At 41.1% G+C, this 72089-nt stretch overlaps 1 protein-coding gene and 1 pseudogene across 1 annotated transcript; one reads left to right on the forward strand and one right to left on the reverse strand.

Moving 5' to 3' along the window:
• Positions 1–8247: 8247 nt before the first annotated feature.
• Positions 8248–38438, reverse strand: LOC120874598 (solute carrier family 22 member 10-like). The gene is made up of 10 exons (XM_040256080.1): positions 37802–38438; positions 24230–24333; positions 18807–18961; positions 18537–18705; positions 16714–16837; positions 15995–16110; positions 13590–13804; positions 11265–11373; positions 10604–10807; positions 8248–9172 (listed from the first exon to the last, which is right to left on the reverse strand). Exons 1-10 carry the CDS (start codon positions 38201–38203, stop codon positions 9112–9114), a joined length of 1659 nt encoding a protein of 552 aa, XP_040112014.1. The 5' UTR covers positions 38204–38438; the 3' UTR covers positions 8248–9111.
• Positions 38439–63365: 24927 nt separating this feature from the next.
• Positions 63366–66994, forward strand: LOC120874090 (annotated as a pseudogene).
• The last annotated feature ends 5095 nt before the right edge of the window (positions 66995–72089 follow it).

A 72089-nucleotide genomic window follows, 5' to 3' on the forward strand; every position in this document is an offset into this window, starting at 1 on the left:
GTAGAATTCATCTGGAAGCCGTCTGGACCTGGGCTTTTGTTTGCTGGAAGACTTCTGATTACAGTTACATTTTACGTGCTTGTGATGGGTCTGTTTAGATTTTTTTATTTCTTCCTGGTTCAGTTTTGGAAAGTTGTACTTTTCTAAGAATTTGTCCATTTCTTCCAAGTTGTCCATTTTATTGGCATATGATTGCTGATAGTAGTCTCTTTGTATTTCTGTGTTGTCTGTTGTGATCTCTCCATTTTCATTTCTAATTTTATTGATTTGATTTTTCTCCCTTTGTTTCTTGATGAGTCTGGCTAATGGTTTGTCAATTTTATTTATCCTTGCAAAGAACCAGCTTTTGGCTTTGTTGATTTTTGCTATAGTCTCTTTTGTTTCTTTTGCATTTATTTCTACCTTAATTTTTAAGATTTCTTTCCTTCTGCTACACCTGGGATTCTCCATTTCTTCCTTTTCTAGTTGCTTTAGGGGTAGAGTTAGGTTATTTATTTGACTTTTTTCTTGTTTCTTGAGGTATGCCTGTATTGCTAAGAACCTTCCCCTTAGCACTGCTTTTACAGTGTCCCACAGGTTTTGGGTTGTTGTGTTTTCATTTTCATTTGTTTGTATGCATATTTTGATTTCTTTTTTGATTTCTTCTGTGATTTGTTGGTTATTCAGCAGTGTGTTGTTCAGCCTCTATATGTTCGATTTTTTATTCATTTTATATATATGTACAAGTTTCTTTAAGTTGCTCGTTTCTTAATTTCAAATGTAGTTCCCATTTCCTGCAGCTGTGTTCTTCTCTTCTAATAATTATTACCGGTTTTGATATCATATTTGTGTGTGGATGATATCTTACAATTACTTTATGTTTGCCTTTACCTGTGTGGTTTCCCATTTAGATTTTCTTGTATACAGTTGTGGTCTCTTTTCTGCTTCCCTTACCTACAGAAGTTCTGTTAGCATTTTTGTATGACTCATTTGATGATGCTGAATTCTCTAAGTTTTTGCTTGCCTGTGAAGCTTTTGATTTCTCTGTCTAATCTGAATGAGAGTCTTGCTGGGTAGAGTATCTTGGTTGTAGATTTTCCCTTTTAATCATTTAAAATATATTTTGCCACTCTTTTTTATAAAGTTATTAAAATGTGGACCATTTAAAAAAAGATTTTATTGAATTTGCCACAGTATTGCTTCTGTTTGTTTTGTTTTTTTGGCTGACAGGCATGTGGGATCTTAGTTCCCCATCCAGAGGTTGAATCCACACTTCCTGCATTTGGAGGAAAAGTCTTAACCACTGGACTGCCAGGAAAGTTCCTTTCCTTTATTGATGAGAGAACTGAGTGAGATATATTGGGTTAGCAAAAAAAAAAAAAAAAGGTGTTCTGTAAGATGTTACTGAAAACTCTGAACAAACCTTTTGACTAACCCAGTAAATAAGTGACTCATTTGTGTAGTCAGTTACCAATAACACTGGTAGTGGAGTAGTAAGTAGCAGGTGTACTTACAATACTTGTTGGTGTTGGAGCTTACATAATTTAAGGGCTTCTTTTTTTTTTTTAAGAATATGTGTTATGAAAATATGTGCACAAAATTGCTAGATCACACGCCAAACTTTGGGAGGAAATTATGCTTGTGAGTGACTCTAAGTTTAAACTTTAAAGTTTCTTAAAAAATCCCCTGGTAAATAAACAGAGGGGCAGTTTGACTCCAAAGTCTGTGATCCTTTGTATGTAGTATAAAGAAACTCATATTTGAGTTAATATTTATTTATGAAATATATTATTATATATTTATAATATTTAGGAGCTCATACTTTCCTAGAATTTGTTTAACAGAACATGAATTTCTATTTTTGACCCAACAAGTGAAGTGGTGGATTTTAGATGGGAGGCAAAAAGCATCTGTTATCAATAATAATGTGACAAATAATGGGGAGACAACTGGCTGAACTTGTGTGCCCATCATTCATCAGGTGGCTGGTAGAATCTGCTCGGTGGCTGATTATCATCAACAAACTTCATGAGTACTTTGTTGTTGATGTTCAGTTGCTAAGTTGTGTCTGACTCTTTGCAATCCCATGAACTGTAGCACGACAGACTTCTCTGTGCTTCACTATTCTTGGAGTTTGTTCAAACTCATGTTCATTGAGCTGGTGATGCCATACAACCATCTCATCATCTGCCGCCCCTTTCTCTTTTTGCCTTCAATCTTACTCAGCATATACCTGCTGCTTACCATTCCACTACCAGTGTTATTGGTAACTGACTACACAAATGAGTCACTTATTTACTGGGTTAGTCAAAAAGTTTGTTCAGAGTTTTCAGTAACATCTTACAGAAAAACAAATTTTTTTTGGCTAACCCAATATATCTCATCATTTTTCCAATCTTCGTCAGCATCATTTTTCCAATGAGGCAGCATTTGCATCAGGAGGCCAAAGTATGGAGCTTCAGCATCAGTCCCTTCCAGTGAATATTCAGATTTGATTTCCTTTAGGATTGACTAGTTTGTTCTCCTTGCAGCCCAAGAGACTCTCAAGAGTCTTCCACAGTGCCACACTTTGAAAGCATCAATTCTTCAGGGCTCATGGAGAAGGAAATGGCAACCCACTCCAGTATTCTTGCCTGGAGAATCCCATGGATGGAGGACCCTGGTAGGCTACAGTCCATGGGGTCGCAAAGAGTTGGACATGACTGAGAAAATTCACTTTTTTTTTTTTCCCAGCCTTCTTTATTGTCAAGCTCTTGCATCTGTACATGACTACTGGAAATACCATAGCTTTGACAATACAGATATTTTTTGGCAAAATGATGTCTTTGCCTTTTAAAACACTGTCTAGGTTTGTCAATGCTTTTCTTCCTAGGAGCAATCATCTTTTAATTTCATGGCTGCAGTGATCATTTGTAGTGCTTTTGGAGTCCAAGAAAGTTAAATCTCATTGTTTCCACTTTCTCCCCATCTCTTTGCATGAAGTGATGGGACTGGATGCCATGATCTCAGTTTTTGAATGTTGAGTTTTAAGCCAGCTTTTTCAGTCTCTTCTTTCATCCTCATCAAGAGATTCTTTAGTTCCTGACTGTTAGTTCTTTAGACTTTTAGTTCCTCATTTTCTGTTACTAGAGTGGTACCTTCTGCATATATGAGGTTGTGTATATTTCTTCTGGAAATCTTGATTTCAGCTTGTGATTCTTCCAGCCTGGCATTTTGCCTGCTGCAGTTCTCATGTAAGTTAAGTAAACAGGGTGACAGTATACAGCCTTGACGTACTCCTTTCCTAACTTCAAACCAGTCTGTTGTTTCATTGCCATTTCTAACTGTTGCTTCTTGACCTGCATACAGGTTTCTCAGGAAGCAGGTAAGGTGGTCTGGTATTTCCATCTTGTTAAGAATTTTCCACAGTTTGTTGTGATCCACACAGTCAAAGGCTTTAGCCTAGTCAATGAAGCAGAAGTAGATGTTTTTCTGGAATTCCCTGTTTTTTTCTATGATACAACCGATGTTGGTAATTTGATCTCTGGTTCCTCTGCCTTTTCTGAATCCCTCTTGTACATCTGGAAGTCCTTCATGCAGGTACTGTTGAAGCCCAGCTTGAAGAATTTTGAGCATTACCTTGCTAACAATGAACCTAAAAAGCTGCATACAGACGTGGAATAATGAATGGTGAAGCAACCCTGACCACAGAAGAGAGGAGGAAAGTGAAGGCGGTTACTGGATTGGAAGGTAGACAAAATGAAACCTCCATTCTCCTTACTGAGACAGACAAACTGCTTTTTTATTAATAACAAGAGAAGTTAGTTTAGAATATAAGCTCAGTTCCCTTCTCTGTCATGTCTAGCTCGTAGAAGAGAAGTTTTGCCCATTTTGCAACCATTGCTTCATTTAGCTCATTTCCTGATGTGAATCTCCAGTATATGTGCTCTCTGGGATGCCCTGCACCCCTCTTTGTTCTCATCTTCAAAATATCAGTGTGGCTATATAAATTTCTGGTGACTCCCTTAGCTCCCTACACTATCCTTCATATCACCTCCACACTTGTGATTGCATGTATACTATGTTATAGAGAAAGAAAGGGAACACATCTCTCTTGTGTATTGTCTGCCAGTGCTCATCACAAAACCTGGCACTATGTTGGCAAAGAATATGTGTTTTTTGTTGAAGTGTTTGAGAAGAGGAGGAACTGGAAGCAGCACAGATGAAAACTACCCTATTTGACTTGTTCTGCACACCCAACCTACGCAAGAGGATTTGCCCCTGTCCTTTGTGAGGTGAGCGTCATACAGTACATGAAAACATTCAAAGAGTGGGGACATGTATCTAATCTATTTATTTCAAAGTTCATAACAGTGTTGTGAGAAGAAGACATTGATTTAGAGATAGAAGGTGAGGGAAACACACCATATAAGACTCACACGGAACTGATTACATTGTGTAGAATTCCTTATTCATATCACACTGTCAGTCTCTTCACTGGAGACTGCTGTAGAGAACTTCCCTCGCAGTACAGATTTTGTCATTTAATATTCTTCATTTTTCTTTGAATTTTAGTTGAAGCACATCTCATGCATGAAGTCATGACTAGATAGAGATTATGTATATGTCAATGACTATTTCAATAATTAAAATGTAACCAAGGTCCTGATCAAGATAGAAAAATCTGAAACCCTCAGAAGAGCCTCTCATTTATATCCTGTATCACAGTAAAAACCACCACCACCACAGCCTCACTTTCATTTTTTCCTCAGTGTCATGTCCTGTGTACTGTCCTGATCTCCATCACTGTATCACAGTTTAGTCTGATCTTAACATCCACATAATGTAAATGGTAAGAAGATTTTGTGACAATCTCCTTTCCTCATGCTCACTCATGAAGATCCATCTATTCTGTTGATGTAGCAGTAAGATGTTCTCCTTGCTAGTGATTTAGTTTTCATAAGATGAATATGTATGGGAATGTAAGATGAATATGATGAATAGTAATGGAAACTTAAGGAGTTCAGACCATGAACTTCTTATTGCAAAATTCAGACTTAAATTGAAGAAAGTAGGGAAAACCACTAGACCATTCAGGTATGACCTAAATCAAATCCCTTATGATTATACAGTGGAAATGAGAAATAGATTATAAGAATTAGATCTGATAGACAGAGCACCTGAAGAACTATGGACAGAGGTTCATGGCACTGTACAGGAGGCAGTGATCAAAACCATCCCTCCCCCCGCTCCCCCCCCGAAAGAAATGCAAAAAGGCAAAATGGCTGTCTGAGGAGGCCTTACAAATAGCTGAGAAAAGAAGAGAAGTGAAAGGCAAAGGAGAAAAGGAAAGATAAACCCATTTGAATGTAGAGTTCCAAAGAATAGCAAGGAGAGATAAGAAAGCCTTTCTCAGTGATCAATGCAAAGAAATAGAGGCAAACAATAGGATGGGAAAGACTAGAGATCTCTTCAAGAAAACTAGAGATACCAAGGGAACATTTCATGAAAAGATGGACACAATAAAGGACAGAAATGGTATGGACCCAACAGAAGCAGAAGATATTAAGAAGAGGTGGCAAGAATACACAGAAGAACTGTACAAAAAAGATCTTCACAACCAAGATAATCACGATGGTGTGATCACTCACCTAGAGCCAGACATCCTGGAATGTGAAGTCAAGTGGGCCTTAGAAAGCATCACTACGAACAAAGCTAGTGGAGGTGATGGAATTCCAGTTGAGCTATTTCAAATCCTGAAAGATGATGCTGTGAAAGTGCTGCACTCAATATGCCAGCAAATTTGGAAAACTCAGCAGTGGCCACAGGACTGGAAAAGGTCAGTGTTCATTCCAATCCCAAAGAAAGGCAATGCCAAAGAATGTTCAGACTACCACACAATGGCACTCATCTCACATGCTAGCAAAATAATGTTCGAAATTCTCCAAGCCAGGCTTCAGCAATACGTGAACCGTGAACTTCCAGATGTTCAAGCTGGATTTAGCAGAGGAAGAGGAACCAGAGATTAAATTACCAACATCCATTGGATCATTGAAAAAGCAAGAGAGTTCCAGAAAAACATGTACTTCTGCTTTATTGACTATTCCAAAGCCTTTGACTGTGTGGATCACACAAACTGTGGAAAATTCTTCAAGAGATGGGAATACCAGACCACCTGACCTGCTTCCTGAGAAATCTGTATGCAGGTCAGGAAGCAACAGTTAGAAATGGACATGGAACAACAAACTGGTTCCAAATTGGGAAAGGAGTACATCAAGGCTGTATATTGTCACCCTGCTTATTTAACTTTCATGCAGAGTACATCATGCAAAATGCCAGACTGGATGAAGCAAAAGCTGGAATCAAGATTGCTGGGAGAAATATCAATAACCTTACATATGCAGATGACACCACCCTTCTGGCAGAAAGTGAAGAACTAAAGAACCTCTTGATGAAAGTGAAAGAGAAGAGTGAAAAACTTGGCTTAAAACTCAACATTCAAAACACTAAGATCATGCATGGCATCTGGTCCCATCACTTCATGACAAACAGATGGGGAAACATGGAAACAATGACAGACTTTATTTTTTGGGGCTCCGAAATCACTGCAGATGGTGACTGCAGCCATCTGCAGCCATGAAATTAAAAGACACTTGCTTCTTGGAAGAAAAGCTATAATGAACCTAGACAGCATATTAAAAAGCAGAGACATTACTTTGCTGACAAAGGTCCGTCTAGTCAAAGCTATGGTTCTTCCAGTACTCATGTATGGTTGTGAGAGTTGGACTATAAAGAAAGCTGAGTGCCAAAGAATCGATGCTTTTGAACTGTGGTGTTAGAGAAGACTCTTGAGAGTCCCTTGGACTGCAAGAAGATCCAACCAGTCCATCCTAAAGGAAATCAGTCCTGAATATTCATTGGAAGGACTGGTGCTGAAGCTGAAACTCCAATAATTTGGTTACCTGATGCGAAGAACTGACTCATTTAAAAAGACCCTGGTACTGGGGAAGACTGAAGCCAGGAGGAGAAGGGGACAACAGAGGGTAAGATGGTTGGATGACATCACTGACTCGATGGACATGAGTTTGAGTAAACTCCGGAGTTGGTGATGGATAGAGAGGCCTGGCCCGCTGCAGTCCACAGGGTCCCAAATAGTCAGACTTGACTGATTGACTGAAATGAGAGCATATCCTAGCAGACCCCATTTGCATTTAATTACATTATGCTTTTTCACCTTTTCAATATTCACTCAGAGACTTATGTTTCTGAATCATAGACAAAGTGCAAGGAAAAAGCAGAGATAATGTTAAAGAGTGGCCTTGCTTGCAATTGCTCTATCTGTGGTGTTTCTTCTGTTGCAATATCTAAGTGTAGCTCTCTCTGGGTGTAGTAGATCATTAAAGTGGGCCTCCGTCCCTTAGATGCTTTCTGGGTAAAATGTGGAGCACCCAGTGGAAAGCTTTGTTTCCATTTCTGATGGTGAAAGTTTGCTTTCCCATATCCTTACACTTTCTCTTGGTCCTAAGAAATCAGAATTGAAGTTTAAGTTTCCCAGAATTGTGTTAGATTCTAGGAAACTGTGCTCCTAGGTCAAGGTGACACAGATGTCTCTTTCCAGCTACTTCAATCACTATTTGAGAAAAGAGAGATTCTTCCCTGTGTTGGGATTGAGATGCAAGAGGTCAACCCACCCTTTCATCTGAAACTCATAATTTTGGCTTTGTATAAAGATACCACAGTGGAGAGATTTTGAGAATATACATGCAACATAATTCTGGAATCCTTCCAAAGTGAAGAGACTTGAGCCTCCAAGTTATAATCACAGACTTATAGAAAATTAAAATGTGACACCCAAGTTGCACTGTGGCCTACATGAGAGTTCTGATTTTATGCTTTTTGTCTTATCAAATCTCTGTATCCACAGGAACAAGTCAAGTCCTTTATATGTTACATATACATGACAAGGGGCTCCCCTGATAGCTCAGTTGGTAAAGAGTCCACCTGCAATGCAGGAGACCCCAGTTTGATTCCTGGGTCAGGAAGCTCCACTGGAGAAGGGATAGGCCACCCACTCCAGCATTCTTACATGCAGAATCTCCATGGACAGAGGAGCCTGGGTGGCTACAGTCCATGGGGTCATCTAGTTGGACACAACTGAGCAACTAAGTACAGCACAGCACAGTGTGTATATGAACTTATTTACAAAACAGAAATTGAGTCACAGATGTAGAAACCAGTTTTATGGTTACTGGGGGAAAGAAGGGGAGGGATAAATTGAGAGGTTGGGAGTATAATTTTTAATTTGTAGTGATTTTATTAAATGCATACACATTTTGAAGTTGCTTATACTTCAATTTTGATGTCTTAAAATACTAAAATTATATATGCTAATTGTTGAAAATATGAAAACAGAAACTCCAAAGAGAAAGTAATAGTCATTTAAATCCCACCATTAAAAAAGTCACTATTATCATTTCAATGATTGTATTTTCAAAGATTGCTTCCCAGGTGGCACTAGTGGTAAAGAACCAGCCTGCAAATACAGGAGATGTAAGAGATGTGGGTTCAATCCCTGGGTCAGGAAGGTCCCTGGAGAAAGAAATGGCAACCTGCTCCAGTATTCTCGCCTGGAAAAGTCCATGGACAGAGGAGCCTGGTGGGCTACAGTCCATGGGATCGCAAAGAGTCAGGCACAACTGAGCTCACACACACAAGATATTCAAAGATTACATAAGCTTTCTTTTGAAGGAGATTTATGATATCAAGTGTATTATGTTAAGCATATACATATTGGGTATCTGTTTCTGGATTTTTTTCAATGTCCATTTGCATATGATACGGTGTTCTGATTTTTGTAAATTTTTTTAGGGTTCACCATATGTTGTTCCATATATCAGTTAGATCTTAATTCCATGGTGTTTCTTTGTTTCTGAATCTGAATCATCTTGTCTATTAATAATTTATTGATAAATTCAAAACTTTTAAAACTACTTCCCCCCAAATTGAACTGTTCATGAAAGTATATGATAAAGTGCAAATTAATATAATGATTGTAATGATATACATTTCCCAGTATATTTTCTTGCAGTTGGTGAATAAATAGGAAAATTCATATTTGTTCTTCGTATTTTTCTTTTCTTCACCAATAACTCCTTAAAACTTGGTCACTTTTATGCAGAAATCTTTTTCATTTACTGTTTTTGAGAATTTTTTGCTGGAAAAACAAGAAACAACCAGTCAACCAACCAATAAGTAAATGAAAAACAACCTTTGAAAAAGAAAATGTGAAAATAGGTTTGTGTACCCTCCATACATAAGTACAAATTGATCCTCTCCATCATCTTTTTTAATTCAATAAAATCTATGGGATTGACACTCATGCTGGAATAGGATCTGCTGACTGTGGAGATCCTAGCAAGTTGCTACTATCATTTGGTCTCTTTAGAGGTCTGGCCAATGATGGAAGAAAGGCAAGAGGCGAACTGAAAATCCTAAAGGAGTTCCTCATTTGTTATGGGTTGAATCATGTCTCTCTTAAAATTCATGTGTTCAAGTTATAACTCTTAGTACCTCAAATGTAAGATTGCCATATTTGGAAACAGGGAAGTTGTAGATAAAATGAATTAAGATGAAGTCATATTGGGCTAGGATGGGCCCCTAATCCAATAAGACTGGTGGCTTTACACAAAGGGAACATCAGGACACAGAGGTGTGCAGGGAGATGCCAAGTGAAAATTGGAGTTATGCTGCCACAAGCAAAGAAACTATTGAAATGTAAGAGAGACCTGGAACAGACCCTTCCCTGGAGCCTATAGTGGGGACATGGTCCTGCCAACAACTACAGCTCAGACTTCCAGCCTATATAATTGTAAGACAATAAATTTCTGTTGTTTAAGGAGCTCAGTTTGAGTCACTCCATTATGGAAGCTGTAGGTCAGTAATGATCTTCCTAGGTGGGGCAGTGGTAAAGAATCCACCTGCCAATGCAGAAGACACAAGAATTTGGAGTTCATTCCCTGGGTCAGGAAGATCTCCTGGAGTAGGAAATGGCAACCCATCGCAGTATTCCTGTGTGAAAAATTCCATGGACAGAGGAGTCTGGTGGGCTACAGTCCATGGGGTTGCAAAGAGTTGGAAATGACTGAGTGACTGAGCATTTTTCTTATTTACAAATTTTTTTTTTACCAGTTTCTTATTTTCCTTATCCTCAATATTTCCATTATTTATCGCAGCAAAATTGTCTAGTGTTATAGGCACCAATATAAGATTTCTCTCTCTAGTATCTTTTCAAAGAGAGACTTTAATTTTTATGGATCTGAAGACCATGAAACATGATCAGAAATGTATGTCTCTCATGAGGGCAGGTAAGATGTGCCCTAAGATATTAGTGGAGCTAATATCTTCTCTTCAGCACTAAAACTACTAAAGAGAACAGGGAAGAAGGGATCTCTGCAGTCTAGATTGAAACTCACAGTGAATAGAAATGACCTTGCCACTTATGAAGGCAATGGCCTGAGATGGGAGTATCCCTGGCAAGGCTCAGCCTTCCCAGTGATCTGAGGGACCCACGCGGTGTGTTGCCTTTCTCACCCAGAGATCCAAAGCACACAGTCACTCCCAGGGGATGGTTAGAAGGTTTACTCACTTATTTTCCACATCCTGGATGGTGTCAGGCAGAGGCAGATTTCTAGTTTCAGGTAGGAGAAGGAGAATAGGAGCAGCAATGATGGGACACATTCCATAGATGATCCAGGGCAGGGTGGGTAGATACACCACTAGGGTCATCAGCAGGGGAGCCAGTGCTGCCGCACACCTATTAGACAGCAAATCTAATCCTGCAGCTTTTGCTCTGAAGGGTAAATGACAATATATAATAATCCACTTAAATTCTGGACTTTAATTTATGATCTATTATTTTGACTTTATTTTGAACCAGAAAACTCCACAGGTATTAAATCATGAGCTTGATGAAAACGTCTTGCTTTTGTCATTTGCTCTGTGATTTGCTAGATGTCTTTGTCAAGGTCAATATGAATTACTCTTTAAACAGAGTGTTACATATTGTGACTAGTCTGACAAATCTTCTAAAAAGTTAAGAGAGGATGCATTGAAGTACTGCTTAGCATGGTACATGGCACAAAGTCAGCATTTGCAGTAATTTTGGTTATAATTACTTTTAAAGCACTATTACAAATACTAATTGCTTTATAATTAACAGATCTTATTACGTCTATTCCCTTGAGTAAGCACCCATTAGCTGGGAAAGTTCTCTTATGGGCCCTGGCAGAGTATTCATAAACTCATACCTGACAATAGTGGGCAGGAGTTCACTTTGGTGGACAGAATAACAGGTGTGAGAGGCAGCAACACAGCCGATTCCCACACTTGCCAAAATCACACGCAGGGTCTGCATATCTGGAGATGAGAAAATCAGTGAGATTAGAAAATCTGGGCTGAAAGAATCAACACCCCCAAAATTAAGTCAGTAAAAAAACCCTATAGGCTCTTTGTATTTTTGAAATATATTGTAGATTTACCTCTGGGCTTTCTATCCTGTTCCAGTGATTTATATTTCTGTTTTGTGCCTGTACCATACTGTGTTGTTTACCATAGCTTTGTAGTGTAGTCTTAATTCAGGGATCATGATTCCTTGAGCTCCGTTTTTCTTACTCCAGGTTGCTTTGGCTATTGGGAGTTCTTTGGGGTTCCATACAAATTTTTTTGTTCTAGTTCTTTGAAAATGCCATTGGCAATTTAATGGGAATTGTATTGAATCTGTAGATTGCTTTAGGTAGGATAGAAAGTCCAGACATAAACTCATGAACCTATGGTTACCTAAACTTTGACAAAGGAGAAAAGAAAATATAATGGAGAAAAGACAACCTCTTCAATATGTGGTGCTGGGAAACCTTGACAGCTACACGAAAAAGAATGGAATGTAAACATTTCCTAACTCCATTAAAAAAAACAAAACTCAAAATGGATAAAAGTCCTAACTGTAAGGCCAGACACTATAAAACTCTTAGAGGAAAACATAGGCAGAACACTCTTTGACATAAATGGCAGCAAGATCCCCTAGCTGCACCTCCTAGAGTAATGAAACTAAAAATGAAAACAAACAAATGGGACCTAATTAAACTTAAAAGCTTTTGCACAGCAAAGGAAACCACAGACAAGACGAAAAGACAACTTTCAGAATCTGAGAAAATAATTGCGAATGAAGCAACTAACAAGGGATTAATCTCCAAAATTTACAAGCAGCTCATGCAGCTCAATATAAAAGAAACCCAAACAACCCAATAAAAAACGAGTGGAAGACCTAAATAGATATTTCTCCAAAGAAGACATAAACATAGAGATGGCCAACAAACACATGAAAAGATGCTCAACATTGCTTATTATTAGAGAAATGCAAATCAAAACTATGGTGGAGTATCACCTCACACCAGTCATAATGGCCATCAACAAAAAAATCTATAAGCAATAAATGCTGGAAGGCGTGTGGAGAAAAGGAAATCCTCTTGCACTGTTGATGGGAATATAAATTGATACAACCACTATAGAGAACTGTATGGAGGTTCCATAAAGAATTAAAAATAGAACTACCAACTGCATGCACGCTCAGTTGCTTCAGTTGTGTCCGACTCCTTGCAACCCTATGGACTGTAGATCAATGGGCTCCTCTGTCCCTGGGATTTTCCTGGCAAGAAGACTGGAGTGGGTTGCCATGCCCTCCTCTGGGGGATCTTCCTGACCCATGGATCAAACCAGAGTCTCCTGCATTGCAGGTGGATTCTTTACCAGCTGAACTACCAGGGTAGCCCCATCATATCTGGTACTGAGCCAAAACAGAGGGAGTGACCATACTATGTTTTCACCTGGGATATAATTGCAAGATCTCACCCCTCCATCCTTGCTATTACAAGTGTGAATGGCAACTGAACAAGTCCTGTCCTAGAGGAACTGTCAGGACTAATGGTACCAGTTTACAGACAACATTCACTATGTAATGGTGATAAACAGATGTCTGAACTGCCACTTACTGATCTCTGGTTCTTTTTCTAAAATCTTATTAGAATTTCTCATAAACTCTTTGATTGGTTTGGGTAGGACTTAGCCTTTAATTGGCCTTCCCTGGTGCCTCAGTTGGTAAAGAATCCACCTACAATACAGGAGAGCCTTGTTCTATCCCTGGGTCAGGAAAATCCCCTGGAGAAGGAAATGGCAACCCACTCCAGTATTCTTGCCTGGAAAATTCCATGGACAGAGGCAGGGGAGCCTTATGGGCCACAACATGGTGTTGCAAGAGTCAGACATGATTTAACAACTAAACCACCACCTGCTCCATAGACAGAGCGTGGGCTGTCTCTGAAGGCAAGAGTTTCAGCCCCAGGGTTTGGGGTCACGGTTTCTGATAGGGCACTGTGCTGGGAGAAATATGTTCCATAGACAGAATGCTGTCTGATCTACCTTAAAAGGCCCCGAGGTGTGGAGGTGGTTAGTTTTTTTTTTTTTCCTTTCCCTTTAATTGAGACCATTCTTTACTGCTGGCTCCAGACAGTATGACCCAACACAATCCATGGTGGTTTGAAAAAGACACTTCCTTTCCCCAAATTCCAATCTTCTCTCACCTTGAGGCACAAACATGTTGATCAAAATGGAAAGTCCCACCAGGAACAGGAAAAACATCTCGGTTGGTCGACGACCCACATTGTTCAGTGGGTAAAGTGCAAGACATCGGACTGAGATAGTGAGAGCTCCAAAGATTACCTGGAACAGGAAAATATTGCTTCCAAAGTGCTGTAGATTGATGATAATGCCAAAAAAGGGTAGTGTGCTTGCAAATCTGTAGGGAACAAAAGAAGACACAAGCCATAGATTAGAGCCCATTGCTGTCATTGATGATTATGTTGATCCAGGCGGCCAATGGTCAAGGTTAAAGAATAAAGGCCCAGTCTGATCTCTGTAATACTTCATTTTAATGTGATAAAGATACAATAAAAGATTATGTGTCTGTATATGAAAGTGACACTCCCTCTTGTCATTTTTTTTTCTGAGTCCCTAAGCATAGAGTTGACAATGACAGGAATACATAATCTGGCCCAGTCCACCAAAGTGAAAGATTTAGAGAAATTGAATACAGAATGATTAAAATTTATAAATTGGAGAAGGATTTCTTTTTGTGGGTTGTCTGTATAAATGTACCTATGTATGTATGAATTCTGTGAGTCCTCCTTCTCATCCCCCAACACCAGTACTGGGAAGAATTCCCTTTTTCTCAACTATGATTGAAGTTGCAAAGAGACTACCAGTGTCTCCTTGACCTGGGAGCAGTGTCCTGGGGTCTAACAGAATTCTGGGAAATTTAAACGTTTTATCTGATTTCTTAGCACCAAGGGAAAATGGAAGAATTCAGAAAGCAAACGTGCACCAGCTGTACCATCAGAAATGTAATAAAATATTGCCACTGGGGATCTACATTTTACACAGAAAGCATCTAGACATGAGTCCACTTTAAAGATCTACTACAACCAGAGAGAGCTACACTTAGAACTTACAACAAGAAATACCACAGATCACAGCAATTTTAAGCAAGGTCTTTCTTGATCATTAGCTATACTTTTTTCTTCCATTCTGATTGTGTAGGATTCCGGAACATAAATCTGTGTTTCCTAGTGAGTAAAGAAATGTTGAAACAGCACAATGCATTTAAATGCAGACATCTACTGGAATATATCTGGAAAGAAGTAAATTGTTCAGCTTAGTAGTTACTTCTTAAGATTGGCTGCTAAGTCACTTCAGTCGTATTCAACTCTGTGTGACCCCATAGATGGCAGCCTACCAGGCTCCCCCGTCCCTGGGATTCTCCAGGCAAGAGTACTGGAGTGGGTTGCCATTTCCTTCTCCAAGGTTAAGATTGGCAGTGGGTATGTATTTTCCAGTGGCTGATGTGTGTGTAAGTCTTCAAAAATTCAGAACTGTATTTAAAGTTTCTCTTCCTGACTCTATCAAATTAGGTAGTTACATCTCCTCAAGAAATAATGAACAAGATTTGCTACAAAAGCAAATCTTGTGCTAGCACACAAACTGTATCCAAAACGGAAACAAATAAAGTCCATCAAGTTTGAAGTACATACAGACATTGCAGTGTATTCATGTAATGGAAAATAAAACACCAGGGAGAACAGTTTACTGGTACAAGCAACAGAATGGGTGAATCTTTATGAATGAGCCTGAAGAAAGGAGACCTGTCACAGAACCCTTTTGTCATTTATTATGTGAAGGTTAAGATCAGTCACCACTCATCTTTAGTGATGGAGATTGGAACAGTGCACAGTGGAGGGCAGTGAGGAGGAGATGAGAGTAGGGTAGTGATGGAGGTGGTGGTGGTTATAGGGGTTACATGAGCAGAACTCCTGGGGAACTAGGATTGTTCTATCTCGATTTGTATGTTGGTTACATTATTAGACACTGAAATAGTCATTGATCTGTATTTATTTGTGATCTCTTCACATTACAGTGTGCAGATTTGCTTCAATTAAAATTCAAAGAATAAATGAAGAAAATTAAGTGCCAAAATCTGTACTGTGAGGGAAGTTCTCAACCTCAATCTCCAGTGAAGAGACTGGCAGTGTGATATGACTGAACTGTCATTGTAAAATCAGTTCCACATGAGTCTTACTTGGCCTGTTTTCCCCATCCTTTAAATGCAAATATGTATATTACCATATGTGAAATAGATCACAGTCCAGGTTCAATGCATGAGACAGGGTGCTCAGGGCCGGTGCACTGGGATGACCCTGAGGGATGGGATGGGGAGGAATGTGGGAGGGGGGTTCAGGATGGGGGACACATGTACACCCATGGGTGATTCATGTCAATGTATGGCAAAAACCACTACAATAGTGTAAAGTAATTAGCCTTCAATTAAAATAAATTAATTTCAAAAATGCAAGTATTCCCTTTCTCCCATGATACTGTTATAAGATTTGAAATAGATTCGTGTTTCTTCTCACATGCACTGTGAGTAGCCTACCTCACAAAGGACAGGAGATAGATCCTTTTTCGCAGGTTGGGTGTGCGGAACAAGTCAAATATAGTTGTTCTAGTCTGTGCTGTCTCCAGCTCCTCCTGCATGGTTGCTCTCAAACCCTTCAACAACAACAAACATGTATCATTTGCTAACCTAGTGCCAGGAATTGTGATGTGCGCTGGCACACAAGAGGACAAGAGGCATGTGTTCTCTTTCTTTCTAGTATATCATATTGTACATACAATCACTCTTTTTTATCATATTGTATATACAATCACATGTGAACATGCAATGAAGGAAGATGTAGGGAGTTAAGGGAGACTCCAGGAAATTAAATGTTAAAATGTGATTTTGAAGAAGAGGCCATAGATGGAGGTAGGGTGACTCAAGAGTAGAAAAGTTTTAGATTCAGAGGAAGTGAGCTAAAGGATACTCCTATATGTATCCCGGAATCCCCATCGCTGTTCACCTGAATCTATCACAACATTGTTAATCAGCAATAGTCCAGCACAAAAGAAAAAAAGTTCAAAAAAGAAAGAAGTAGCTGCACAGTGCTCAAAGCTTCTTTTTTATTAGATGCCCATGAAAGTCTAGGGAATTTCCATTCTCAACTAGCTGTCCTTGTTAGAAAAGCAGCTTGTCTATCTCAAGAAGGAGAAGGCAGGTCAGTTTATGATTGCCCTTCAACCAAGTAACCATCTTCCCTTCCCTTTCCCACTCACCTCCAAGTTCAGAGTTTCTTCAACATTCTTCATTCCATTTCTGTGTGCAACCATTTTAAGTCCCTTTAAGCCCTCATCTGGTTTGTTGGTGATAATCAGCCATCGAGAAGATTCCACCAGCCACCTGATGAAAGATGAGCACGCAAGTGCAGTCAGCTGTGCTCAGTCGCTCAGTCCTGTCCGACTCCTTGAGACCCCAAGGACTGTAGCCTGCCAGGCTCCTCTGTTCATGGGATTTTCCTGATAAGAAAACTGGAGTGGATTGCCATTTCCTTCTCTAGGGGATCTTCCTATCCCAGGTATCGAACCCACATCTCTTGCATCATCTTCTGCATTGGCAGGCAGAATCTTTACCACTAGCACCACCTGGGAGGCCATTGATTATTTTCACATGTCAACTGATAATAGTTGCATTTTGCTTTTCATCTAAAATCTACCACTTCACTTGTTGGATCAGTTAGTTAGTGTTAGCTGCTCAGTCGTGGACCACTCTTTGTGACCCCACTGACTGTAGCTCGCCAGGATCCTCTGTTCATGGAATTCTCCAGGCAAGAATACTGGAGTGGGTTGCTATTCCCTTCTCCAGGTGATCTTCCTGACCCAGGGATTGAACCCAGGTCTCCTGCATTGTAGGCAGTTTCTTTACCATCTGAGCCACCAGGGAATGTGAGAAATTCCAGATCTATTATACAAATACTAGGAGAATATGAGACTAACCATTCCATGACAGTGCACTTGAAAGTTGTACTACCAGTAAGGAACACAGACTTTGGAGTCAAATTGCCTCTCAACTTACTCACTGGGAGAATTTACAAGAAGCTTGACAAGCTTAATCTTGAGAGTCCCTCACATGATAATTTTCTTCCACCTCGGCATGGGACAAACAACTTTTTGCACATGATATATATTTACAGTATCTATTCCTGTAAAAAAGAAGCCCCCATAATGTCAGCTTAAAGCCTAACAATGACTATAATTACTCCTGCTACTACTAGTTATGTTGATAACTAATTATCCAATTACTAATACCAATTAATAACTAATTGCTTATTTACATCTGCCTCAGTTTTCTCATTAATAACATGGGTACAGTAGTGCTAGCTTCCTTGTAGTGTTGTTACAAATATAGAATGACTTAACAGATGAGTCTGACATGGATTATACTGTCCTCTCTCTCTGAACTCATCTCGTTGTATAAAACCTGTAGTCATCTCCTTGTGTTCTCCTAAATCTGATTTTCCCTAGATTGGTTTTAGTGTGGGAATGAAGTTATCCATTAATAATTATTTATTAAAGTTATTTAAAGGAAGAAGGAGTGCTGAATTCATAATGTAAATCATCTAATCTGTGTGCAAATTTAGCTAGTGGAAAATCTTGTTGCTATTTTGGGAAACAGCTCTGTGAATAAGTTTGCTGCATCTTTTTCATCCAATTCCATTTGCAACAGAACAAATCACTAAAAGCTTTTCTGTGACCTGATTCATTCCATAGCCAAAATAGAATTAAAAGTATATCTTTTTTATATATAAAAAATTGAGTCTGTATTTTATATTAAGGAAAATAATATTGGAATGGCTCTATGACCTTTATATTGGGAAAGACTTAGGAACCAGATGGCAGAAAATACCTATAAGTCGCAGGCAGAAAGATTGTTACTCCATGTTATGTTTCTCAAAACTCAAATTGCCCAGAATGAACAGGTAACAGACATGGATTTCAGGTCCAAACAATAAGAATGTGTTGGGGAATAAGAAAATCAATATATCCCAATTCAATGTGCATTTTATCCCAGATTTCCTTAAGAGAGAGAGAGCACTTCATACCTTGAGGAGAGAAAGAAAGCAAAGAAAGGTATAGACACCACCAGCTGTAGGGTGCGCCACTCTCGAAAGACAAAAGCCAGTCCTCCCAGCATCATCTGTCCAATACTAAGGGCACAGTATATCAATGTTAATACCATGCCTTTTGACTGGGATCTTGTCCACTCTATAACTGAAAGATATTAAAACAGTGTTATCATGTCAAATAAGTGTGAAATTTCAAGCTCAAATTCAAGGCTAAGAAGATAGATTAGATCAGAATTGTTGACTTACTTAGAAAACAGTTGTTTGTTATTATGACTGCAATGGAACAGCCCGTCAAGAAGCGTAGTAAACAGTAAATGAAGATGTTGGGAGCGAAGGTTGTACAGGTCCCAGAGATGGCAAGTTGGAGTAAACAGCACCTGAGAATCAGCTTTCGCCCAAACCTACAAATCAGACAGTCAGCTTAGGTGATGTGAGTAATGATAATTTATGGTAATAAATTAAGAAAACAAAAACATACTCTATAACTTTAACAAGAGAATCATGTACCTGAAAGCTTGAGTAAACAAAAGCTAAATCAACAATGCAAATCTCCATAAAGCAATAATCTTTGACTATATGCTAATAATACAAAAACTTCATCATACAACCACCAGATGCCTCTGACACCATATAAAAGAAACTGCATCTGTGTCTTTATTTCTGCTTTGCAAATAGGTTCATCTCTACCATTTTTCTAAATTCCATATATGTGTTAATTTATGATATTTGATTTTCTCTTTTTGACTTTCTTCCCTGGTGTTCCAGTGGTTAGGACTCCATGCTTTCACTGCTGAAGGCGTGGGTTCTGTTCCTGATCCAGGAGTAACATCCTGCAAGCCATGTGGCATGGCCAAAAATAAAAATAACCTCACAGAAGAAGCCATGGTGTTGGAAATTGTAACACTTTTGTAAGCAGTCATGTATTAGCGTGTGTTTAATCTGGTGTATATTCTCTTAAGTGTCTGAAACATAAGAAAGCTAAAAGTGTACTTGGGTCTCCAGGACCACACAGGCAAGGCTAAACTGATGCAAAAGATCAGTGGAATAATGCATGAAAGTTGTTGAAGGGTTAGGTAAGAGTCACTCTTTGTTGAATCTGATTTTATTGGCCTAAAGCAATATACTTTTCTAGAACAGAATATAAGAGCATCATAATTCAGCCAGAGGCTGTTATATAAATATCTCAGAGGAAAGAATTACCTAAGAGGGAGAATGAAGGAAAAAGAAGGTGCAAAACAAATAAGGAAAAGTGAATTGTCTGTTTTATCAGGCATCAAGAAAAGAGGGCCTTAAGATACATGCATCCCAATGTTCACTGCAACTCTATTTGCAATAGCCAGGGCATGAAAGCAATCTAATTGTTCATTGATAATGAATGGATAAGGAAGATGCAGTACATATCTACAATGGAATATAATTCAGCCACAAAATAGAATGAAATGATGGCATTTGCAGCAACATGGATGGATCTACAGATTGAAATGTTGAATAAAATGTCAGACAGAGGAGGAGAAATCAACATATGAAGTTAAATGCATTTCTATACACCAAGAATGCAATGTCTGAGAAATTTAAAAGGTAGCAATTCCACTTACTATAGCATCAAAATTATAAAATAAGTATCAGTTTCATGAAGGAGATGAAATACATAGACACTACAGCAAGACTTTGATGAAAGAACTTGAAGAAGACACAAATAAATGGAAAGATAACCCATGTACATGGTGGACGTGAGTCTGAGTGAACTCCGGGAGATGGTGATGGACAGGGAGGCCTGGTGTGCTGCGATTCATGGGGTTGCAAAGAGTCGGACACGACTGAGCGACTGAACTGAACTGAACTGAAATGTCTATACTACCCAAAGCCATCTATAAATTCAATGCAATCTCTATCAAAATTCCAATGGTAATCTTCCCCACTATCAGCATCAAGGGTATATGAGAAATTTCTGTACTTTCTGTTCAATTTTGCTATGAACCTAAAACTACTCTAAGAAATAAAGTTTACTAAATAAAAAGTCTTGGGGTTTGAGTTCGGACTCTGCAGCTTACTAATTAAAATGCCCTGGGCTAATTAACTTATCAGACATTGTAAACTGCTGGTACAAGTGGTATTTACTTCCCAGGCTTGCCAAAAGATTGCAATGAAAAAAATTCCAATGGTATTTTTCACAGAAATAGTAAAAGCTATTCTAAAATTTATGTGAAATAGAACATGTTCCCAAATAGCCAAAGCAATTATGACAAAGAAGATACAAACTTAGAAGCATCACACTTTTGATTTTAAAGTATAGGGTAAAGCTACAGTAATAAAAAGATTATGGTACTGGCATAAAGATGGACACATATAATAATGCTCTTATCGTGATTCCAGAAATTAATTCTTCAGATATCACATTTGATAAAGGAGCCAGTAATATTCTTTTCAGTAATGATACTGAGAAACTGGGTAATCCCATGCAGAAAGATGAACTTTGATCCCTATTCATACCATTCAAAAATTCATTTAAGATGGATTAATGACTTAAACATTACCCTGAAACAGTAAACTCCTAGGAGAAAGCATGAGGAAAAAGTTCTTTGACTCTGGGATTGACAGCAGTATTTTGGATACAATGTCCATCCAAATGGTGTGAGGCTCTATCTCATTGTTGTTTTGATTTTTCTAGCAAAGTAATGATCAAAATTCTCCAAGCTAGGTTTCAACAGTACATGAACCATGAACTTCCAGATGTTCAAGCTGGATTTAGCAGAGGAAGAGGAACCAGAGATCAAATTGCCAACATCCATTGGATCATAGAAAAAGCAAGAGTTCCAGAAAAACATTTACTTCTGCTTTATTGATTATGTCAAACCCTTTGACTGTGTGGATCACTGGAAACTGTGGAAAATTCTTAAAGAGATGGGAATACCAGACCACCTAACCTGCCTCTTGAGAAACCTATACGCAGGTCAGGAAGCAACAGTTAGAACCAGACATGGAACAACGGACTGGTTCCAAATTGGGAAGAGTACATCAAGACTGTATACTGTCACCCTGCTTATTTAACTTATATGCAGAGTACATCCTGCAAAATGCCAGGCTGGAAGAAGCACAAGCTGGAATCAAGATTGCCGGGAGAAATATCAATAACCTCAGATACGCAGGTGACACCACTCTTACGGTAGAAAGCAAAGATGAACTAAAGAGCTACCAATACAGAATTGTAAAGTAAAAATTAAAAATAAATAAATAAATTAAAAAAAAAAAGCAATAAGCAAAAAAAAAAAGTGAAAATAGAAGCCATAAAAAAAAAAAATAAAATAAAGTGAAAGAGGAGAGTGAAAAAGCCGGCTTAAAACTCAACATTCAAAAAACTAAGACCATGGCATCCAGTCCCATCACTTCATGGCAAGTAGATGGGCAAACCACAAAAACAGTGACAGACTTTATTTTTGGGGGCTCCAAAATCACTGCAGATGGTGACTGCAGCCATGAAATTAAAAGACACTTGCTCCTTGGAAGAAAAGCTATGACCAACCTAGACAGCATATTAAAAAGCAGAGACATTACTTTGCCAACAAATGCCCATTTAGTGAAAGCTATGGTTCTTCCAGTAGTCGTGTATGGACGTGAGAGTTGGACTATGAAGAAAGCTGAGTGCTGAAGAATTGATGCTTTTAAATGGTGGTGTTGGAGAAGACTCTTAAGAGTCCCTTGGACTGCAAGGAGATCAAACCAGTCGATACTAAAGGCAATCAGTCCTGAATATTCATTGGAAAGCCACCTGCTGTGAAGAACTGACTCATTGTAAAAGACTCTGATGCTGGGAAAGATTGAAGGCAGGTGAAGGGGACGACAGAGGATGAGATGGTTGGATGGCATCACTGACTCGATGGACATCAGTTCGAGCAAGCTTCGGGAGTTGGTGATGGACAGGGAAGCCTGGTGTGCTGCAGTCCACCGGGTCGCAAAATGTTGGACACGACTGAGCTACTGAACTGAACTGATGATCAGTGATGTTAAGTATTTCTTCATATACCTGTTGACTACTTCTTTGTCTTTTTTTGAAGAACTATCTACTGAGCTCCTTTGCCCAATTTTAGCAACAGGTTATTTATGTTTTTTTTTTTTTTCTATTGGTTGTAGTAATTCCCAGTACGTTTTGGATATTAACTCTTTATCTGATACATGGCTTTCAAATATTTTTCTCTCATTCTACATATTTCCTTTTTATTTTGTCAATCATTTCTTTTGCTATGCAGCAGACTTGTTTTGACATAGTCTCCCTTACCTATTTCTGCTTTTGATGCCAGTGCTCATAAACTTTTTACCTATGTCAGTTTAAAATCCTTAGGTTAGCTACAATGTTCTCTTCACCTAATTTTCCACTCTTAGCTCCTATCATAACTCACACAGACACACAAACCTAGACATCTATGACTCTATGTCCATCTAAACTCTCAACCAGCATTTTATTCTGAATAGTCATAAAAGGCTCAGTCAGTAGGCTGGTCCAAATGAGCACTCTGATCCAGAAATCTTTGACTAATTACACTGAGGTGATACAGTCAGAGTCAACAATTTTCAGCTATAAGATTAAATTATATCAGGTTTACAAATGACAAGGGATACTTACTCTAAGCCTCCCATTTCCCCTATAGGAGACTTAAATGTGTAGCTGCCATGTTTGTCCTATTGCTTTAAGAATGTACTTTAAGAATAACTACTGTCAGATACAGGATAACCCAAACTTTTCACACCACATATTGTGACACATGAGGTCTATGGATTAGTTAATTGCCTTGTATGGTGGCAAATATTACCTGTAAGTAGGCTTTTTTTTTCTTTTCACATAATCACACAACCAGATTATAGACACAATAATTTCTACTCCAACATCAGTACCATCCCAGAAACACAGAAGTTTCATAGAGCACTGATTACAGTAAGGTAACCGTGATATGGGCTTCCTAGGTGGCTCCGTGGTAAAGAATCTGCCTGTCAATGCAGGAATGCAGGAGACATGGTTGATTCCTGGATTGGGAAGATCTCCTGGAGGAGCAAATGGCAACCAAGTCCAGTATTCTTGCCTGGAAAATCCTGTGGACAGAGGAGCCTGGAGGGATACAGTCCATAGGGTCATAAAGAGTTGGACACCCTGAGTGACTGACCACACATGCATGCGCGCACGCACACACACACACACACACACACACACACAAGACCATGACATGAGGACCAAGGTAGGAACCTGCAAGCGTTTAGCTCACTGATCTGTGAGGGACACACAGACTTCATGGCAAAGGGCTACAACTCTGTTTCTTCAAACAGGCTGAACCACCTATCTTGAAAACACCTTCTCTTTTCTCATTGGTAACTCCTTCTCATCTTTATGAGGTCTCTAATTTTATGGTAACTTGCCTCTAAATTGTTCTGAAATGCCCCCTGCCCTTAATCTTATGGAAAGGTTATTTCTGTGTTAAAACAGAGAGACCTGTGGCAACAAATCACATCCATCACAATGAGTCTAATTCTGAATTTCCATCCATAGCTCCCTGGAAACCAAGGCAACCCACAATAGCGTAAATTGTATCCTGGAACTAAAGAAACATTTCCTTATGGAACAAGTAATCATAAACTGTGAACACACCACAGAGGAGGGGTAGCAGTGATGTGGAGATACTCACCTGTCTGAGAGATGGCCATAGATGAGGCCCCCCACCAGTGTTCCAGCCATGACTAGGGATTGAATCAATGGTTTCTGTGACTGTTGATCACATACGAGGTCCCACTGGAAGAGAAAGAAATCAGCACAGAGGAGCTTCACAGTATGTTACATCCTTAAATATTCCTCACTCTAATAGCCCTTTAATGAACTACTCTCGGTTTCCTTTACAACCTTTACCATCACCAATTCCCGGAGTTCACTCAAACTCATGTCCATTGAGTCAGTGATGCCATCGAGCCATATCATCCTCTGTCGTCCCCTTCTCCTCCTGCCCCCAATCCCTCCCAGCATCAGAGTCTTTTCCAATGAGTCAACTCTTCCCATGAGGTAGACAAAGTATTGGAGTTTCAGCTTTAGCATCAGTCCTTCCAATGAACACCCAGGACTGATCTTCTTTAGAATGGACTGGTTGGATCTCCTTGCAGTCCAAGGGACTCTCAAGAGTCTTCTCCAACATCACAGTCCAAAAGCATCAATTCTTTGGCGCTCAGCCTTCTTCACAGTCCAACTCCCACATCCATACATGACCACAGGAAAAACCATAGCCTTGACTAGATGGACCTTTGTTGGCAAAGTAATATCTCTGCTTCTCAATATGCTATCTAGGTTGGTCATAACTTTCCTTCCAAGGAGTAAGCGTCTTTTAATTTCAAGGCTGCAATCACCATCTGCAGTGATTTTGGAGCCCCCCAAAATAAAGTCTGACACTGTTTCCACTGTTTCCCCATCTATTTCCCATGAAGTGATGGGATCAGATGCCATGATCTTAGGTTTCTGAATGTTGAGCCTTAAGCCAACTTTTTCACTCTCCTCTTTCACTTTCATCATGAGGCTTTTTAGTTCCTCTTCAATTTCTGCCATAAGGGTGGTGTCATCTGCATATCTGAGGTTATTGATATTTCTGCTGGCAATCTTGATTCCAGCTTGTGCTTCTTCCAGCCCAGCATTTCTCAAGATGTACTCTGCATAGAAGTTAAATAAACAGGGTGACAATATACAGCCTTGATGTACTCCTTTTCCTATTTGGAACCAGTCTGTTGTTCCATGTCCAGTTCTAACTGTTGCTTCCTGACCTGCATATAGGTTTCTCAAGAGGCAGGTCAGGTGGTCTGGTATTCCCATCTCTTTCAGAATTTTCCACAGTTTCCAGTGATCCACACAGTCAAAGGCTTTGGCATAGTCAGTAAAGCAGAAATAGATGTTTTTCTGGAACTCTCTCGCTTTTTCCAGTGGATGTTGGCAATTTGATATCTGGTTCCTCTGCCTTTTCTAAAACCAGCTTGAACATCTGCAAGTTCATGGTTCATGTATTGCTGAAGCCTGGCTTGGAGAATTTTGAGCATTACTTTACTACCGTGTGAGATGAGTGCAATTGTGCGGTAGTTTGAATATTCTTTGGCATTGCCTTTCTTTGGGATTAGGCATGACTTTTTCAGATCCTCAGCTAAATCCTGTAGCTTATATCAGGGCCAATCTTCATATTCACTTAGCTCTGCATACATCAATGTTTCTGTCTTTTGTTTTGCTGTTCAGTTGCTCAGCCAAGTGTGACTTTTTGTGATCCCATGGACTGCAGCACACCAGGCTCCTCTGTCTTACACTATCTCCTGGAGTTTGTTCAAATTCATGTCCATTGAGTCAGTGATGCTATCTAACTATTTCATCCTCTGCCACTGCCTTCTGCTTTTGAGTTCAATCTTTCTCAGCATCAAGGTCTTTCCCAATGAATCAGATCTTCCCTCAGGTGGCCAAAGTACTGGAGCTTCAGGTTCAGCATCAGTCCTTCCAATGCATATTCTGGGTTGATTTCCATTAGGATCGACTGGTTTGATTTCCTTGCAGTCCAAAGAACTCTCCAGAGTCTTATTTAGCACCAAAATTTGAAAGCATCAATTCTTGGGCATGGACCTCTTGACGATCCAATGCCCACATCCATACACGACTACTGAAAAAATCATAGCTTTGACTATATGGACCTTTGTCGGCAAGTGATGTATCTGCTCTTTAACATATTGTCTTGATTTGTCATAGCTTTCCTTCCAAGTAGCAAGCATCTTTTAATTTCATGGCTGCAGTCACTGTCTGCAGTGATTTTGGACACATAAAATAAATTTAAAAAAATTTATGATGCCTGGATTTTACATTTAGGGTGAAATGCACTCTGATATAATTTTTTGACAAGTAGCGGGACATGGAAATTAAAAGATTAATACATGTATTTCCAATTTGCAAGTAAGGCAAGAACTTTCTACCAAGGGTAGTTTTCACATATTATATCTTTTCTTTTTGTCTTTTATTTAAAAAAATTTTTTATTTTTACTTTATTTTGCTTTAATACTGTATTGGTTTTGCCATATATTGACATGAATCAGCCATGGGTGTACATGAGTTCCCAATCCTAAACCCCCCTCCCACCTCCCACCCCATATCATCTCTCTGGATCATCCCCGTGCACCAGCCCCAAGCATCCTGTATCCTGTATTGAATATAGACTGGCGATTCATTTCTTACTTGATAGTATACATGTTTCAATGCCATTCTCCCAAATCATCCCACCCTCTCCCTCTCCCCCAGAGTCTAAAAGTCCGTGCTATACATCTGTGTCTCTTTTGCTGTCTCGCAAGGAAGGTTATCATTACCATCTTTCTAAATTCCATATATATGTGTTAGTATACTGTATTGGTGTTTTTCTTTCTGGCTTACTTCACTCTGTATAATTGGCTCCAGTTTCATCCACCTCATTAGAACTGATTCAAATGTATTCTTTTTAATGGCTGAGTAATTCTCCATTGTGTATATGTACCACAGCTTTCTTATCCATTCATCTGCTGATGGATATCTAGGTTGTTTCCATGTCCTGGCTATTATAAACAGTGCTGCGATGAACATTGGGGTACACGTGTCTCTTTCAATTCTGGTTTCCTTGGTGTGTATGCCCAGCAGTGGGATTGCTGGGTCATAAGGCAGTTCTATTTGCAATTTTTTTAAGGAATCTCCACACTGTTCTCCATAGTGGCTGTACTAGTTTGCATTCCCACCAACAGTGTAAGAGGGTTCCCTTTTCTCCACACCCTCTCCAGCATTTATTGCTTGTAGACTTTTGGATCGCTGCCATTCTGACTGGTGTGAAATGGTACCTCATTGTGGTTTTGATTTGCATTTCTCTGATAATGAGTGATGTTGAGCATCTTTTTATGTGTTTGTTAGCCATCTGTGTGTCTTCTTTGGAGAAATGTCTATTTATTTAGTTCTTTGGCCCATTTTTTGATTGGGTCGTTTATTTTTCTGGACGTGAGCTGCAGGAGTTGCTTGTATATTTTTGAGATTAGTTGTTTGTCAGTTGCTTCATTTGCTATTATTTTCTCCCATTCAGAAGGCTGTCTTTTCACCTTGCTTATAGTTTCCTTTGTTGTGCAGAAGCTTTTAAGTTTAATTAGATCCCATTTGTTCATTTTTGCTTTTATTTCCAATATTCTGGGAGGCGGATCATAGAGGATCCTGCTGTGACATATATCGGAGAGTGTTTTGCCTATGTTCTCCTCTAGGAGTTTTATAGTTTCTGGTCTTATGTTTAGATCTTTAATCCATGTTGAGTTTATTTTTGGGTATGGTGTTAGAAACTGTTCTAGTTTCATTCTTTTACAAGTGGTTGACCAGTTTTCCCAGTACCACTTGTTAAAGAGATTGTCTTTAATCCATCGTATATTCTTGCCTCCTTTGTCAAAGATAAGGTGTCCATAGGTGTGTAGATTTATCTCTGGGCTTTCTATTTTGTTCCATTGATCTATATTTTTGTCTTTGTGCCAGTACCATACTGTCTTGATGACTGTGGCTTTGTAGTAGAGCCTGAAGTCAGGCAGGTTGATTCCTCCAGTTCCATTCTTCTTTCTCAAGATTGCTTTGGCTATTCAAGGTTTTTTGTATTTCCATACAAATTGTGAAATTATTTGTTCTAGCTCTGAAAAATATCGCTGGTAGCTTGATAGGGATTGCATTGAATCTGTAGATTGCTTTGGGTAGTATACTCATTTTCACTATATTGATTCTTCCAATCCATGAACATGGTATATTTCTCCATCTATTAGTGTCCTCTTTGATTTCTTTCATCAGTGTTTTATAATTTTCTAAATATAGGTCTTTTGTTTCTTTAGGGAGGTATATTCCTAAGTATTTTATTCTTTTCATTGCAATGGTGAATGGAATTGTTTCCTTAATTTCTTTTTCTACTTTCTCATTATTAGTGTATAGGAATGCAAGGGATTGCTGTGTGTTGATTTTATATCCTGCAACTTTACTATATTCATTGATTAGCTCTAGTAATTTTCTGGTGGAGTCTTTAGGGTTTTCTATGTAGAGGATCATGTCATCTGCAAACAGTGAGAGTTTTACTACTTCTTTTCCAATTTGGATTCCTTTTATTTCTTTTTCTTCTCTGATTGCTTTGGCCAAAACTATGTTGAATGGTAGTGGTGAAAGTGGGTACCCTTGTCTTGTTCCTGACTTTAGGGGAAATGCTTTCAATTTTTCACCATTGAGGATAATGTTTGCTGTGGGTTTGTCATATATAGCTTTTATTATGTTGAGGTATGTTCCTTCTATTCCTGCTTTCTGGAGAGTTTTTATCATAAATGGATGTTGAATTTTTTCAAAGGCCTTTTCTGCATCTATTGAGGTAATCATATGGCTTTTATTTTTCAATTTGTTAATGTGGTGAATTACATTGATTGATTTGCAGATATTGAAGAATCCTTGCATCCCTGGGATAAAGCCCACTTGGTCATGGTGTATGATATTTTTAATGTGTTGTTGGATTCTGATTGCTAGAATTTTGTTAAGGAATTTTTGCATCTATGTTCATCAGTGATATTGGCCTGTAGATTTCTTTTTTTGTGGCATCTTTGTCTGGTTTTGGTGATGGTGGCCTCATAGAATGAGTTTGGACGTCTACCTTCCTCTACAATTTTCTGGAAGAGTTTGAGGAGGATAGGAGTTAGCCCTTCTCTAAATTTTTGGTAGAATTCATCTGGAAGCCGTCTGGACCTGGGCTTTTGTTTGCTGGAAGATTTCTGATTACAGTTTCAATTTCCGTGCTTGTGATGTGTTTGTTAAGATTTTCTATTTCTTCCTGGTTCAGTTTTGGAAAGTTGTACTTTTCTAAGAATTTGTCCATTTCTTCCAAGTTGTCCATTTTATTGGCATATAATTGCTGATAGTAGTCTCTTATGATCCTTTGTATTTCTGTGTTGTCTGTTGTGATCTCTCCATTTTCATTTCTAATTTTATTGATTTGATTTTTCTCCCTTTGTTTCTTGATGAGTCTGGCTAATGGTTTGTCAATTTTATTTATCCTTGCAAAGAACCAGCTTTTGGCTTTGTTGATTTTTGCTATAGTCTCTTTTGTTTCTTTTGCATTTATTTCTGCCCTAATTTTTAAGATTTCTTTCCTTCTGCTACACCTGGGGTTCTCCATTTCTTCCTTTTCTGGTTGCTTTAGGTGTAGAGTTAGGTTATTTATTTGACTTTTTTCTTGTTTCTTGAGGTATGCCTGTATTGCTATGAACTTTCCTCTTAGCACTGCTTTTATAGTGTCCCACAGGTTTTGGGTTGTTGTGTTTTCATTTTCAATCGTTTGTATGCATATTTTGATTTCTTTTTTGATTTCTTCTGTGATTTGTTGGTTATTCTTCAGCGTGTTGTTCAGCCTCCATATGTTGGAATTTTTAATAGTTTTTCTCCTCTAATTGAGATCTAATCTTAATGCATTATGGTCAGAAAAGATGCTTGGAATGATTTCAATTTTTTTGAATTTATCAAGGTTAGATTTATGGCCCAGGATGTGATCTATCCTGGAGAAGATTCCGTGAGCACTTGAGAAAAAGGTGAAATTCATTGTTTAGGGGTGAAATGTCCTAAAGATCTCAATTAGGTCTAACTGGTCTATTGTATCATTTAAAGTTTGCATTTCTTTGTTAATTTTCTGTTTAGTTGATCTGTCCATAGATGTGAGTGGGGTATTAAAGTCTCCCACTATTATTGTGTTATTGTTAATTTCCCCTTTCATACTTGTTAGCATTTGTCTTACATATTGCAGTGCTCCTATATTGGGTGCATATATATTTATAATTGTTATATCTTCTTCTTGGATTGATCCTTTAATCATTATGTAGTGCCCTTCTTTGTCTCTTTTCGCAGCCTTTTTTTTAAAGCCTATTTTATCTGATATAAGTATTGCTACTCCTGTTTTCTTTTGGTCTCTATGTGCATGGAATATCTTTTCCAGCCCTTCACTTTCAGGCTGTATGTGTCCCTTGTTTTGAGGTGTTTTGTCTTATAGGCAGCATATATAGGGGTCTTGTTTTTGTATCCATTCAGCCAGTCTTTGTCTTTTGGTTGGGGCATTCAACCCATTTACATTTAAGGTAATTATTGATAAGTATGATACCGTTGCCATTTACTTTGTTGTTTTGGGTTTGGGTTTATATGCCCTTTTTGTGTTTCCTGTCTAGAGAATATCCTTTAGCATTTATTGGAGAGTTGGTTTGGTGGTGCTGAATTCTCTCAGCTTTTGATTTCTCCTTCATATTTGAATGAGATCCTTGTTGGGTACAGTAATCTGGGCTGTAGGTCATTTTCTTTCATCACTTTAAGTATGTCTTGCCATTCCCTCCTGGCCTGAAGAGTTTCTATTGAAAGATCAGCTGTTATCCTTATGGGAATCCCCTTGTGTGTTATTTGTTGTTTTTCCCATGCTGCTTTTAATATTTGTTCTTTGTGTTTGATCTTTGTTAATTTGATTAATATGTGTCTTGGGGTGTTTCGCCTTGGGTTTATCCTGTTTGGAACTCTCTGGGTTTCTTGGGTGATTATTTCCTTCCCCATTTTAGGGAAGTTTTCAACTATTATCTCCTCAAGTATTTTCTCATGGTCTTTCTTTTTGTCTTCTTCTTCTGGGACTCCTATAATTCGAATGTTGGAGTGTTTCATATTGTCCTGGAGGTCTCTGAGATCGTTCTCATTCTTTTAATTCGTTTTTCTTTTTTCCTCTCTGATTCATTTATTTCTACCATTCTATCTTCTATTTCACTAATCCTATCTTCTGCCTCCAATATTCTACTATTTGTTGCCTCCAGAGTGTTTCTGATCTCATTTATTGCATTATTCATTATATATTGACTCTTTTTTATTTCTTCTAGGTCCTTGTTAAACCTTTCTTGCATCTTCTCAGACTTGTCTCCAGGCTATTTATCTGTGATTCCATTTTGGTTTCAAGATTTTGGGTCATTTTCACTATCATTATTCGCAATTCTTTCTCAGGTAGATTCCCTACCTCTTCCTTTTTTGTTTGGTTTGGTGGGCATTTCTCCCATTCCTTTACCTGCTAGGTATTCCTCTGTCTCTTCATCTTGTTTATATTGCTGCATTTGGTGTGGCCTTTCTGTATTCTGGGAATTTGTGGAGTTCTTTTTATTATGGAGTTTCCTTGCTGTGGGTGGGGTTGTATCAGTAGATTGTCAAGGTTTCTTGGTTAGGGAATCTTGTGTCAGAGTTCTGGTGGGTAGAGTTGGATTTCTTCTCTCTGGAGTTCAATGAAGTGTCCAGTATGAGTTTTGAGATGTCTATGGTTTTCCAGTAACTTGAGCTGCCTGTATATTGAAGCTCAGGGGTGTGTTTCTGTGTTGCTGGAGAATTTGCATGGTATGTCTTGCCCTGGAACTTGTTGGCCCTTTGGTGGTGCTTGGTTTCAGTGTAGGTATGGAGGCGTTTGATGAGCTCTTATCGATTAATGTTCCCTGGATTCAGGAGTTCTCTGATGTTCTCAGGATTTGGACTTAAGCCTCCTGCTTCTGGTTTTCAGTTTTATTTTTACAGTAGCCTCAAGACTTCTCCATCTATACAGCACTGATGATAAAACATCTAGGTTAAAGATGAAAAGTTTCTCCACATTGAGGAACACCCAGAGAGGTTCACTGTTTTTGAAGACACTGATCTGCTTTTCTGGGTGCCTGATGTCCTCTGCCAGCATTCAGAAGTTGTTTTGTAGAATTTACTCATCATTGAACTGTTCTTTTAATGAATTTGTGGGGGAGAAAGTGGTCTCCCCGTCCTATTCCTCCGCCATCTTAGGACCGCCCCCCCCCCATATCTTTTCTAACTGTACACCTTCACACAATTTAAAGCTTTGTGATACTAAAATTCTTTTCTAGGTTGTTTTTTCACTACACTTAATATTGAAAAATAAAGTGCCTTTTTCAATTCTGGTTTCCTCAGAGTATACAACAAGTAGTGGGATTGCTGAGTCTTATGGTAGTTTTATTCTTAGTTTTTTAAAAAAGAATCTCTATACTGTTTTCCATAGTGGTTGTATCAGTTTGCATTCCCACCAACAGTATAAGAGGGTTCCCTTTTCTTCACACCCTGGCCAGCATTTATTGTTTGTAGACTTTTTGATGATGGCTATTCTGACTGGGTTGGGAAGATCCCCTGGAGAAGGGAAAGTCTACCCAATCCAGTATTCAGGCCTAGAGAATTCCATAGACTGTTTAGTCCATGGGGTTGCAAAGAGTCAGACACAACTAAGTGCCTTTCACTTTCATATTCTGACTGGTATGAGAATACCTCATTGGGATTTTGGTTTGCATTTCTCTAATAATGAGCAATGTTGACTATCCTTTTGTGTATTACATCTCTATGTCTTTGGAAAATATCTGTTTAGGTCTTCTGCCCATTTTAAAAAAATTTATTATTTTTTATTGAAGGATAATGGATTTATAGAATTTTGCTGTTTTCTGTCAAACCTCAACATGAATCAGCCATAGGTATACATATATACCCTTCCCTTTGAAACTCCCTCCCATCTCCCTCCCCATCCCACCCCTCTAGGTTGATACAGAGCCCCTATTTGAATTTCCTGAGTCATACAGCAAATTCCTGTTGGCCATCTATTTTACATTTGGTAATGCTAAGAGTTGGATGCGACTGAGCGACTTCACTTTCACTTTTCACTTTCATGCATTGGAGAGGGAAATGGCAACCCACTCCAGTGTTCTTGCCTGGAGAATCCCAGGAATGACGGGCCCTGGTGGGCTGCTGTCTATGGGATCACACAGAGTCGGACATGACTGAAGCGACTTAGCAGCAGCAGCAGCAGCAGCAGCAGCAGCAGCAGCAGCAGCAATGTAAGAAGATATTAAGAAGAGGTGGCAAGAATACACAGAGCTGTGCAAAAAAGAGCTTCACAATCAAGATAATCATGATGGTGTGGTCACTCACCTAGAGTCAGACATCCTGGAATGTGAAGTCAAGTGGGCGTTATGAAGCATCACAACGAACAAAGCTAGTGGAGGTGATGGAATTCCACTTGAGCTATTTCAAATCCTGAAAGATGATGCTGTGAAAGTGCTGTGTTAGCTTCTTATAGGGTGAGATTTGTGCTGAGTTTTTGTTTGTTTGTCTTTCCTCTGATGGCAAGGCTGAGTGAGGTGATAATCCTGTCTGACGATGATTAAGTTTGTATTTTTGTCTTGTTTGTTGTTTAGATGAGGCATTCTGCACGTGGTGCTACTGGTGATTGGGTGATGCTGGTTCTTGTATTCAAGTGGTTTACTTTGAGTGAGTTCTCACTATCTGATACTCCCTAGGATTAGTTCTCTAGAAGTCTAGGGTCTTGGAGTCAGTGCTCCCATTCCAAAAGCTTAGGGCTTGATCTCTGGTCAGGAACAAAGATTCCACAAGTGGTTTGTTATGGCATTAAGTGAGATTAAAACAAATATCTAAAAACAAGAAACCAAGGATGAACCCCAGATGAGTGGAAATTACAAAATCAAGAAAATAATAATTAAAATAATGGAATATACACATATACATATACACCCATGAGCAAAGTGAAAACAGTCCAACAAAAATAAAGTATAGTAGATTGACCCAGTGAACAAAAAAAAAAAAAATTTTTATTTACCAGTTAAGAACAAAACTAACTTAAGCACAAACTGGAAAACAAAACTAAAGCAAGGTGCCAAGTGGGGAATAAAGCAATGATAACAAAACTAATAAATATAGTGAGAGGAAAGGAAAGAAAGAAAGAATAGATATGCAAAGTTAAATAGAGATAGATGAGGAAGTTTTATATACATAAAGATTAACTGCAAGGGGAAAAGAGCAGTAGGAAAGGCAAACAAAGGAATAAATGTAGAAAAAATATAATAGGCTTAAAAAATTAAAATTATAAAAAAGAGAAAAGGAAAAAATGGAAGAAGAAAGAAAAAAGGAAAAGAAAGGACAACTTTACAGAGCTGCAAAAGCCCAACATAGAGGCAGAGGTTTATAACAACGATAGAAAGTGTGACTGAATATACATATACCTATACTCCCATAAGCAAAATCAAAACAGTCCAACAAAAATAAAGTACAATAGATTGACCTGGTAAACTAAGGAAACTGAAAATTGTATCTACTAGAACAAACTGGAAAACAAAACTAAAGCAAGTTGCCAACTGGGAAATAAAGCAATGAAAATAAATCTAACAAATATGTTGAGAGGAAAGGAGAGAAAGAAAAGAAAAAATATCTGTGCAAAGTTAAATAGAGGTAGACAAAGAAGATTTATATACGTTAAAGATTAATGCAAGGGTAAAAGAACAGTAGGAATAGCAAACAAAGGAATCGATGTGGAAAAAATAATAATAGGTTTAAAAAATTAAAAAAGAGAAAAGAAAAAAGAAAAGAGGAAAACTCCACAGAATGGCAAAAGCCCAATGTAGAGGCAGAGGTTTACGACAACAATAAACAATGTTACTGAGGAAAAAAAAAAGCTCAAAAGCTTAATTGGATTTCTTAGTGCTGAAAAAATCGACAACTGCAACAGAGGGGAAGAAAAGAAAAAAAATCCAAAAGAATCTACAGAACAAGTAAAAAAAATAAGAATAGTAAATGTTTTTCTTGAGTCACTGCTGTCAGTTTCCCTCACTGGGAATCACAGTTCATCTTACCTCCCTAGGATGCCCTCCAACATGTGTTAATCTCTGGATCTGCTGCGGGGGCAGCTCAAATTCTAATCTGGTCCTACTCCTGTATGTTCTTGCCTCCAATGTCCACAGCTATCAGAACTAGTGTGTTTTCTTTTGTGGGAACTCTCAATGGCCTTTTACGTATTCCATAGACACAGAGTCTGCTTAGTTGATCATGTGGATTTAATCTGCAGCTTGTACAGCTGGTGGGAAAGTTTTGGGTCTTTTTCCCTTGCCACACTGTCCCTGGGTTTCAATTGTGGTGTTATTTCCACCTCTACATGTGGATTGTCCACTGGGGTTTAGCTCCTGAGGCTGTCCTGGAGGGTTTGGGTTTGCTCCTGTGAGGGCCAGGTGTGGAGGTGGTGCAGCTGCTTGGGTCGCAGGGATTCTGGCAGCACCAGGTACTCAGGGGGGTTGGCGATTAGGGCAGCAGGAAATATAGTGCTCTAGAAGGGTATGGCAACCAGTTTTGGCCAATACACTCCAATATTCTTGCCTGAAGAACCCCGTCTCTGACAGAGAAGCCTGGCAGGCCACAGTCTACAAGGTCGCCGAGTCGGACATGACGGCAGTGACCTTGCAGGCATAGATGCAAGGCTTTTTTTTTGCCTGTGGCAGCTCTGCCCCAGTGAGAGCTGAGCATGAAGGTGGCACAGCTACTTGGCTTGTGGGGACCCTGCTGGTGCCACGTGTGCACGGACACGGACTGCCTCTGTCACAGGAGTTGTGGCCCTATCAGAGTCTTTATTCCAGCCTCTTGTAGCTGGTGATCAGAAGGCCTCTCTGGGCAGTATTTCTCTATAGCTCCGCCTATTCAGGCACTTAGAGGGCTCCCTTGCCTGGGGTCCTTCTCTGTTGTTCAGTGAGTCAGGCACATAGAGGGGCCCCCCTGGCTGGGGTCCTACTCTGTAGTTTGGCATATCAGTCACTGAAAGGAGCACCCTGGCTGGGGTCCTACTCTAGTTCAGTGTGTCAGGCATTTGATGGGCCAGGCGCTCTATTGTTCAGCTGCCGATGCTGGCGTGTGGGGAGAGAGAGGCTATGGTGATGGCTTCATCCCCGACATGTGACTCAGCAGCATCACCTTGCTTCCATGGCTGCCGGGCTTTCCTCCACCGGCATTTCCCACCACCATCTCCTCCCTCACATCCCCTCAGTCTGTCTCTCCACAGTCAATAGCAGCCCTCACCATGGGATTGCGCCACAATCCCTAAACTCCAGCTCCCAGCTGCTGCACCTTCCAGAAGACCAGAGTTCTTGTCTGAGGTATGTATGGCTGTGGCAAGGACTGTCTGATTCTCATTCCATTGAGGCTGCCACAGACCAGCTGTTTCACTCTTTGTCTTAAATGTTTCTCCTCTGACTCAGACAACTGTCCTATTGTGGGGACTAGACTCCTGCTTCAGTTCCCCCTCCCACCAAGGGCAGGTCCAGGCCTACTAACACTCCTATTTCCCCCCCAATTTCTTCATCCTACCAAGTTTTGCATGGTTTTATATTTTCTTTTCCACTGGTCAGGTACTCCTGCCTGCTCTCAGCTGGTATTCTGCATGCACTTCTGTGTCTGAAGGTGTATTCCTGATGTATCTGTGGAGGGAGACGTACTCCACTTTCACCTACTCCTCTGCCATCTTGTTCTCAGCCTCTGCCCACTTTTTGATTGGGTTGTTTGTTTTTCTGGTATTGAGGGGCATGAACTGCTTGTGTATTTTGGAGATTAATTCTTTGTCAGTTGTTTCATTTGCTATTATTTTCTCCCATTCTGAGGGCTGTCTTTTCACCTTGCTTATAGTTTCCTTCTTTGTGCAAAAGCTTTTAAGTTTATTTAAGCTCCATTTGATTATTTCTGGGTTTTTAAAATTACCATATGTAAAATAGATAACCAGTGTGAGTTTGATGTATGACACAGGGCATGAAAAGCCAGTGCTCTGTGACAACCTGGTGGGATAGGGTGGGGAGGGAGATGGGAGGGGGCTTCAGAATGGAGGGGACACATATTTACCTATGGCCAATTCATACTGATATATGGCAAAAACCATCACAATATTGTAAAGTAATTATCTTCCAATTAATGTAAATAAATTAAAAAGAATAAAGTGCTTGGCAATTAAAAAGATAATCAATCACTACTTACTAAAAGTATGAAAGGAAGCTGGCTACATTATCTACTCAGTGACTGAAGACTTGAACCCTGTTTAATTTATGTTATTCTAAACAGCATAGGAGCCCTCCTTGGTGGCTCAGTTGGTAAAGAGTCTGCCTGCAATGAGGGAAAACTGGGTTTGATCCCTGGGTCGGGAAGATCCCTTGGAGAAGGTAATGGCAACCCACTCCAGTATTCTTGCCTGGAGAATTCCATGGACAAAGGAGCCTGGTGGGCTACAGTCCATGGAGTCACAACGAGTTGGATACGACTGAGTGACTAACTTTTACTTTCAAACAGGGTATGACTCAGGACACGACTGTATGTTCAGGACGTGACCGAGCATACACCTACACTTACAAGAAGTAAATGGGGCCTTTACCTCAGTCACGATGGTGGAGGAGAACAAGCTGTGGTCATACACCCAGCCATCCACACAGGGCTCCGTGTCCAGGTCAGTCATGTTGGGGAAGGTCCCATTCAGGTGAAGGAGCTGCCACTGGGGGTGGAGGAAACGACGACACTTCTCTGGTTTCAAGTTTGAATCCACTGGGATGGAGATTCTCAGGAGGACATCAGGGCTGAGGATCTCAGTGTCATTATCAGAGACAGTGGCATTATCGAGGATGTGGACCCAGCAGCGATGACCAGGAATGGCTGCAGTGAAGTTCTCCAACAGTGAGTGACAGACTACTATCATGAGAGAAGGGAGAGTTAAAGCCATCTGAAGGATCTGGAATTTCCCCAGGCCACCAACTTTATCCAGGAGCTCCTCAAAGGCCATTGCAAACAGGTGATATTCAAAAGGAGTCAAAATGACTTTACAGAGAGAAGTTCAAAGGGAGAAAATGTTTTCTTTAATTCACCCTAAGTCTATGTGACCTCTTGCCAGTTTCTCATGCCTGGGTCTAACCCACCTCACTACTGTAACAGAGCAATGGAATCAGTTTCCCTGGTCTTTTTGAAAGCATGGGGTGGTTGCTTTTTAGCAAAGTTATAGAGAAAATTATTTACCAAAGATATCTGTATCTGATGAACATTAAATCTGTTTAAAGATTTACTTTCTGAATGTGTTTGTCCTTTGTGATTCTGTGGAACTGGCATAGGACTTTGTCATGTACGTGACCTCTGAATAACCTTAAAGTAAGCTACACAGTCTTCAGTCATTTCTAAAAAGTGGAACTGGAGAGACACAAGGACTATTCTAGGAAAGAGCAGAAAACAAATGTTTTTTTCTTGTTTGTTCTGTAACAACACACTACTCAAAAATTACAATCCTTTGCTTTTAATTAAAGTGGCATGTGGTGCAATTTCTAACTGGTTCAAAGTTGGGAAAGGGGAATAACTAGGGTGTATGTTGTCACTCTGCTTATTTAACTGATATGCAGAGTACATCATGTGAAATGCCAGTCTGGATTAATCATTAACTGGAATCATTACTGCTGGGAGAAATATCAATAACGTCAGATTTGCAGATGCCACTCTAATGGCAGATAGTGGAGAAGAACCAAAGAGCTTCTGGATGAGGGTAAAAGTTCAGTTCAGTCGCTCAGTTGTGTCCGACTCTTTGTGACCCCATGGACTGCAGCATGCCAGGCCTCCCTGGCCATCACCAACTCCCAGAGTTTACGCAAACTCATGCACATTGAGTTGGTGATGCCATCCAACCGTCTTATCCTCTGTTGTCCCCTTCTCCTCCCACCTTCAATCTTTCTCAGCGTCAGGGTCCTTTCAAATGAGTCAGTTCTTCGCATCAGGTGGCCAAAGTATTGGAGTTTCAGCTTCAGCACCAGTCCTTCCAATGAATATTCAGGACTGATTTCCTTCAGGATGGACTGGTTGGATCTCCTTGCAGTCCAAGGGACTCTCAAGAGTCTTCTCCAACACCATAGTTCAAAAGCATCAATTCTTCAGTGCTCAGCTTTCTTCACAGTTCAACTCTCACATCCATACATGACCACTGGAAAAACCATAGCCTTAACTAGATGGACTTTTGATGGCAAAGTAATGTCTCTGCTTTTTAATATGCTATCTGGGTTGATCATAACTTTTCTTCCAAGGAGTAAGCATCTTTTAATTCCATGGCTGCAGTCATCATCTGCAGTGATTTTGGAGCCCCCCCAAATAAAGTCAGCCACTATTGCCACTGTTTCTCTATCTATTTGCCATGAAGTGATGGGACTGGATGCCATGATCTCAGTTTTCTGAATGCTGAGCTTTAAGCCAACTTGTTCACTCTCCTCTTTCACTTTCATCAAGAGGCTCTTTAGTTCTTCTTCACTTTCTGCCATAAGGGTGGTGTCACTTGCATATCTGAGGTTATGGATATTTCTCCTGGCAATCTTGATTCCAGGTTGAGCTTCCTCCAGCCCAGCATTTCTCATGATGTTCTCTGCATGTAAGTTAAATAATCAGGGTGACAATATGCAGTCTTGACTTACTCCTTTTCCTATTTGTCTAACTCAATGAAACTATGAGCCATGTCGTGTAGGGCCACCCAAGATGGACGGGTCATCTTGTAGAGTTCTGACAAAATATGGTCCACTGGAGAAGGGAATGGCAAACCACTTCTGTATTCTTGCCTTGAGAACCCCATGAACAGTATGAGGGTAAAAGAGAAGAGTGTAAAAGCTGGATTGAAACTCAACTTTAAAAAAAACTAAGATCATGGCATCTGGTTCAATTACTTCATGCAAACTGCAGGGGGAAAAAATGGAAGCAATGACAGATTTTCTTGTTTTGGTCTCCAAAGTCATTGTGGACAGTGACTGCAGCCATGACACTAAAAGATGCTTGCTCCTTAGACAGAAAGCTATGAAAAACCTCTTGTTGTTTTTCAGTCACTAAGTTATGTCCACTCTTTATGACCCCATGGACTGCAGCCTTCCAGGCTCCTCTGTCCATGGAATTCTCCAGGAAAGAATATTGGAGTGGGTAGCCATTTATTTTTCCAGGGGATCTTCCTGACCAATGGATCAAACCCATGTCTCCTGCATTGTAGGAAGATTATCCACCAACTGAGCCTCCAAAGAAGCCCATTATGTTCAGGTAGTTTCCCGCTATGCCCATCTTCTGAAGTGTTTTTAATCATAAACCTGTGTTGAATTTTATGAAAAGCTGTTTCTGCATTGTTTGAGGTTTAAAAGAAAAATTTAATTTGTTGTAGTATATCACAGTGATTGAGATGTGGATATTGAAAAATTCTTCATACCTTGTATAAATCCCATTTGATCATAGTAAATGATCCTTTTATATGTTGTTGGATTCAGTTTGCTACTATTTTGTTGCAGATTTTTGTATCTATGTTCATCAGTGATATTGGCCTGAGGAGATCCAACCAGTCCATTCTAAAGGACATCAGCCCTGGGTGTTCTTTGGAAGGAATGGTGCTAAAGCTGAAACTCCAATACTTTGGCCACCTCATGCAAAGAGTTGACTCATTGGAAAAGACTCTGATGCTGGGAGGGATTGGGGGCAGGAGGAGAAGTGGATGACAAAGGATGAGATGGCTGGATGGCATCACTGACTCGATGGATGTGAGTCTGAGTGAACTCTGGGAGTTGGTGATGGACAGGGAGGCCTGGCATGCTGTTATTCATGGGGTCACAAAGAGTCAGACACGACTGAGTGACTGAACTGAACTGAACTGAGGTTTGTCTGGTTTTGGTATCAGAGGGATGGTGGCATTGTAGTATGAGCTTGGGAGTGTTCCTTCCTCTATAATTTTTTATTACTTTTTTTTTTTTTGGTGTGTGTGTGTGTGTGTGCACACTGTGTGGCATGTGGGATCTTAGTTCCCTGACCAGAGATGGAACCTGAGCCCTCTGCAGTGGAAGCACAGAGTCTGAACCACTAGACCACCAGGTAAGTCCCTTCCTCTACAATTTTTTGGAAGAGTTTCTAAAGGGTAGGTGTTAACTCTTCTCTAAATATTTTATAGAATTCACCTGTGAAGTTATCTCTCCTGGACTTTTGTTTGTTGGGGGATTATTAATCACAGTTTCAGTTTCAGTACTTGTAGTTGTTCTGTTCATATATTCTGTTTCTCCCTGGTTTGTCTTGAAAAGCTGTACCTTTGTAAGAATTTGTCAGTTTCTTCTAGGTTGTCCATTTCATTGCCATACTGTTGTATTTCTGTGGTGTCCCTTGTAACTTCTATTTTATTTGTTTGAGTCCTCCCCTACCCCTTTTTTGTTCTTGAGGAGTCTTGCTAAAGATTTACCAACTTTGTTTATTTTCTCAAAGAACCAACTTTTAGTTTCATGGATCTTTGCTTTTATTTTCTTTGTCTCTATTCATTTAATTCTGTTGTGATCTTTATGATTTCTTTCCTTCCACTAACTTTGGGGTTTGTTTGTTCTTCTTTCTCTAGTTGGTTTAGGTGTGAGTTTAGGTTGTTTATTTGATATTTTTCCTATTTCTTGAGGTTAGAGTGCATTGCTATAAATTTCCCTCTTAGAACTGCTTTTGCTATGTTTCATATCTTTCACGTTTTCATCGTCAATTGTCTAGGTATTTTTTGATTTTCTTTTTGATTTTTTTCACTGATCCACTGGTTGCTTAATAACATTTTGTTTTACCTTTTAGTGTTTGTGTATTTTTTAGTTTTTTTTTTCCTGTAATTGATTTCTAATCTCATAGCATTGTAGTTGGAAAAGATTCTTGATATGCTTTCAATTTTGTTAAAATTATCAAGGCTTGATTTGTGGCCAAATGTGATCTTTCCTGGAGAATATCCCATGTGCTCATTGGAAGAAAGTGTGTTCTGTTTCCTTTGGATGTTCAGTTCAGTTCAGTGCAGTTGCTCAGTCATGTCTGACTCTTTTCGACCCCATGAACTGCAGTACGCCAGGCCTCTCTGTCCATCACCAACTCCCGGAGTCCACCCAAACCCATGTCCATTGGGTTGGTGATGCCATCCAACCATCTCATCCTCTGTTGTCCCCTTCTCCTCCTGCCCTCAATCTTTCCCAGCATCAGGGTCTTTTCAAATGAGTCAGCTCTTTGTGTCAGGTGGCCAAAGTATTGGAGTTTCAACTTCAACATCAGTCCCTCCAATGAACACCCAGGACTGATCTCCTTTAGGATGGACTGGTTGGATCTCCTTGCAGTCCAAGGGACTCTCAAGAATCTTCTCCAACATCACAGTTCAAAAGCATCAATTCTTCAGTGCTCAGCTTTCCTTATAGTCCAACTCTCACATCCACACATGACACCTGGAAAAACCATAGTCTTGACTAGATGGACTTTTGTTGGCAAAGTAGTGTCTCTGCTTTTTAATATGCTGTCTAAGTTGGTCTTAACTTTCCTTCCAAGGAGTAAGCGTCTTTTAATTTCATGGCTGCAATCACCATCTGCAGTGATTTTGGAGCCCAGAAAAGTAAAGTCAGCCACTGTTTCCACTGTTTCCCCATCTATTTCCCATGAAGTGATGGGACCAGATGCCATGATCTTCATTTTCTGAATGTTGAGCTTTAAGCCAACTTTTTCACTCTCCTCTTTCACTTTCATCAAGAGGCTCTTTAGTTCTTCTTCACTTTCTGCCATAAGGACGGTGTCATCTGCATATCTGAGGTTATTGATATTTCTGCTGGCAATCTTGATTCCAGCTTGTGCTTCTTCCAGTCCAGCATTTCTCATGATGTACTCTGCATAGAAGTTAAATAAGCAGAGTGACAATATACAGCCTTGATGTACTCCTTTTCCTATTTGGAACCAGTCTGTTGTTCCAGGTTCAGTTCTAACTGTTGCTTCCTGACCTGCATATAGGTTTCTCAAGAGGCAGGTCAGGTGGTCTGGTATTCCCATCTCTTTCAGAATTTTCCACAGTTTCTTGTGATCCACACAGTCAAAGGCTTTGGCATAGTCAATAAAGCAGAAATAGATGTTTTTCTGGAACTCTCTTGCTTTTTCCATGATCCAGTGGATGTTGGCAATTTGATCTCTGGTTCCTCTGCCTTTTCTAAAGCCATCTTGAACACCTGGAAGTTAACAGTTCACGTATTGCTGAAGCCTGGCTTGGAGAATTTTGAGCATTACTTTACTAGTGTGTGAGATGAGTGCAATTATGTGGTAGTTGGAGCATTCTTTGGCATTGCCTTTCTTTGGGATTGGAATGAAAACTGACCTTTTCCAGTCCTGTGGCTGCTGCTGAGTTTTCCAAATTTGCTAACATATTGAGTGCAGCACTTTCACAGCATCATCTTTTATCCTTTGGATGAGTACTCTATAAATATCACTGAAGTCTATTTGATCTAATGTATCATTTAAGGCCTGATTCTTTATTAATTTTCTGTATGGATGATTATCTCCATTGGTGTAAGTCGGTGTTAAAATCTTCCATTTTTATTGTGTTACTGTCGATTTCTCTTTTTATGACTGTTAGCATCTGCCTATATGCTGAGGGGCTCCTATGTTGGGTGCATATATATTTACAATTATTCTGTATTCTTCTTGGATGATCCCTTAATCATTTGTACTATCCTTCCTTGTCTCTTAATATTATTTATTTATTTATTTATTTGGCAGTGCCAGGTCTTATTTGCAGCATGCAGGATCCTCAGTTGTGGCATGCAAACAGCTGCGGCATGCAGGATCTAGTTTCCTGATCAGGAATCAAACCCAGGCCCCCTGCATTGGGAGCACAGAATCTTAGCTACTGGACCACCAAGTAATTATTTTTCCTTGTCTCTAGTAATAGTTTTTATTTTAATGTCTATAATGTCTGATATGAGTATTACTATTCCACATTTCACTTGATTTCCATTTCATGGAATATCGTTTTCCATCTCCTCACTTTCAATCTGTATGTGTCCCTATGTCTGAAGTGGGTCTCTTGTAGACTATATATATATATATATATATATATATATATATATATATATATGTCTTACTTTTATATCCATTTATCCAGTCTATGTCTTTTGGTTGGAGAGTTTTATCCCTTTACATTTAAGATAATTATCGATATGTATGTTCCTATTGCAATTTTCTTAATTGCTTTGGAATCATTTTTGTCAGTCTTCCATTCTTCTTTTGACCTCTTGTCTTGTGGTTTGATTAATGTTGTGTTTGGTTACTTTTTATTTTTTTCCGTGTGTCTATTTTTTGCTTTTGATTTGCAATTCCCATGAGGTTTTTAAAAATTGTATTTATTTTATTTCTTTGGCTGTGGTGGATCTTCATTGCTGCGTGTGGGCTTTCATTAGTTGTGATGAGTGAGGTCTGCTCTTTGTTGCTATATGTAGGCTTCTACTTGTGGTGGCTTTTTTTGTCAGAGCACAGGCTTTATGGGCCCGAGCTTCGGTAGTTTCGGCATGTAGGCTCAGTAGTTGCGGCTCATGGGCTCTGGAACACAGGTTCAGTAGTTGTGTGTGTGAACATCACTCAATCGTGTGTGACTCTTTGCGACCGTCCATGGGATTCTCCAGGCCAGAATACTGGAGTGGGTTGCCATTTCCTTCTCCAGAGGATCTTCCCAACCCTGGGATCAAACCCGGATTTCTTGCATTGTAGGCAGATTCTTTACCAGTTGAGCCACCAGGGAAGCCCTCAGTAATTGTGGTCATGGGTTTTGTTGCTCCATGGCATCTGGGATCTTCCTTGACCAGGGATGGAACTGGTGTCCCCTGCATTGCAAGGTGGATTCTTCTGGACCACTGGACCACCAGGGAAGTCCCACTGCCATGAGGTTTTTATATAGCAATCTATATATGTACTGGAGCTTCCCTGGTGGCTCAGAGGTTAAAGTGTCTGCCTCCAATGCAGGAGACCTGGGTTCGATCCCTGCGTTGGGAAGATCCCCTGGAGTAGGAAATGGTAACCCACTCCAGTATTCTTGCCTGGAGAATCCTATGGACAGAGAAGCCTAGTAGGCTACAGTCCATGGTGTCGCAAAGAGTCGGACATGACTGTGTGACTTCACTATTCACTTTCACTATTCACTATATATGTACAAGGTTATTTTAAATGGCTGGTTTCTTAATTTCAAATGCATTTCCATTTCCTGCATTTGTGTTCTCCTCTCATAATTATTGCTGGTTTTGGTATCGTATTTGTATGATGATTTTGTATAGTTACTTTATGTTTGCCTTTACTTGTGAACTTTTCCATTTGTGATTTTCTTATATCTAGTTGCCTCTTCAAAACATCTCTTACCTAGAGAAATTCCTTTAGAATTTTTGTGTGGTAGTTTGGCAGTGCTGAATTCACTTAGTTTTTGCTTGTCTGCCAATTTTTATTTCTCTGCCTAATCTGAATGAAAGTCTTGCTGGGTAGAGTATTCTTGGTTGTAGGTTTTCCCCTTTAATCATCTAAAAATTATTGTCCCCTCTTATTTATTTATTTATTTATTTTTACTATGGACCATTTTTTAAAAGTCTTTATTGAGTTTGTTACAATACTGCTCCTGTGTTATGTTTTAGTTTTCTGGCTGCCAGGCGTCTGGGATCTTAGCTCCCTGACCAGTGTTGGAATCTGCCTCCCCTTACTTTGGGAGTTGACATCTTAACCACTGGATTGCCAGAGAAGTCACTTTCTGTACTTTATCGATGAGAAAATGAGGCAATGTATTGTGTTGGACAAAACGTTTGTTTTGTCTGTCAAATGTTACTGAAAATCCTGAACAAACTTTTTGACCAACACAATCAGTGACTCATTCCTATATTCAGCTACCAAGATCCCTGGAAGTGGCAGAAGTACTTCCAATCCTTATTGGTGTTTGAGCTTATAATATTTAAGGACTTCTTTTTATTTTTTTTAGAATATGTGCTATAAATATACACTATGTGCAGAAAATTGCTAGAGCACATGCCAAGCTTTGGGAGGAAATCATGCTTGTGAGTGACTCGCAGGTTTAAACTTTGAAGTTTCTTGGAAAATTTCCTGGTGAATAAACAGAGAGCAGTTTGACTCCAAAGTCTGTGATCCCTTGTTTATAGTACATGTTTTAAGTATTCACATTTTCCTAGAATTTGTATAACAGAACATGAGTTGGTATTTTTGACCCAGCAAGTGAAGTGGTGGAATATAGATAAAAGGCAAAAAAATGTGTTGTCAAGAATCATGCGACAAAACTTACATGTAATTCTTTCATCAGGTGGTTTAGTAGAATCTGCTTGGTCACTTTATTGATTATCAGCAATAAACCCCTCAGGGCTTAAAGGGACATAACAGTTTGCACAGAGACATGGAGTAAAGAATGCTGAAATAACCCAGAATATGGAGGTGAACAGGAAAAGGAAGTGGTTATTGGGTTGGAGGGAAGACAAACGGCAACCTGCTTTCTTCTTATTGAGATAGACAAACTGCTTTGCTATTAAAAACAGGGACATTCAGTTGAGAATATAAACTCAGTTCCTTCTCTGTCATGTCTGTCTCATAGAAAAGAAGTTTTGCATATTGTGAAAATACTGCTTCATTTAGCTCAGTTCCTGATGTGAATCTCCAGTAAATGTGCTCTCCTGGATTCTCTGTACCCCTCTTTGGCCTCATTTTCAAAGTATTAGTGTTGCTATTTAATTTCCTTGTGTCTCCCTAGCTCCCTACACCATCTTTCATATCATACTCACACCTGTTCTTGCATGTATAATATGTTATACTAGAAAGAAAAGTAATGTATCTCTCTTGTCCTGTTGGGTGCCAGTGCTCATCACAATACCTGGCACTATGTTGGCAAATGATACATACTTCTTGTTGTTAAAGGGTTTGACAGTGACCATGCAGGAGGAACTAGAGATAGCACAGACCAAAGCTACTGTTTGACTTGTTCTGCACACCCAACCTTTGTAAAAGGATCTGTCTCCTGTCCTTTGTGAGGTGAGCTTCACAGAGTACATGACAGCTTTCAAAGAGTGGGGACATGAATCTATTTATTTCAAAGGTTATAACAGTGTTGTGAGAGACAGGCACTGATTTCGAGATAAAAGATGAATAAATAAGACTCATATGGGACTGATTACATTGTGTAGAGTTGGTTTTGTCATATCACACTGTCAGTCTCTTCACTGGAGATTGATGTTGAGAACTTCCCTCAAAGTACAGATTTTGGGGTGGTCCTAAGATGGCGGAGGAATAGGATGGGGAGATCACTTTCTCCCCCCAAAAATCATCAAAAGATCATTTGAATGCTGAGCAAATTCCACAAAACAACTTCTGAATGCTTGTGGAGGACACCAGGCACCCAGAAAGGCAGCGCATTCTCATTGAAAGGAGGTAGGACAAAATATAAAAGACAAAAGGAGAGACAAAAGAGATAGGGACAGAGACCCGTCCCAGGGAGGGAGTTGTGAAGGGGGAGAAGTTTCCAAACACCAGGAAACCCTCACACCAGTGGGTCTGTGGGGAGTTTTGGAATTTCAGAGGGCAACATAACCAGGAGGGGAAAAGAAAAACCCACAGATTATGCGCCTAACTGCAACTCTCAGAGAAGTAGCCCAGATACTCACTCCCGCTAGCGTGGGGGGGGGGGGGGGGGGAGCGGTGAACAGGGAGGCACGGGTTGCATTGTTAGGGTAAGGACCAGGCCTGAATGCCCTGAAGACAATCTGAGGGAGCTAATGTGAGAAAGCAACCCATACTATAAGATAGCCAGAGAGAGAAAGAGAGAGAGAGAACTTTCCTGTGAAAAGCTCTAACCTAAGACATAGCCTGGCCCACTCACAGAACAAGGGATTGAGCGAATACCAGAGGAGAGCTAGCCAACTGCAGTCTGACCCTCCCGATGCTGGAGGCAGAGAGGCAGGCGGGAGACAGCCAGAGCCAGAAGGCGAGGGGTAATCTTGGCCCCAGAGATGGCATCCTCCACTGAACACTGAACTGTGAGCAGGCTCCCAGTTGCTAACCAAGTCTTCCTGGGATCCTGGACAGCTGACATCTGTCAGGAGGGTCGCAGCCAGAGATCAGCTACCCAGAGGAGATACACAGCACACCTGAGATGGCGCTCTTGCTGTGCACCCAGGAAACTGAGCGGCTGGGACGGGGGAGGTGATAAGATGCACAGACCACCTGGGACAGTGCACCTGCCCAACACCTGGTCACCTGAGCTGTGCCTTTGTGGAGTACCTGAGAACCTGAACCTGAGCAGTTTAGACCTGGGAAGTGCACGCAACCCAGGGCCTGCTTTGAACAGTTCCCCTGCAGAGCAACCTGGAGCCTGAGCAGTGTAGACCAGGAAAGAACACACACCGTGAGTGGGGGCAAACCCAATGTGCCCCAGACACTATGAGCACTCCCCACACATGCCAGTGATATTTGTTCTCAGTGTTCCTCCCTCCCACAACACTACTGAACAAGTGAGCCTAAATAAGTAACTACCTTCGCCCCCTTGTGTCAGGGTGGAAATTAGACACTGAAGAGACTTGCAAACAGAAGAAGCCAAAATAAGCAAAGAATAGGGAACTGCTTTGGAAGTGACAGGTGCAACATATTAAAACCCTGTAGTTAGCATTGACTACATTGGAAGGGGCCTATAGACCTTGAAAAGAAGTATAAACTGGAACAAGGAACTATCTGAAACTGAACTGACCCCACACTGCCCTCAAGAGCTCCAGAGAAATTCCTAGATATATTTTACTATTATCATCTTTTAATTTAAAAAATTTTTATTTTTAAGTTCTTTATTACTTCTTTAATTTACATTTTTATAACCTACTATTATCTTGCAACCCCCCTATTTTAAAGCAAATTTCACACACACACACATATATATTTTTATAATTTTTGTGATTTTTTTTAATATTGTATTTTTGAGAGTCTAACCTCTACTCTAGATTTTTAATCTTTGTTTTTTGGTATTTGTTATCAATTTTGTACCTTTAAGAATCTAATCTTCAGTAATTTTTACTTAGGAGTGTGATCACTGGCTTGATTGCTCTCTCCCCCTTTTGACTCTCCTTTTTCTTCCCCAGGTCACCTCTATCTCCTCCCTCCTTCTTCTCTTCTCTACCTAACCCTGTGAATCTCTTTGGGTGTTCCAGGGTGTGGACAACACTTTGGGAACTGATAACTGGCTAGATTTATCTCTCTCCTTTTGATCCCTCCTCTTCTCCTCCTGGTCACCTCTATCTCCTTCTTCCCTTTTCTCTTCTCTATGTAACTCCATGAACCTCTCTGAGTGTTCCAGACTGTGGAGAGCACATAGGGAATTGATTAGTGGCTAGATTGCTCTTGCTCCATTTGATTCTCCTTCTTCTCCTCCTGGTCACCTCTATCTCCCTCCTCCTTCCTTTCTTCTCCATGTAACTCTGTGAACCTCTTTGGGTGTCCCTCACTGTGGAGAATCTTTTCACCATTAACCTAGATGTTTTATCATTGGTGTTGTATAGATGGAGAAGTCTTGAGGCTACTGTAAGAATAAGACTGAAAGCCAGAGGCAGGAGGCTTAAATCTGAAACTTGAGAACACCAGAAAATGCCTGACTCCAGGGGACATTAATTTACAAGAGCTCATCCAAAAGCCTCCATACCTACACTGAAACCAAGCTCCACCCAAAAGCCAACAAGATTCAGAGCAAGACTGCTGCTGCAGTCTGATTTTGACCTTCAAATAAATGATCAAAGGATTCTGTGACAGCCTCCTTTCCTCATGCCCATTCATGAAGAATCATCCATTCTGTTGCCTGTAGCAGTGGGATGTTCTCCTCTCTATTATTTTCTTTTCCATTAGATGAATACACTGCAGTTTCTTTAAGTACTTTGATATTGGTGGATTTTATTTGCTTCCAATTTGTATACAGATTATTTGTGTGCTAGCATAAGAGCTTCTGTAGTAAATCTCGTTCATTATCTCATAAGGGGGTACTTTGGTACAGCCAGGTAGAGAAATTTTAAGTACAATTCTACAGATGAATGGATAAGAAAGCTGTGGTATACAAACACAATGGAGTATTACACAGCCATTAAAAAGAATACATTTGAATCAGTTCTAATGAGGTGTATGAAACTGGAGCCAATTATACAGAGTGAAGTAAGCCAGAAAGAAAAACACCAATACAGTATACTAACACATATATATGGAATTTAGAAAGATGGTAATGATAACCCTGTATGCGAGACAGCAAAAGAGACACAGATGTATAGAACAGTCTTTTGGACTCTGTGGGAGAGGGAGAGGGTGGGATGATTTGGGAGAATGGCATTGGAACATGTATAATATCATATATGAAATGAATCACCAGTCCAGGTTCGATGCATGATACAGGATGCTTGGGGCTGGTGCACTGAGATGACCCAGAGGGTTGGTACGGGGAGGGAGGAGGGAGGGGTGTTCAGGATGGGGAACACGTGTACACCCGTGGCAGATTCATGTTGATGCATGGCAAAACCAATACAATGTTGTAAAGTCATTAGCCTCCAATTAAATAAATTTATATCAAAAAATAAATACAATCCTACAATTTTTGAAGACTCAAATGCACAGAAAGCACAAGGACAGTATAGATCTACTGCCAAGTTTAAAAAAGTAATTACTGAATTGTACATTTTATCTCATCCTAGGAATATCTTAGTAGACTGCTTTTGCTTTTCACTGCATTGTGCTTTTCCACCTTTTCGGTATTAAGACAGAGACTTATGTTTCTGAATCCTACACAGTCAAAGTGGAAGGAAAAGCAGAGATAATGTTCAAGAGAGGATGTGGTTATAATTGCTGTGATCTATGATGTTTCGGAGAAGGCAATGGCACCCCACTCCAGTACTCTTGCCTGGAAAATCTCATGGACGGAGGAGCCTGGAAGCCTGCAGTCCATGGGGTCGCTGAGGGTCGGACACGACTGAGCGACTTCACTTTCACTTTTCACTTTCATGCATTGGAGAAGGAGATGGCAACCCACTCCAGTGTTCTTGCCTGGAGAATCCAAGGGATGGCAGAGCCTGGTGGGCTGCCATCTATGGGGTTGCACAGAGTCGGACATGACTGAAGCGACTTAGCAACAGCAGCAGCATGATGTTTCTTCTGCTGTAATGTCTAAGTCTAGTTCTCTCTGGGTGTTGTTCAGTCACCAAGTTGTGTCTGACTCTTTGGGACACCATGGACTGCAACACCTCGGGCCTCCCTGTCCCTCACCATGTCCTCGAGTTTGCCCAAGATCATGTCCATTGAATTGATGATGGTATCCAACTGTCTTATTCTCTGTTGCTCACTTCTCCTCCTGCCTTCAATCTTTCCCAGCATCAGGGTCTTTTCCAATGAGCAGCTCTTTGCATTGGGTGGCCAAAGTATTAGAGCTTCAGCTTGAGCATCAGTCCTTCCAATGAGTATCCAAAGTTGTTTTCTTTTAGGGTTGACTGGTTGGATCTCCTTGCTGTCTAAGTATCTCTCAAGAGTCTTCACCAGCACCACAGTTGGAAAACATCAGTTCTTTGGTATCTTGCCTTCCTTATGGTACAACTCTCACATCCATTACTATCTCACGTCTCACACACACTCTCTGGGTGTGGTAGATCATTAAAGTCCACTCCTGTTCCTTAGATGACTTCTGGGTGAAATGTAGCCCCCCCCCCCCACCTGCTGTGGGAAGCTTTGTTCCATTTCTGGTGGTGCATGTTTGCTTTCCTGAATCCTTATACTTTCTCTTGGTCCTAAGAAATCAGATATGAAGTTTAAATTTCCCAGAATTGTGTTAAACTCTAAGAAACTGTGCTCCAAGGTGATGGGAGCTTCTTTTCTAGCTTCAATCATGATTTGAGAAAAGAGAAATTCTTCCCAAGATTGGGTTGTGGGACAAGAGAGAGGACTCCCAACAGAAAAATGAAAGCCCCTTTGATCCCTAACCCATAATGTTGACTTTGTATAAAGATACCACAAAGGAGAGATTTTGAGATATATACACTCAAATAATTTTGGAGTCCTTCCAACTTGGAGAGCTTTGAGCCTTCAAGTTAAAACCAGAGACTTGTAGTAAAGCAAAATGTGACACCCAGGCTGCATTTGTGGACTACCTAATAGTTCTGATTTTATGCTTTTTGTCTCATCAAATCTCTGTATCCACAGGGAAAAGTCAAGTCTTTTGTATGCTATATTTGCTTGACAAGTGTGTGCTGAACTAAAAGTTGATTAAAACTCAACATAATGCCAACTGTTTCTGGCAGCCTTAGAGCATGTTTGCTTTTTTAAATTACACTGTGTTGTTACATATATGAATGTTCATTGCAGTGTCACCCTCAACCACAAAGAGAATTATTAGTACTCTTGAGTTTATTGTTTTTAAAGTGAAAAGTTATATTTCAAACTGGATATGTCTTAAGTTGCTGTTAACTTCTCCTATATGAACTAGCCATGAAGCTTGATATATAGTTTTTTTCTCTTGAATCATACACTTAATTATTTTAAACTTTTTTTATTTGAGTATAGTTGATTTACAGTGTTTTGTTACTTTGTGCTGTACATCAGAGTGAATCAATCATACATATATGTATATATACCCACTCATTTTTAGATTATTTTCATCTAGGTCATTACAGAGTATGAGTAGAGTACCCTGTATTATATAGTAGGTCATTATTAGTTATCTGTTTTATATACATGTGCTGTGCTTAGCCACTGAATCGTGTCTGACTCTTTGCGACCCTATGTACTGTAGCCTTCCAGGCTCCTCTGTTCATGGGGATTCTCCAGGCAAGAACACTGGAGTGGGTTGCCATGCCCTTCTCCAGGAGATCTTCCAACCCAAGGATCAAACCCTTGTTTCTATGGTAGTGTGTATGTTAACTCACTTACAAAACAGAAATTGAGTCATAGATGTAGAAAACAATGTTATGGTAACCAGAGGAGAAAAGAAGGAAGGGATAATTTGGGAGATTGGAAATATAGTTTTTAAATTTGTAGCGATTTTGTTAAATATATATACATTTTGAAGTTGCTTATCTGTCAATTTCGATGTCTTAAAGTACTAAAATCATATATGCTGATGTTGAAAATATGAAAAGAGAAAGTTTCAAAGAGAAAGTAATAATCACTTAAAATCCCACCATTAAAATGTTAAATGTCATCATTGTTATCATTTCAATGAATGCATTTTCAAAGATTATATAATCTTTTTTTTTGCAGGTGATTTATGATTTCAAATGTATCATGTTAAGCATATACACATTGGGTATCTGTTTCTGTATTACTTTCCATGTTCAGTTGCATATGCTATAGTGTTCTGATTTTTGCACATTTTTTTAGAGTTCACCATATGCTGCTCCATACATCAAGTCACATCCTAATTCCATTATGTATCTTTCTTTCTGAGTCATCTTGTCTATTAATAATTGATTGATAAATTAAAAACTTTTCCAACTACTTTCCCCAAAAAGAATTGTTCATGGAATTACGTATTCCAACGAAGTATATGTTTAAGTGAAAATTGATGCCATAATTGTAAGTGAGATTCATTTTCCACTATATTTTCTTGCTAGTGTGTAAATAAAAAGGAAAATTCCTATTTTTTCTTCACATTTTTCATTTTCTCACCAGTCAGCTCATGTAATCCCGTTAAAACTTTGTCACTTTTATGGAGAAAACTTTTAATTTACTTTTCTTGTGACTTTTTGGCTGGAAAAACAAAACAGAAACAATTAATCACCAACCAATTAGCAAATGGAAACAAACACTAAAAAAAGAAAAATGTCTGTGTGCCTTCCATTGCACAGGTACAAACTGATTCTCCCCATAATCTTTTTTAATTCAATAAAATCTATGGACTTGACATTTACTTTGGAATAGGCTCTGCTGATTGTGCAGACCCTTGAAAGTTTAAAAATTGCTACTCTCATTTGGTCTCTTTAGAGGTCTGGCTAGTGACAGAGGAAAGGCAGAGGTGAAGTGAAAATCCTAAGAGAACTCCCCATTTGTTATGGGGTGAATTGTGTCTCTCCTAAAATTCATGTGTTGAAGTCATAAATCTCAGTATCTCAGAATGTGAGATTATCATATTAAGACAAAAGGAAGTTACAGATAAAATGAATGAAGGTGAGGTCATATTGGAGTAGGATGGGCTCCTAGAACAATAAGACTGGTGTCCTTATTCAAAGGAAACATTTGGACACAGTGATGTGCCTGGGAGATGCTATGTGATTATTGAAGTTATGCTGCCACAAGCCAAAGAACTACTGGGAGGTAGGAGAGACCTGAAACAGATCCTTCCTTAGAGCCTACAAACGGGGATGGCCCTGCCAATAACTTGAGCTCACATTCCAGCCTATTTAACTGTGAGACAAATTTTTGTTGTTTCAGTACTTAATTTGTGGAACTTCATTATGGGTGGCACAGTGGTAAAGAATCTGCCTGCAAATGCAGGAAACATGGATTCATTTCCTGGGCCTGGAAGACCCCTTGAAATAAGAAATGGCAACCCACGTCAGTATTCTTGTGTAGAAAAATACATGGGCAGAGAAGTCTGGCAGGCTACAATCCATGGTGTCACAGAGAGTCAGACATGACTGAGTGACTGAGCATTTTTCTTATAAACAGATATCTTTACCAGTTTCTTATTTTCTTTATCCTCAATAGTTCCATTATTTGTGACAGCAAAATTGCCCAATCTTATATGCACCAATGCAAGATTTATCTCTTTAATGTGTTTTCAAAGAAAGACTATAACTCTTATGGATTGGAAGACCATGAAACACTATCAGGAATGTGTGTCTCTCATAAGGGCAGGTAGGATGTTCCCTCACAATCTTCTCTTCAGTACTAAAGTAACCAATGAAAACAGGGCAGAGGGGATCTCTGCAGTATAGACTACACCTCATAATGGATAGAAATGTCCTTGCCCCTCATGAAGGCAATAGGCAGAGATGGGCGTATCCCAGGCAAGGCTCAGCTTGCCAGTGATCTGAGGGACCCACAGAGTGTGTTGCCTTTCTCATCCATAGATCCAAAACACATAGTCCCTCCAAAGGGGTGGCTAGAAGATTTACTCACTTATTTTCCACATCCTGGATGGCATCATGCAGAGGCATATTTCTAGTTTCAGGCAGGAGAAGAATGAGAAGACCAGCAATTATGGGAAAGACTTCATAGATGATCTAGGGTAGGATGGGTAGATTACCATTAGGGTCATCAGCAGGGGAGTCAGTACTGCCCCACACCTACTAGCCATCATATCTAATCCTGAAGCTTTTGCTCTGATGGGTAAATGATAATACATAATAATCCAGTAAAATTCTAGACTTTAATTTATGATCTATTATTTTGAACCCAGGGTCAGGAAGATCCCCTGGAGGAGGGCATGGCAACCTACTCCAGCATTCTTGCCTGGGAAATCCCATGGACAGAGGAGGCTGGCAGGCTACAGTCCAAAGGGTCGCAAAGAGTCGGACATGGCTGAAGCGACTTAACATGCATTTTGCTTTTATTTTGGAACCAAAAACCCCTACAGTATTAAATCATGAGCATGATGATACACACTTGCTTTTGTGATATGCTCTGTGTTTTGCTAGCTGTTTTTGTCAAAGCCAAGGTGTGTTAGCCTTTAAACAGTGTTACACATTGCACCTAGTTGACAAAAGTTCTAAAAACTTAATGAGAAGATGCATTGAAGTTTAGCATAGTACTTGGCACAAAGTCAACAATTTCAATAAACTTTGGTTATAATTGCTTTTAAGATAGTATTACTATTACAAATATTAACACTTGCTTTGTAATTAACAGACCTTGTTATACTTATTCCCCTGCTTCTGCTGCTGTTACTAAATCCCTTCAGTCGTGTCTGACTCTGTGCGACCCCATAGATGGCAGCCCACCAGGCTCTGCCATCCCTGGGATTCTCCAGGCAAGAACACTGGAGTGGGTTGCTATTTTCTTCTCCAGTGCATGAAATTGAAGAGTGAAAGTGAATTCTCTCAGTCGTGTCCGACTCTTCGTGACCCCATGGACTGCAGCCTACCAGGCTCCTCCGTCCACGGGATTTTCCAGGCAAGAGTACTGGAGTGGGGTGCCACTGCCTTCTCCACTTATTCCCCTGAATAAGCATCAATTAGCTGAGAAACTTCTATGTGGACCCTGGCAGAATAGTCATAAACTCATATACCTGACGATAGTAGGGAAGAGTTCACTGTGGTGGACAGAATTACTGGTCTGAGAGGCAGCAACACAGCCAGTTCCCACACTTGCCAAAGTCACATGCAGGGTCTGTATTTCTGGAGACAAAGAAGATCACAGATCAAAAAATCTGGGCTGAAGGAATCAGCACCCACAAAATTTAGTCAGTAAAAAAGTCTACAAGCTATTTGTATTTTTAAAATATATTGTAAGTTTATCTCTTGCCTTTCTATTTTGTTTCATTGATCTATATTTCCATTTTTGTGTCTGTACCATTCTGTCTTGATTACTGTAGCTTTGTAGTATAGTCTTAAGTCAGGGAGCCTGACCTTAAGCTCCATTTTTCTTACTCAAGGTTGCCAAGCGATCTATCTGGGGTCTTTTGTTGTTCCATACTAGTTGTAAATTTTTTGTTCTAGATCAGTGAAAAATGCCATTGGTAATTTATAGGGATTGTATTGAATGTGTAGATTGCTTTGGGTTATATGGAAAGTCCAGAGAAAAACTCATGCATCTATAGTCACCTAACCTTTGACTAAGGGCAAGAAAATACCATAGTAAAAAAACAGCTTCTTCAATAAGTGGTGCTGGAAAAACTGAACAGCTACATGTAAAAAAAAATGAAATGTAAACAGTTGCTAATCCCATTAACAAAAATAAACCATAATGGATGAAAGTCCTAAATGTAAGGCCAGACTCTATAAAACTCTTAGAGGAAAACACAGGCAGAACACTCTTTGACATAAATGGCAACAAGATCCTCTTTGACCCATCGTCTAGAGTGGTGAAAATAGAAACAAACAAACAAATAAAACATAATTAAACTTAAAAGTTTTTGCACAATAAGGAAACCACAAAAATTTGAAAAGACAAACCTCAGAACTGGAGAAAAAGTAAAAGTGAAAGTCACTCAGTCATGTTTGACTCTTTGCAACTGCATGGACTGCACAGTCCATGGGAGTCTCCAGACCAGAATACTGAAGGGGGTAGCCTTCTCCAGGGATCTTCCCAACCCAGGGATCGAACCCAAGTCTTCCATATTGCAAGTAGATTCTTTACCAGCCGAGCCACCAGGGAAGTGAAACTAATTGCAAATAAAGCAACTAACTAAGAATTAATCTCCAAAATATACAAGCAGTTCAACCAAAAAGACAACCAAACAACCAAATTAAATTTAGACTAAATCAGTTCAGTTCAGTTCAGTCGCTCAGTTGTGTCTGACTCTTTGTGACTCCATGAATTACAGCATGCCAGGCCTCCCTGTCCATCACCAACTCCGGGAGTTCACTCAAACTCACGTCCATCAAGTTGGTGATGCCATCCAGCCATCTCATCCTCAGTCGTCTCCTTCTCCTCCTGCCCCCAATCCCTCCCAGCATCAAGGTCTTTTCCAATGAGTCAACTCTTCACATCAGGAGGCCAAAATACTGGAGTTTCAGCTTTAGCATCATTCCTTCCAAAGAAATCCCAGGACTGATCTCCTTTAGAATGGACTGGTTGGATCTCCTTGCAGTCTAATGGACTCTCAAGAGTCTTCTCCAACACCACAATTCATAAGCATCAATTATTCAGCGCTCAGCTTTCTTCACAGTCCAACTCTCACATCCATACATGACCACAGGAAAAACCATAGCCTTGACTAGATGGACCTTTGTTGGCAAAGTAATGTCTCTGGTTTTTAATATGATATCTAGGTTGGTCATAACTTTTCTTCCAAGGAGTAAGTGTCTTTTAATTTCATGGCTGCAATCACCATCTGCAGTGATTTGGGAGCCCCTCAAAATAAAGTCTGACACTGTTTCTACTGTTTCCCCATCTATTTCCCATGAAGTGATGGGACCAGATGCCATGATCTAAGTTTTCTGAATGTTGAGCACTGAACTGATGCACTGAACCAGAGAGAAGGACCCCAATCAGGGGGCTTCTTTAAGTGCCTGACATATGGAGCAAGAGAGAAGGACTCCAGCCAGGGTGGCCATTTAAGTGTCTGAACAGGCTGAGCAACAGAGAAGGACCAGCCAAAGAGGCTGTCTGATTGCCAGCTGCCAGAGACTAGAAAAAGACTCTGATAGGGCCATGGAGGTGGTGTTGATGCTGTGAAAGTGCTGCACTCAATATGCCAGCAAATTTGGAAAACTCAGCAGTGGCCACAGGACTGGAAAAGGTCAGTTTCCATTCTAATCCCAAAGAAAGGCAATGCCAAAAAATGTTCAAACTACCACACAATTGCACTCATCTCACATGCTAGGAAAGTAACGCTGAAAATTCTCCAAGCTAGGCTTCAACAGTACATGAAGCAAGAACTTCCAGATGGTCAAGCTGGATTTAGAAAAGGCAGAGGAACCAGAAATCAAATTGCCAATATCTGTCAGATCACAGAAAAAGCAAAAGAATTCCAGAATAGCATCTACATCTGCTTCATTGACTTCAAAGGCTAAAGTCTTTGACTGTGTGGATCACAAGAAACTGTGGAAAATTCTTCAAGAGATAGGAATACCAGACCACCTTACCTGCCTCCTGAGAAATCTGTATGCAGGTCAAAAAGCAACAGTTAGAACTGAACATGGAAAAACAGACTTGTTCCAAATTGAGAAAGGAGTACATCAGGGCCGTATATTGTCACCCTGCTTATTTAACTTACATGCAGAGTACATCATGCAAAATGCCGGGCTGGATGAAGCACAAACTGGAATCAAGATTGCCAGGGGAAATATGAATAACCTCAGATATGCAGATGACATCACCCTTATGGCAGAAAGCAAAGATGAACTAAAGAGCCTCTTGATGAAAGGGAAAGAGCAGAGTGAAAAAGCTGGCTTAAAGCTCAACAACCAAAAAACTAAGATCATGGCATCTGGTCTCATCACTTCATGACAAATAGATGGGGAAACAGTGGAAACAGTGACAGACTTTATTTTCTTGGGCTCCAAAATCACTGCAGATGGTGACTGCCGCCATGAAGAAAAGCTCCTTGGAAGAAAAGCTATGACCAACCTAGATAGCATATTAAAAAGCAGGGACATTACTTTGCTGACTAAGGTGCATCTAGTCAAAGCCATGGTTTTTCCAGTAGTCATGTATGGATTTGAGGGTTGGACCATAAAGAAAGTTGAGCCCTGAAGAACTGATGCTTTTGAACTGTGGTGTTGGAGAAGACTCTTGAGAGTCCCTTGGACTACAAGGAGATAAAACCTGTCAATCCTAAAGGAAATCAGTCCTGAATATTCATTGAAAGGACTGATGCTGAACTTGAAGCTCTAATACTTTGGTCACCTGATGTGAAGAACTGACTCATTGGAAAAGACCCTGATGTCAGGAAAGGTTGAAGGCAGAAGACGAGGATGACAGAGCATGAGATGGTTGGATGCCATCATCGACTAGATGGATAGTTTCATACAGAGTTCAACAAACTGAAATTTTGACATTGTCTTACACACATCAGGAGGCTGGAAGTCTGAGTTCAAGTTGTTGGCAAGGGCACACTTCCTCTGAAGGCTCTAGGAAGGGTTTGTTCTATGTGTCTCCTGGCTTCTAGTGGTTCCTTGACTTGTGGAAAAATAACTCCAGTTTTCACATGGCATCTCCCTGGCATGCCTCTTTGTCCACTGCGTGCATGCTCAGTTGTGTCCAACTCTTGGTGACTCCATGTACTGTAGTTCGCCAGGCTCCTCTGTCTGTGGAATTTTCCAGGCAAGAATACTGGAGCTGGTTGCCATTTTCTACTTCAAGGGATCTTCTGGACCCAGGGATCGAACCCAAGTCACCTGCAAGGCAGGTGGATTCTTTACCACTGAGCCACCTGGGAAGCCCCAGAGTTCCCCTATTTATAAGGATCCCTCTATATTGGATTAGGGGCCAATCCTACTCCAGTTTGACCTCATCTTAATTACTCATATAAGCAGCAACCCTATTTCCAGATATGGTAACCTCACATCTGAGATACTGAGAGTTGACAATATGGCTACTTTGGGAGGGACACATGTCAACCAATAATAAATGGGGAGTTCCCTTAGATTTTTAAAAAAATATTCAATTGGAGGATAATTGCTTACATTGTTCTGTTAATTTCTGCCATACAACAACACAAATCAGGTGTGTTTATATATATATGAAGGAATGATGCTAAAGCTGAAACTCCAGTACTTTGGCCACCTCATGCGAAGAGTTGACTCATTGGAGAAGACTTTGATGCTGGGAGAGGTTGGGGGCAGGAGAAGAAGGGGATGACCGAGGATGAGATGACTGGATGGCATTACTGACTCGATGAATGCGAGTCTGAGTGAACTCCGGGAGTTGGTGATGGACAGGGAGGCTTGGCGTGCTGCGATTCATGGGGTCGCAAAGAGTCGGACACGACTGAGCGACTGAACTGAACTGAACTGATATAGACTTCCCTGGTGCTCCGTGGTAAAGAATCTGCCTGTAATGCAGGAGACATAAGAGATGGAGAGAGGAGACTGCTGGTCCATAGGGTCTCAAACAATCAGAAATGACTGAAGCAACTGTATATATGTATATTCCTTCCCTTTCTAGCCTCCTTCCCCCTCCCATCCCACCCCTGAAGTCCTCACAGAGCACCACGCTAGGCTACTTGAGTTATATAGCAGCTTCCCACTAACCATCTCTTTTACACTTGTGCTTACCTGCTCAGTTGTGTTCAACTCTTTGCAACCCCATGGACTGTAGCCTGCCATGCTCCTCTGTCCATGGGATTCTCCAGGCAAGAATACCAGAGTGGGTTGCCATGCCCTCCTCCAGGGGATCTTCCTAACCTGGGGATCGAACGCTGGCCTCCCACATTGCAGGCAGATTCTTGACTGTCTGAGCCACCAAGGAAGCCCACTTGACACATGATAGTGTATATCTGTCCAAAGGGTCGCACAGAGTCGAACACAGCTGAAGCGACTTGGCATGCATGCATGCATTGGAGGAGGAAATGGCAACCCAGTCCGGTATCCTTGCCTGGAGAATTCCAGGGACAGGAGAGCCTGGTGGGCTGCCGTCTACGGGGTCGCATAGAATTGGACATGACTGAAGTGACTTAGCAGCAGCAGCAGCAGCAGCAGCAGCAGTGTATATATGTCAATGCTATTTTCTCAATCTGTCCTACCCTCTTCTTCCCCCACCCTGCCCACAGATGAATGGATAAAGAAGATGTTATACACGTATATAATGGACTATTACTCACCCATAAAAAGGAATGAATTTGAGTCAGTTTTAGTGAGGTGGATGAACCTAGTGCCTGTTATACAGAGTGAAGTAAGACAGAAAGAGAAAAGCAAATATATGTTAAGGCAGACATATGGAATCCCTTAGATTTTTAATTTACCTCTTGCCTTCCCCAAGGTGTCATTGGTCAGAGGTCTGAAAAGCTCAAGTGAGAGCAACAAGTTTCAAAACTGTTTTCTTGGGTCTGTATGGTTAGCAAAGCCTCTCTCCAGCATGAGTTTCAATCCCATGGATTTTACTGGATTACAAAATGTGATGGTTAGAAGGCCAGTTTGTACTGATGCAGCGAGAGCATCCCAAATTATTTTTATTTTTTGTTTTATAATGTTTATTTTAATTTGCTAATTGGTTCATTGGCTGTGTCTGTTTTTTTTTTTCCAGCAGAAAATTCTCGAGAAACAGATGAAAAAGATTCCTACCTGACAAACTTTTAAGACTTCATGATATCACTGATGAGGAAGAGAAAAATATGAAGGAAAAAACCCTTTCTATCTACAAAGTAGCAAGAAAATACACTGGAAATATTAATTTCATTTACAATTCAATGTATAATATATGGGAACAGGCAATTCTACTAACAACTCAATATTTTGGGGGAGGTAGTTGAAAAGCTTCTAACTTATCAATAAATTATTAATATTAATGGACAAGATAATTCAGAAACAGAAATACTGTGTAATTAGGATGTGGCTGGTTTATGTATGGATCAGCACATAATGAACTCTAAGTTTACCAAAATCAGAACAGAGTAGGATAGGTAACCAGTATCAAAAGAAATACAGAAGTAGATACCAATACATCTGTAAACTTAGTACATGCTAGTTTCGACAACAAAAGTCATTGGCAAAGAGAAAGATTAAGTGCTCCTTGGAAATTCACTCATTGAAATGATAATGATGGGGACCTTTAAAGAGCAGATTTTTAAGTGATTACTACTTTTTCTTTGCAATTTTCTCTGTTCATTTTTTTTAAACAAGAAGCATATGTAAAATATCACGAAGTTATCAAAACCGTGGGGAAAATAACAGGATAAACTATTTAAAATGTTTATACATTTTATAAAATCCGTACAAATTAAATTTATATTCCAAATGCTCTGGTTAATTAATATACGAAAGTTCAAATTTAATAGTAGTTTAAGTCAAATCCAGTGTGAAACATTTGCTTGCATTTTTAAAACAGCAGGTTCAGGCGGGGGCGATCAGAGCTCGGGAAAGTGGTTCCGAGCCTGCCCGGCGTGATCCCGTGGGCCCGCGTGTCCCCGCGCTGCGGGCGGTGGACTCTCCCCGGCCCGCCTGGGAGGCCGTCCTCTGTTGCCACGTGCTTCTGCTGCCGCCATGCAGACGCGGCTCCCCAGGGACTCCGGCGGATTCGGCGCCCTCCAAGTCTTGTGTGTCCAGCTGGTGGCGCATTGGTTTGGAAGATGACACCCAACGGCGGCAGACTTCTCATTGTTCATCTGCTCAGTCGTGTCCGTCTCTTTGCGATCTTACTGACTGCAGCATGCCAGGCTTCCCTGTTTTCCCGGAGTTTTGCTCAAACTCATGTCCACTGTGTTCATGATGCCATCTGACCAGCTCATCCTCTGTCAAACACTTCTCCTCCTGCTAGTGGCTGGAAAAGTATGGCATAAGTCGGTGTCTGTGTCTGCTTCCCCTAGGTCAAGAAATTACCTCCTTAAAAGGCAACATACTATGCATGTTATGAATTGTATCTGCTTGGTCAGTGACAAAGGAAGTAGGAATACCACCACAGCAGCTGGGTGCCTGGTTGGGCAAGCACCACCACCAGCTCCTTTCCACTCCCCACCCCCGCAACAGGTTCAAACTCCTTAGAAGAGTTTCCTCTCTCTCTTCACCCTCCCCTTCCGTTGACTGGAGGGCCTCTGGTCCCCCTCCCCACCCCAGAACTACCCTCAACCTCTCACCCGAATAGCTACAGCCACCTTGGTAAGAAAAAGTGAATGAGAAGCTTTTTTTTTTTTTTTTAATTGGAAAATCATTCCAGAGGAGCAAGTTCGTAGCAAAACAAACATATGGACCTTGGCACCAGTACCAAAAGCAAAAGCATCAGTACCAAATCGACAAGGGACCACCCAGGAGCTGTTTGGGCAGCAAGAAAATACCACCAAGTCTTCCTCTTCTAGGAGAGGAAGGCTTTAAAATTGTCCTTCAGGAAGGCCAGAGAAGAGATTACTATCTTGGATGCAAAACAGAGCATAAACATTAGGATATTTCTTAAGTTATTTAAGAATTTTCCTTGGTCCATTGAAGAAGACATTCACCAAGGAAAGAGTGAGCATGATGGACCAGAGACATTCCGAGAATTTCTTAAGCTTTTGCCAGAGTCAGAAGATATGAAGAAATTAAAAGCATTAAGTGGAGACATGGCCAAGCTATCCAGGGAAGACCCCTTAATTCAGATGCCGAACTACTCACTGCAGATTGAAGTCATGGTGCTAAATTAGAATTTTTGCCTTCTTTATACACAGACATGATGATTCTCAGAACTGCTACAGAAGAGCTGATGTGTGTGAGGAACTACATTTGATATTATTAATATTATTAATATACTTGGTGCTGCAAGAAGGGAATATCATGATTGCAGAGGGGGCATGCTAGCGTTGCAGTGTTATTTAAACTGTCTTCTTTGCTCAACTTGGCAGACAACGCAAATAAACCTACGGTGAATCTCCTGCATTGTTGCACGGGAAGCTCAAAAGGAAGATGCCGTGCTTCTGAACTTTTCTGAAAAGTTTCATCGTGTTCTCGAGGATGCTAGATTATCTCTGGAAAATACAGAGGCAGGCTGCACTCTCTCTTTTTTTAAAAAATACAATTTTATTTATTTTTGGCTGTGCTGGGTCTTCCTTGCTGCACGCCGGGGTTTCTCTACTTGCAGGAAGAAGGGGCTGGCTACTCTCCAGCTTCTCAATGCCGTGGCTTCTCTTGCGGCGGATCTCTGGGCTCCAGGGCGCTGGGGCTTCGGGAGTTGCAGCAAGTGGGCTCAGGAGTTACCCACGGGCTTAGCTGCTTCCCGGCCTTTGGGATCAGGACGAGATCTCTAAAGAACATCCAGCTGGGTGGTGGGTGGGTGTCAGTGGACGAAGATTTTCTTCAATGTGCCCTGGAAAAGCTGGGGCGCTGGAAGTAAGGGCTCGGAAACAAGCCGCAATGCCTTCAGGGACTTCTTTTGTGAAGACAAAGACACCGCGCAACTGGACTAATGCCTCCAGATAGTCAGTGACTTTGTTTCAGATTCAACGAAGCGGTGAAGGACAACCAGATCCACGAAGCGCAGGAGCTGAAGTAGCGTCCTTGGGCGGCTGGGGAGCTGGGGATCCGGCCGGAGCAGCAGTGAGAATGACTCGGGGCTGTTGACCGAGAGGAGCGCGGAGGACCCACCCGCTTTCCTCCACCCCACCACCCCGGGCCCATCAGCCCTTCCTACCAGACCCTCAACGCCCGCCGCTCCAGCCTCTCCCTGGGCGCCTAGGACCCTTAGCTTCTAATTTCCGCGGAGAGAGCTCCAGTGGCAGCCCCGAGGAAGAGCTCAAGTTCAACAGCTGGGCCGGGAGCTACCCCCGGCGGGACCCGCCCAGCGGAGCCTGGAGAGCCTAGGGGCCAGGACCCCAGCCCAGCGTTCAGACCTCCTGCCTCGGAGAGCCAGGAGGAAGCCCCCGAACCCGCCTTGGCTTGGCCGAGCCAGTCCCAGCTCTCTCCGCACCCCTAGGACCCTAGGAACCCCCGCCGTCTTCAAAGCAGTGGGCTCAGCATCCCCCGAAAGAGAAGCAGCGAGCCCGGGGTCTGAGTCCCGAGCGGCACCCCCTACTCTAGCCGCCTGCTCTAAGGATTAGGGGGCATGAGCTGGTGACTGGACTGGCTCACTTCTACCGCCAGGCTCCCACGGGCCCGGAAGAGCCGGCCACCTGACGGTGAATGACTTCAGCCCAGTAGAGCTGGCATCTTTGGGGGGATGAGAGACGTAGTCCCCGGGCGCCTGAAAAGACAGCCTGACGCCCGTCCGGACAGAGGTGCCCAGGGCGGGGGGCGGGGGGATGGCGGGGCTGCCCCGAGGAGCCCAGGAGGGAGGCTCTGATATTTGAGGGCAGCAGTGACCCTGAGAACCAAGATCCTGGCTCTCGGTTCTAAGTCTCAGACACCACTGACTGCTCACTGCCGCTGGACTGCTAGGAGGGAACCGACTCCAGACCCGAAGCGAGGGACCCGCAGGATCAGGGCGATGGGAGAGGGCTCCGTGTCCTCCTGAGCCAGGGAGACCGGAGGCAGCCAGATCTCCTCTAACCCCACCTGCATCCCACCTGAGGAGGCTCCCAGAGGGGCCGAGAGCCCGGCTGCCACGGGAACCTACCCAAGGACAGGCCGGCCAGAGGGAGGGAGGTGATGGCCCCCGAAGAGGAACTCCCTCAAAGAGGCGTCGGCATCGGCTGGGGCCTCCGCGGTCACTGTGGCTGGCGCTGATGGGCTGGGAGAGCGAGAGCGCCCGCAGCCCGCCGCGCTCCCCTCCATCCCCCCCTCCCCCGCTCCTCCCGCTGCAGAGGGCTCCCTTCGTAAGGGCTGGCGGCTGGGACCCGCCCGCGCCCCAGTTGAGCCGCAGCTGGTGAGGGGGCCTCCGACAAGCTTCCGAGGAGGCCCTGGACAGCGGCCTGGCGGGGAGGGAGCCCCGCGCGCCACCCCGGACACCTTCAGGAAGCTCAGCTCCAAACTCCGCGCCCCCTGCTCCCTTCCCCCGCCCGCAACGTCAGGCAGCAGAATGGGGCGGGGTGGGGTGGGAGGGACGGTGAGGGGTGAAGAGTCGGGGAGGGAGTGGTGAGGGGGGCATTCTCGGGCCCTCCGGCACGCCCGGTGGCACGGGCGTGTCCTCAGGTTCGCTCGCAACACCAGAGGACCAACTCCCCACCGTGGGCAGAGCCCCCGGCCTCACGCAGACCGTGTCGCTGCGGCAGCTGAGGGTGAAGGATGGCCCAGAGACTCCGCTCCCCAAGGAAAGCGGCGTCTGCTTTCCCCAGGAGGGGCTGGAGTCGGCCTGGGGCCCCGGGGCTGCACAGAGATCCCGGGAAAGGACCGATAGACCGATAGAGATAGACCGAGGAAAGGGCCTCTCTCCCGCTGAAGGACGCCAGTCCAGCGGCGCTGGGGAAGGGGCTCCATCCCTTACGGAAGCAAAGAGAATCCGCCCTCCGCTCTCGCCTCCTGGACAGACTTCTGAGAATGGCCGACCCGCCCCTCCTTCCCCCGCATGGCTGTTCCACGTGAAGTCTTCGTCTGGGGCTACCTGCAGATGCTCCTGTCACAGAAGGTGACAGTCTCTGGAAGAATGCTGGAGCTTCTGGAATTTACGCGTGCTGCATTTTGATGGAAGGTCATCAGAGAGGTTTCAGTCGAGTACATCTTTCCCCTTCTGTGTTTTCTCATTTGTTTTTGCTGTTCAGTTGCTAAGTTGTGTTCAGCTCTTTTCTACCCCATGGACTACAGTACGCCAGGCTTCCCTGTCCTTCACTGTCTCCCGCAGTTTGCTCAGACTTACGTCCATTGAGTCGGTGATGTCATCCAGCCACCTCATCCCCGTCTCCCATTCCTCTTCCTGCCCTCAATCTTTCCCAGGATCAAGGTCTTTTCCAATGAGCTGACTCTTTACATCAGGTGGCCAAAGTATTGAACCCTTTTCTCCTTTGAGTATCTTATAAAACTAAGTGAAGGCTGCTATGACTTGTGTTCGCTCTAGTTACAGGAAAGAATTAACTCTTCAGTCTCCCAGTCTTTCTCCTGGAACCTGGAGAAAATCCCTCTTTTGTCTGTGTGTCTGTCTCTCAATACGTTTAATCTTGATATCTCGTTCCAGGTGGCTCAGTGGCAAAGAATCTGCCTGCTAATGCAGGAGACAGGTTTGATCCCTGGGTCGGGAAGAACTCTTGAAGAAAGAAATGGCAATCCACTCCAGTATTCTTGCCTGGAAAATTCCATGGACAGAGAAGCCTGGTGGGCTACATGGGGTTGCAAAATGTCAGACACGACTGAGCACGCACACACACACACACACACACACACACACACACACCTGTTCTTTGGTACTGTAGTTTTAAATCCTGAACAAAACCAGATGAACTTTTTAAGGACCATTGGGTCACTGGGTTTTTATTATTTTATTTATTTTTAAATATAAATTTATTTATTTTAATTGGAGGTTAATTACTTTATAATATTTTATTGGTTTTGCCATACATCAACAGACCTCCCAAAATGAAATTGCTTTCAGTTCAGTTGAGTTCAGTCACTCAATTGTGTCCGATCTTTGCAACCCCATGAACTGTAGCATGCCAGACCTCCCAGTCCATCACCAACCCCCAGAGTTCACTCAAACTCATATCTATCCAGTTGATGATGTCATCCAGCCATCTCATCCTCTGTCATCCCCTTCTCCTCCTGCCCCCAATCCCTCCCAGCATCAGAGTCTTTTCTAATGAGTCAACTCTTCACATGAGGTGGCCAAAGTATTGGAGTTTCAGCTTTAGCATCATTGCTTCCAAAGAACACCCAGGGCTGATCTCCTTTAGAATGGACTGGTTGGATCTCCTTGCAGTCCAAGGGACTCTCAAGAGTCTTCTCCAACACCACAGTTCAAAAGCATCAATTCTTCGGTGCTCAGCCTTCTTCACAGACCAACTCTCACATCCATACATGACTACTGGAAAAACCATAGCCTTGACTAGACGGACCTTTATCGGCAAAGTAATGTCTCTACCTTTCAATATGCTATCTAGGTTGGTCATAATTTTTTTTTTTTCCAAGGAGTAAGCGTCTTTTAATTTCATGGCTGCAATCACCATCTGTAGTGATTTTGGAGCCCCCCAAAATAAAGTCTGACACTGTTTCCACTGTTTCCCCATCTATTTCCCATGAAGTGATGGGACCGGATGCCATGATCTTCATTTTCTGAATGTTGAGCTTTAAGCCAACTTTTTCACTCTCCTCTTTCACTTTCATCAAGAGGCTTTTTAGTTCCTCTTCACTTTCTGCCATAAGGATGGTGTCATCTGCATATCTGAGGTTATTGATATTTCTCTTGGCAATCTTGATTCCAGCTTGTGCTTCTTCCAGTCCAGCATTTCTCATGATGTACTCTGCATATAAGTTAAATAAGCAGGGTGACAATATACAACCTTGACGGACTCCTTTTCCTATTTGGAACCAGTCTGTTGTTCCATGTCCAGTTCTAACTGTTGCTTCCTGACCTGCATACAGATTTCTCAAGAGGCAGGTCAGGTAGTCTGGTATTCCCATCTTTTTCAGAATTTTCTGCAGTTTATTGTGATCCACACAGTCAAAGTCTTTGGCATAGTCAATAAACCTGAAATAGATGTTTTTCTGGAACTCTCTTGCTTTTTCCATGATCCAGCGGATGTTGGCAATTTGATCTCTGGTTCCTCTGTCTTTTCTAAAACCAGCTTGAACATCAGGAAGTTCACAGTTCACGTATGCTGAAGCTGGCTTAGAGAATTTTGAGCATTACTTTACTAGCATGTGAGATGAGTGCAATTGTGTGGTAGTTTGAGCATTCTTTGGCATTGCCTTTCTTTGGGATTGGAATGAAAACTGACCTTTTCCAGTCCTGTGGCCATTGGTGAGTTTTCCAAATTTGCTAGCGTATTGAGTGCAGCACTTTCACAGCATCATCTTTCAGGATTTGAAACAGCTCAACTGGAATTCCATCACCTCCACTAGCTTTGTTTGTAGTGATGCTTTCTAAGGCCCACTTGACTTCACATTACAGGATGTCTGGCTCTAGATAAGTGATCACACCATCGTGATTATCTTGGTCGTGAAGATCTTTTTTGTACAGTTCTTCTGTGTATTCTTGCCACCTCTTCTTAATATCTTCTGCTTCTGTTAGGTCCATACCATGCATACTCTGCATATGACCTAGCAATCCCTATCCTAGGCATATACCCTGAGGAAACCAAAATTGAAAGGGACATGTATCACATTGTTCATTGCAGCACTATTTACAATAGCTAGAACATGGAAGCAGCCGAGATGTCCATTGACAGATGAATGAATAAAGAAGTTGTGGTACATATACACAATGGAATACTACTCAACCATAAAAGGAACACATCTGAATTGGTTGTAATGAGGTGGATGAACCTAGAACCTATTATACAGAGTGAAGTAAGTCAGAAACGCAAAGGTAAATATTGTATTCTAACGCATGTATATAGAATCTAGAGAAGTGGAAGATTCTGATGGTACTGAAGAATTTATTTACAAGGCAACAATGGGGAAGCACATAGAAAATAGACTTATGAACATGAGGAGTGGGGAGTAGAGGGTGAGATGTATGGAAAGAGTAACATGGAAACTTACACTACTGTATGTAAAATAGATAGCCAACAGGAATTTTCTCTGTGGCTCAGGAAACTCAAACAGGGGCTCTGTTCTGTGTCAACCTGGAGGGGTGGGATGGGGAGGGAGGTGGGAGGGAGGTTTGAAAGGAGGGGATAGATGTATACCTATGGCTGATTCTTCTTGAGGTTTGACAGAAAACAGAAAAATTCTGTAGGGCAATTACCCTTCAATTAAAAAAAAAAAGAAACAAACACTTCAGTTCAGTTTAGTTCAGTTCAGTTGCTCAGTCGTGTCCGACTCTTTGCGACCCCATTAATCACAGCATGCCAGGCCTCCCTGTCCATCACCAACTCCCAGAGTTCACTCAGACTCACGTCCATCAAGTCGGTGATGTCATCCAACCATCTCATCCTCTGTCATCCCCTTCTCCTCCTGCCCCCAACCCCTCCCAGCATCAGAGTCTTTTCTAATGAGTCAACTCTTCACATGAGGTGGCCAAAGTATTGGAGTTTCAGCTTTAGCATCATTGCTTCCAAAGAACACTCAGGGCTGACCTCCTTTAGAATGGACTGGTTGGATCTCCTTGCAGTCCAAGGGACTCTCAAGAGTCTTCTCCAACACCATAGTTCAAAAGCATCAATTATTCAGTGCTCAGCTTTCTTCACAGTCCAGCTCTCACATCCATACATGACTACTGGAAAAACCATAGCCTTGACTAGATGGACCTTTGTTGGCAAACTAATGTCTCTGCTTTTCAATATGCTATCTAGGTTGGTCATAATTTTTTTTCCAAGGAGTAAGCGTCTTTTAATTTCATGGCTGCAATCACCATCTGTAGTGATTTTGGAGCCCCCCAAAATAAAGTCTGACACTGTTTCCACTGTTTCCCCATTTATTTCCCATGAAGTGATGGGACCAGGTGCCATGATCTCAGTTTTCTGAATGTTGAGCTTGAAGCCAACTTTTTCACTCTCCACTTTCACTTTCATCAAGAGGCTTTTTAGTTCCTCTTCACTTTCTGCCATAAGGGTGGTGTCATCTACATATCTGAGGTTATTGATATTTCTGCTGGCAATCTTGATTCCAGCTTGTGCTTCTTCCAGCCCAGCATTTCTCATGATGTACTCTGCATAGAAGTTAAATAAGCAGGCTGACAATATACAGCCTTTGCACTCCTTGTCCTATTTGGAACCAGTCTGTTGTTCCATGTCCAGTTCTAACTGTTGCTTCCTGACCTGCATATAGGTTTCTTCAGAGGCAGGTTAGGTGGTCTGGTATTCCCATCTCTTTCAGAATTTTCCACAGTTTCTTGTGATCCACACAGTCAAAGGCTTTGGCATAGTCAATAAAGCAGAAATAGATGTTTTTCTGGATCTCTCTTGCTTTTTCCATGATCCAGAGGATGTTGGCAATTTGATCTCTGATTTCTCTGCCCTTTCTAAAACCAGCTTGAACATCTGGAAGTTCACAGTTCACGTATTGCTGAAGCCTGGCTTGGAGAATTTAGAGCATTACTTTACTAGCATGTGAGATGAGTGCAATTGTGTGGCTGTCTGAGGAGGCCTTACAAATAGCTGTGAAAAGAAGAGAAGTAAAAAGCAAAAGAGAAAAGGAAAGATATAAGCATCTGAATGCAGTGTTCCAAAAAATAGAAAAGAGAGATAAGAAAGCCTTCCTTATTGATCAATGCAAAGAAATAGAGGAAAACAACAGAATGGGAAAGACTAGAGATCTCTTCAAGAAAACTGAAGATACCAAGGAAACATTTCATGCAATGATGGGCTTGATAAAGGACAGAAATAGTATGAACCTAAGAGAAGCAGAAGATATTAAGAGGTGGCAAGAATACACAGAAGTACTGTACAAAAAAGATCTTCACAACCAAGATAATCACGATGGTGTGATCACCCACCTAGAGCCAGACATCCTGTAATGTGAAGTCAAGTGGGCCTTAGAAAGCATCACTATGAACAAAGCTAGTGGAGGTGATGGAATTCCAGTTGAGCTATTTCAAATCCTGAAAGATGATGCTATGAAAGTGCCGCACTGAAT

The sequence above is a fragment of the Oryx dammah genome, unplaced genomic scaffold, assembly GCF_014754425.2.
Source record: "Oryx dammah isolate SB20612 unplaced genomic scaffold, SCBI_Odam_1.1 HiC_scaffold_15, whole genome shotgun sequence".
Classification (NCBI taxonomy): Eukaryota; Metazoa; Chordata; class Mammalia; order Artiodactyla; family Bovidae; genus Oryx; species Oryx dammah.

Bases quoted from the DNA above. Each gene is read 5' to 3' on its own strand.
- LOC120874598 (XM_040256080.1), bottom strand. From the start codon at position 38,203: ATGGCCTTTGAGGAGCTCCTGGATAAAGTTGGTGGCCTGGGGAAATTC. The intron at 11,374-13,589 runs GTGAGAGAAGAT...TCTCATCTCCAG, and splicing joins CAACATGTTTGTGCCTCAAG to ATATGCAGACCCTGCGTGTG. The intron at 9,173-10,603 runs GTGAGTAAACCT...TTGTTTTTCCAG, and splicing joins ATCCAGGATGTGGAAAATAA to CAAAAAATTCTCAAAAACAG.